This window comes from Piliocolobus tephrosceles, chromosome 15, assembly GCF_002776525.5.
Source record: "Piliocolobus tephrosceles isolate RC106 chromosome 15, ASM277652v3, whole genome shotgun sequence".
NCBI classification, from domain to species: domain Eukaryota; kingdom Metazoa; phylum Chordata; class Mammalia; order Primates; family Cercopithecidae; genus Piliocolobus; species Piliocolobus tephrosceles.
In genome coordinates this window covers 11,378,848-11,450,577 of record NC_045448.1, presented here as the reverse complement: position 1 = coordinate 11,450,577, position 71,730 = coordinate 11,378,848, and the positions used below count along the sequence as shown (strand labels likewise).

Sequence of the window (71,730 nt, the reverse complement as noted above, 5' to 3'; positions counted from 1 at the left end):
TGAGCTGGGATTTGACTAAGTTTGACTTACTTCAAAGCCATAACACCACACCATCTGCATTTCAGGCTACTATTTATAGGACGGGGCTGGAGATGGCTTTATTTGATGAATAAGCCACATCCAGTTACAAGCAAATCCTGCAGGCCATTCATCAAATTTTCCCATTTCAAAAGATGAAGGTTGTATTGATCTCTGCAGCCCTCAAGGGGCCTCATGTCTTGGGCTTTTTTCTGATCAATCCCATGGCCAGTAAGCAGTGGAAGTTCCCACCACTAACATGTGGAAGTTCTCTCCTGTTCCTGGTTATGTCCTCCCAGCCACTTTGAGAGGTGAGCTCCTCCAGGCCTCACCATTGATAAATGGTGACTATCTAGTCCCCAGTGCCCAGTGTTTACCCAGACATCTGACACATAAGTGTGTGTGGCCTCTGGAGGTACTCAGATAGCAGGATCCCTGGGAGAGGAAACTCCATGGAGCAGAGTCCTGCAGGGGAGCCCGGGGAGACAGAGGACCAGGGCTGGGGATCCCAGCTGTGTGACTGTGAGATGTTTATCCCCTTGTCTTGCGGGGATCCCAGCTGTGTGACTGTGAGACGTTTATCCCTGTGTCTTGGCCTCATTGTCCCTGAGTGTACAATGAGGGGCTGGATGCTTGGTGCTTCCTGCTAGAACATTCTGTGATTCTAGTGAATATCTAGTACAATCTTTGGTTCCAGACTTCATAGACACTCCATATAGAAGGGACCCTAGATATAACTAGATTTAGTATGTGGAAGGGACTTGGATTTAAGTGCAAGAATACAAATCTCTGCCCATTAGAAGTGACCTCCGGTGTGAGCTCCTACCCAAGCCTCATATTCCACTGGATACATCACAGTCCAGGGTGGTGTGATTTGCTACCCAGCTCTGCCTCCCCTGGGTGGGGCCTCACAGTTGCCACTATATCAGGCCCAGATGCAACCACAAAAGTGAGCTCAATATGGAAGGCTTAAGCCTCACATGAGATGTATGTGTGTACATATATTAGATTAAAGATGGCCTCAAATTCTTTGCTACTCCTTCCACTGAGAAATAGAGTCTAATAACCCTCCCCTTAAATCTGAGCTAACCTAAGTGACTTGTTTGATCAATAACATGCAGGACAAGTGACATTCTTCATCTTCTGAGGCTAGGTCATAAGAAGCCTAAGCATCCTCCTCATTCTGGGGGATGCCAGCTACCAGGTAAGAGGTTTGACTACCATGAGATGCCAAGCCTGAGAGGCCTTGTGTGCTGACTCCTGTCAATGGTCCTAGGTGAGCTAAGCCTTCCAGCCACCCCCACCAAGGCAGCAGTCAGGTCAGGGAAGCCATCTTGACCCTTCCAGGCCAGCCCATCCACCAGTCAGGTACTGCAGAGTCATCTCAGTCAATGCCATGAGGAACAGAAGAATCACCCAGCTGAGCCCCGCCCAGGCAACCCATTAAATCACGAGATACAATAAAATAATTATTGTTTTAAGCCACCAAATCTTGAGTCAGTTTGTTTTGGAGGAATAACTAGAATAGAACATGTATGTGCGGGGAGGCGGCAGGGAGGCAGGTCTAGTTTGTGTGTTTCTGTGTGTAACCACATCTATGTATTTGCATCATGATGGGGAGAGACTAGTTGTGTCTATTTTCGCAAGTGCCTATGAGTTTGCCTGTTACACAGTTTGTACTTCTGTGAGTTTGATACGTGCCTGTTTGTGTGTATATATGGCAAAATAATGAGGCAAGTCCTCCTGTATAAAATCTAATCCCATTGCTTAATCACCTCCTTGTTTATTTATGAAAAGAGCCAGTGCAGACCAGAGATGTATGCACATGCATACATGTCTTTACAAGGAGAAAGTATGACTGAGGAACAGGTTAAGATTGGACCCCAGGGTTCTTGGGGCAGTTGTGTCAGGCTCCTTGGGCACCCCGAATATCTGCCCTCTAAGCCTAGGATTGGTCACTATGAGCCAGGCAGTGGGCAACTCAGATTCACACTATCCCTACTCCAATCCCCCCAGCAGGCAGCAGCTCCCAGAGGATTTCTCATGGGTTAGAAGTGTTATGCAAAAACCAGTTCCATGGTGGGTCAGATATACTTGGAAACACTAGATAAAACAGAGATAAAGATGACTTTTCCCTCGTAGTTTCTCAGTACCTTTACTACATCACTACATTGTCAGTCTCCAACAGGGAATGTAGAATGCAGCATTTCCCCAAACCTCTAATCTTGAAACCCCTTTCTTACTGAGTAAATAGTAGTATTTGTATGTCAGGTAACTCATTTTGGAGAAATTCTGCTGCAGAAATATCCAAACCTGGGAGGTGGTCTTCCACATTTCCATCTCCATCTATCCCCTAGGGAAGATAAGTAGTAGTCGCCAGAAATTCAAGCCTCTAGGGGGAGACCCGGAAAAGGATCCACGTGAGAGTTAGGAGAGAAGAAGGGCAATAAAAATGATAGGCAAACAAGAGTAGTTTGTGCCATGGTGAGGAGAGACAGAGAGACAGGGAGAGGCAGAGAGACAGAGAAGCAGAGACAGAGAGATAGAGACTGAGAGTGACCTGAGGTCAGAGCAAGGGGAGGCTGACCCAGCCTGCCCTGCTAACATTACTGTTAGCATAGTGCATACTCTTTGTGCAGTCCTTACTGCAAAAAGACCCCTGGGCATGCACGAAGATTTCCTTCTAAGCTAGGCCATGACAAGTAAGTCAAGGTTTCCCTTTCTCAAGCATCCGCATTGTCTCGTATATTTCCTGTGTCTTTTTACCTCCTGTACTTTGATGCTTTGCTATCCAGGGTGTGGCTGGCCCACAAACCTTCCCAGGGCCAGGCCTTGTCTGTGAGTGCACCTTTCATAGGCGAACCAACCAGTCCAGAGCCCAGACCCCAACCACCTCTTCTGTCAGGGCGTCACCCTCTGGGCCACTATCCACCGTCCTGTTCATCCCAGGGCCTGGGACCAGACAACGAGCGACAGCCTGTGTACTCTGGAACCCACTGAAATTATTCACACTAGCCAGCCCTAAGCCCGTTTACCCTGCTTCACCTGTTCCTTTCCACAGAAACCACAATAAACACTTTTGTCCACATTTTTCCCTTGCTCTCTCTGCCTCGTGACCAACCCAGCGCTTCCCCATGTGGCCTTGTGTGACGTGGCGTGCCTCCTGTCTCTAGGGACCTGTGAGCACCACAAACCTCCTCCTTCATGACAGTCATTTTCCTGTCTGTCTTACCATACCCAATTAAAACAAATCTCTAGTGCCCTTAAGAAACTTGGCATCTGAGAGCCCCAAGACCAGAAGACAGAACTCAGCAGAGACAAGCACGATGATGTTAGAAAGTTGATATATGCCGCGGGGATTAGACAGAATAGTTTAGGAAGAGTTTTAACACAGGCAAGGACCAAACCAAACAGACACTCAGCCAGTAGGAAAGGACACGTCAGCCCTGGCTACACCCATGGGTAATACCAGTAGCTTTCTGTAATCTACACACACAGGCCTTAGAATCGGACTGGCTAAGCTGAAATCCTAGGCCCATTAGGCACTGCCTGTGTGACCTCAACCTAGTCATTTAACTTTTCTTTGCTTCACATTTTTCATGAATGGGGATGATGATATACTGTTATTAGGAGGATTGAGTGAGGATGAGGGTAAAGCACTTAGTATAGAAACTAGTACATAGTATGCATTCAATAATGTCATATTTTTATTACTATTACTACTGAAACATAGAACTAAATAGCAACAGTATGATGCATTAACTCATTTGTATTAAGAGTCTACCGTGTGTGTCACCTGGGCCGGCGCTGTGACAAGCATGAGTGTTTGTCACGGTTCAAAGCAGACAGACCAGCAGGGACTGGATTAGGCAAGTCCAGTCACACATTCATTGAGCATCTATCAGGTGTCGTGACCTGTGCTAGGCACTGAGTTCCTCAGTGGGGCAATTATGAAGATAACTAAGACAGGATCACTTGAGTTACTCATAGCCAAGCAGGAAAAACAGACGCAGAAACTAACATATGTAATCCAACATGATGCTTGCTGCATGGAGGCACAAACGAAGGGCAGGGTAGCCCAGGAGGAGAGAAACCTCCTAGAGAAAGGTGGGGACAGTCAGGGAAGACATCTAGGAAGAGCGCAGGTAAGAGGTGACCAGGAGGACAAGGGAGCATGTGGCAAGAAGCAAAGGCTTCAAGGAGACAAGAATAACCTTGGCCTTGTAGCCAGTGAGGATGCCAGAACACAGAGTGAGTGGGAGCAAGGCCAAAGAGGGGAGAGGCCGCCCAGAGATAAGACTCTGCGATTCAGGAGAGGAGCTGAGAACTGAGGGCTCCACTGAGGTGTCCTGCCCAGGACAGCAACAAAATGACGCAAGCCTTGGTTGCAGAGGAACTGTCTGGGAGCCTAGGGGTATAGAGTGGCTCTGGAGAGGTGGAGGGATGGGGGCAAAAACAGCTGCCATGGAGCGAAGACTAATCGTGTGCTCCGTGCTGTGCTGGGCATGTATACTTTTACCTTCCTTCAGCCTCACTCTCTCCCCAGGGGGACGTTTAATTAGCATCAGCTTGGAAATGAAGATGCTGAGGCTCAGAGTGGCTTCATATGGCCTATCCACACACTGTGGAAGTGGCCAAGTGGAGACTGAATCCAGTCCTGCCCAGCCCCAAGTCCCTCACCCTTCCTTGTCTATGATACTGCCTCCTGAGAGGCAGGGAAGACTGTGCTGAGGCTGGCACCAAGACCCATAGTGGCAGAGAGAAAGAGAGAGAGAGAGAGAGAGAGAAAATGAACCAGAGGTCAGGATGAGACAGGTTGTGAAGGTGGCACAAACCAGTGTTCTGTGCAGCCTTAATACACGGCTCACCCCAGATGGGACATGCCCAACAGGCACTGGGCATTGCGCCACCTGACTGAGGTTGTTTAAGTCTAAGAGTACCCTGGGATGCAAAGCTATGTTTCTGTACATGGGCAGACTTTTGAAGCTTCACCTGGGAAACAGTGAGTTCTTGGATTGCAGGTGACTATGAACAATGGACACAGGCCTTCCAGAACCTGAGTGACACCTGACGTGTGGATGGCTATCAGAGGCCATTGGGCTCACTTGCAGGGACTTCACCCTGTGCATCAAGGCAGACAGATGGCCACACAGGCAGCTTCCTCCTCCTAGAATAACAATCACAGAAAGATGCCTACCATGTGCCAGGGGCTGTGCCAGGTGCTTCCCAGAGTCAATTCATTCAGTTCTCCAAGCACTGTGGGTATTACGTCCCATTTTTTTTTTTTTAATTGAAGAAACTGGGTTTCTTCGCAAAAAAAAATCTCATAATATTTTAAGAACGTTTACGAATTTGTGTTGGGCCATATTCAAAGCCATCCCCGGCTGCATACGGCCCGCAGGCCATTGGTTGGCCAAGCTGGATTCATGGCCTCCAAATATTTTCCCCAAAGTGGAGGCTGATTTGAAGGAGGCACAAGTTCTACAGGAAGGGTGTGAGTTCAGGCAGTGGACCCAAGGCCAACCACTGGCTCAGGCTGACACGCCAGAGTGACAGCTGACAGGCTTCATTTAGACTCCTAAGTTCCACGACCCACCTTCTGCTCACAAAATGTGCAAAGCCCTGACCTTGTCCAAAATACCAGAGATTCCACATGAGAAGGACCCTAATCAACAAAGCTTATTCTGTTTAAATAGAAGTGCCCAGCAGCAGGAGTCCTGATAAAAACACTGTGTGTTTCATAACGCGGGAGAAAGGAATTTGCTCCGTGTTTAGAGGCGTGGCCTCGGGCAACCTAGAAGACCAGCTTTTAACAACCTGGGCCTGATCCACCAGCTCACACGTGAGTGGGTTCCTCTGCAGAAATAGCACCAGGAACATGAAGAAACAGCTGTTTCTGAAACCGTTGGAGCCACGTGGTGTTGTCCCTGCTACTGTGTGCTGTTCCTGTGTTTCTCAGAAGAGGCGTGGGACATGGGAGCCAGTCACAGAGGCCCTGACTCTAAAGAGGATTTTTAAATACAGAACTTGGAGACAGCCCCTTGACCTCAGGCACATCCAGAGCCTTCTCCCAAAGCATCTGGGCTCCTGAGACAGCTGCAGCCTGCCGCAAAGCTGTCAGGAATGAGGGCCACGTGCGGCTCATCTGGGCCCAGCCAGGGGAGAGCAGGCAGCTTGAGTCAGGGCTTGCCAGGAGGTCGGGTGAGGATGGCCACCGGAGCCGCCCCGCACACCCCTGGCTGAAGTGACCTGAGTCACAGACACCCACAGCCCAGCAGGATCAGGACCTGAGAAAAGGGCTCTAGACAGAAACGGGCTCATCGCCTGGCAGAGACGACAACACAGTCAGCGCTGGAGACGGTGAAACTCCACGACCACCATGGGCTCCACCAGGACTGTAGGCAAAGCCGGGCACTTCTGGGTCAGGAAGTCACCCACAGCCGAGGGTGCATGAGCGGTCTGGCTTGTGACTGAGGGCTGCCCCTCGGGAGAACCTGTATTTCTGAGCACATTCACTTCCATGTAACGGGCAGTAGGGCTTGTTCCCTGGCCTGGTGAGGTGGGGAGGAGGGGGTTGTAAATGGGGAAGGACACAAGGACGGAGACGTTTGGTACACAGGCTCTGCCAGCACTCACACACCAGCAAGGCCAATGGGATGACTCGGTGTGATTCAGGTTTTCAGTGGCTGCAAATCCAGCCTGCCAAGCACTTCTCCACTCACCCTGCTCATGAATGGGCGCCGTTTCCCTGTGCCCAGGCCAGGTCACTACCAGTGACAGGTGAGGAAAGGAGTCGGCAGGTCACCACGGTTCAGCAAGCACTGGGCACCCGAGTGCTAGGAAGGAAGGGACGAATCCCCAAGATGTGACGCACAGATTCGGACAGGCTTCCAGCTTCTAGGCCAAAGCAGGGAGAAGCAGGAGCTGAGCACAGCTTCTTGTGCAGCCTCACAGTGGCCCACGGGGGCTGCTTCCTGTTCCCCCTGCATTGGCCACAGGCCACCAGGAGCTGCTTGCTTGCTGCTCCAGCCTGGAGCGAAGACAGAGTTCAGGGCTGCCACCAGCACAAGAGCTGGGCAAGGCCAGGAGGCACCTGGGTTGCACCGTTGTATCCAGAAGCAGCCTGGGGCTGGCCGGGGGAGCACACAGCCCTCCTCCCAGCCTCAGGGCTGCCTATTTGAGCGGCCGCTCCTCTTAAAAACAGTGCAGAACAAGCCCAGAGCCCCACAGAAGGGGGCGTTGCCCTTCCCAGAACTTGAGCTCCAGGACTACGCCGCTGTTTTCACCAGATACAGCTTGGGGCTGGGGATCAAAGAGCCTTCTCTGAGTCAGAGGTGGGGGACCCAGAGGCTAGGCAGGAGCTCCTGTTCTGAAGGGTCCCAGGCCCGCACCACAGATGCTGCTGACGTGGAGAACCACTCTAAAGAGGAATACAAAGAGGTAGGAGCGCAGAGGAGGTGTGGCCAGAGGAGGCACACCTGGGCGTAGCCAGGGAGGGGCGCAGGACACTTGGAGGCTCAGAGGAGACCCACGTGGTGGGGAAAGGATCCCCCGAAAGGTGTCAGAGCACGAAGCAGCAGGAAAGAGCCACCCCGGGCCGCTGCTAGGACCAGGGGTGCCGTGGAGGAAGCGAGGAGTTGTTTGGCCTGAAAGCCGGAAGTGTCCCCAAGTCTCTGCATGACCACACAGGCAGTCACCTCGCTCCCCGGCACTTGGAGCAGGACAGAAGCTCACTGTCTGCTCATCAGACACCTTGTGCTGCCTTACAGACACCTTGCCCGCCGGCCATCCTCACTCACTTCTGACCGGGACCCAACTCTCTGGCCGATCCCAGGCTCTAGCACCGTTTTGGTGCTGCTTGAGAAACATCTAGTTTCAGTCAAAATCCAATGTCTTTTAAATATATAGACCATATGTACCATATGTACCTATGGACTAGAGGTGAATATATATACATCACATCAAATTCAACTGACCCAGTATTTCAGGAGCACCTACTATGTCCCCAGCCTGCATGGGAAGCTGGGGATTCTGGCATGAATTGCACCCTATCCTTCCCTCGAGCAGCTCATTCAGGAGTCAGCAACCCCATCAGAAAACCAAACACCACATGTTCTCACTCATAAGTGGGAACTGAACAATGAGATCACATGGACACAGGGAGGGGAACATCACACACTGGGGCCTGTTCGGGGGTGGGGGCAAAGGAAGGGAATTTGGAGGACGGGTCAATACGTGCAGCAAACCACCATGGCACACGTGTATCTATGTAACAAACCTGCATGTTCTGCACATGGATCCCGGAACTTAAAGTAAAATTAAAAAAAAAAAAAGGAGAGTCAGCAACTATCAGAGCCATAGGATGGTGAAGGATGCTGCCAACCTCACAGCAGTGGGAAGGGGCCTGGCCACTGGGTAGAGAGGGGAAACATGTTTTATCAATTAAACTTCAAAACTCAGACCACATTTATAGTGGTCAATACAATCTATGGGAGGATATTGATTTGGACTGAGCTCCTGCAGTAGGTCCCAATAGAGCAATGCAAAATGGAGTCACTCATGCTAAGTAAGGTTCCACTCACCAAACCAAAACCTAAGCTGTTTCCTTGTGAGATCTGACCTTCCAATAAATCAAGACAGAGATGACAGCCAAATCCTTAAGCAGGCCAGCTTCCCTCCGGCCACCCACAAAAACAACAACAACAACAAAAACACAGCAGAATTTTACAGCAATCAATCAAAAGGGGCCCAGCTACCCCAGGCTGGCATTATAGGGAGGTCCCCTCTGTTTTAACCCATGTGAGGAAAGTAATGTGAAGTTAACCAGTCTGCTCCTCCCCTGCCCCTCATGCCCTGACTGCATCTCCAGATGCCCTCCTTTGTCCTCCATTCCAGCCGTGCTGAGCTCCTCATATTCCTCGAATACTCCACCTTAGGGCATCTGCACTGGCTTTTCTTCCCCCTGCAACACCTCTCCCCCAAAGTTAAATGGCCAGCTCCCTTATCCCCAAGTCTCACTCAGATCTCATCTGCTCAATTAAGCTGCCAACCACGGTTGGCCCTTCCCTGTCCAAATCCCTGGTCCTTGTACCTTGCTTCATTTTTTTCCATTGCACTTTTAGCCTTGGGCATGTTCTATCACTTACATATTTATTATATTAATTGTTTATGGGCTGCCCACCATGTGAACTCCATGAGGGCAGTGCTTTACTTTTGATTTGTTTTGTTTGATATATTATGTTTGTCAGATTTGTTCACCAAAGTACTCCAAGTTCCTAACACAGTCACCAGCACATCATAGGCTCTCAATAAATATTTTCCAGCGACGGAATCGAATGAACTGTGGCCTCCTGACCACCTGGGGCCTTGGTTTTCAGGTCTTTATTTCATGGGCAGGAGCACCAAAGAAGCCCTGTGACAGCCCAGATGATGGATGATCACTGAGCTTCATGGATGCTGAGAAAATGGGTGGAGAGTGGTCACAGAGAACCTTGGCTGTAATACTGCTTGTATATTTCTTTTTTTTTTTTTTTTTTTTTTTTTTTTTTTTTTTTTTTTTTTTTTTTGAGACGGAGTCTTGCTCTGTCGCCCAGGCTGGAGTGCAGTGGCCAGATCTCAGCTCACTGCAAGCTCCGCCTCCCGGGTTCCCGCCATTCTCCTGCCTCAGCCTCCCGAGTAGCTGGGACTACAGACGCCCGCCACCTCGCCCGGCTAGTTTTTTTTGTATTTTTAGTAGAGTCGGGGTTTCACCGCGTTAGCCAGGATGGTCTCGATCTCCTGACCTTGTGATCCGCCCGTCTCAGCCTCCCAAAGTGCTGGGATTACAGGCTTGAGCCACCGCGCCCGGCTGCTTGTATATTTCTTAACGTAGTGGTGAGGATTCAGGAATTTTTTCTATTATTCTTTATAACTTTTGTGTGTATGAGAGATTTTATATTTTAACAAAATTAACAGATGTTTAGTAAAAGGCAAAAGATGTATGCAATCTGAAGAGAACCCAGAGTATAAAATTGACAGATATTTTACAAGTTAGCCTTCCCTATCATGTGCTCAGTCCTGTGCTAGGTGCTGGGCTGGGAAGCAGATGGAGCAGACGGGGTACACCAAGGACCATGGTCTCATCTTCAGAGAGCTTGGTAGGTGCATTACGAGACAGCACTGCAAGCTTCAGAAACACACAGCAGGACAGAAGGTACAAGGAAACCAGCCCAGGATTTGCAGGCAAACACGTGACATAGACACTCAATGCTGCAGATGTTCAGAGCGCACGGAAGTGGCAGTGGCCAGAGGGGTTGGAGGAGCTTCACCAAGACGCTGGAGCGGAGCTGAACTCTGAAGCACCAAGGAAGAAGAAAGACGTCATGGAGACTAGAAGCCATGGCAGCGTGCTCTCTGCATCCTTGCATGAACCTCTCAGATAGGCTCAGGTAATGATAACAACCTAAACCTCACCTTAGTTTCTTCACGCATTCTTGGAGTGGATTATTCTGTACAATCTACGAAGTATTTTCTGTTTCAAGGGCTCTATCATTCTGTGTCAAATGACTAATTCATTCTATGCTAGGCATTGGGCATGCAGAAATTTTAAAAATATATGACTCTTGGTCAGGCATGGTGGCTCACGCCTGTAATCCCAGCACTTTGGGAGGCCAAGGCAGGTGGATCACCTGAGGTTGGGAGTTCGAGACCAGCCGGGCCAAGATGGGGAAACCCCATCTCTAGTAAAATACGAAAATTAGCCAGGTGTGGTGGCTCAGGCCTGTAATCCCAGCTATTTGGGAAGCTGAGGCAGGAGAATCGCTTGAACCCAGGAGGTGGAGGTTTCAGTGAGCCGGGATCTTGCTATTGCACTCCAGCCTGGACAACTGAGAGAGACTCCATCTCAAAAAAATATATGTATATGTATGTATATATATGCATGTGTGTATATGTGTACTTACATGTATATATGTGTACATATATGTACACATATATACACACACATGTATGTGTATACACACACACACACACACACACACACACACATATACGGCTCTTGCCCCCAGGAATTCACAATCTAATGTGGGAGTCAGACATTAGTGCCCCTAAGAACCTTGAGAGGGAGGTACAGCAAGTATCATTGCCATTCCCATTGAAGATGAGGAAACTGAGGTTCAGAGAGGTACCAAGGACAAAATGTGATCCCTGTCTCAGGGAGCACCCATGGTGGGGGCAGTTTCAGATATAAACAAGAAGCTCTGTGCCAGGTGACCACTCACACCACAAGGAAACTATGAACCACCGAAGGAGGTGCTTGTTGAGAATGCAGATTCTGATTCTGTCGGTCCAGGGTGGGCCTGGGAGTCAGCATTTCTCATTAGCTCCTCTGAATAGTGCAGGGCTCTCAGACTGCTGACCAGATCTTTCTGCAGAGTGCCCGGGTCACATTTAGAAAATTCTGGGATCTCTAGATCAGTGTTTCCTAAGCCTGGCTGCACATCAGAATCACATGGGCAATTTGCTAAATATGCCCAAGGCTCAATGCCAGAAATTTTGATTCCACAGGGATTGGACCTAGGATTCCATCACCTCAAAAAAAAAAAAAAAAAAAAAAAAGTTGTTCAGGTGATTCTGACAGCCCTTTGGACCGACTGCTCCTGGCCTTGCTGGGAACCTGAGGATGCGTGCCTTGCCTTTTCTACTTCTCCGACTCTCTAGCTCCACCTGTCGGACCTATCTTGTCTGTCATAAAGACCCTGAAGCTTCCTTCCCATCAAAACTGGGCCCAAGTCTAGAGAAAGCCTCTGGGGTAGGATTTGGCCAGTCCCTATCCAAAAATAATATTTCTCTCCAATTTCAGCTGGCCTCAATGCCTTAAATTTCTCAGGCTGAGAATATATTCCTAAGATTTCAGGGGCAGAGCCAGAATCCTATTTATCTCTGTATCATGGGGCTTAACAAAGGGAAGAGGATAGGCCTGATACCTGGAAGGAGAATTTAAATGAAAAATTCAAGTTAAGCATTGCCCTTTTTTCTGACTATTGTTATCAAAAACATCTGGAGAAGGGCAATTTAAATGATTTCTGTCCTATGGTTTTCTTCTGTGATGAAAACTGTGAACGCCCAGAGCACCATGTACCTGGGAGGAAAGCAGAGAAGGAGACAGCGGGTGGGGGAGGAAAGAAGGAGGTGGACACATGTGTAGGGCGTGTATTGTGCTCCTTATTGCTAAGCACGATTTGCTAAGCACTTTAGAAACTTAGGCCACAAGATCAGATTCGACTGAAGAATTCACTAGCATTACCTATTCCCAGGCCCCACTCAAATCTACTAAATCAACATCAACAAGGGTAGAACTCAGGAGCTTTGCAAAGCTCCCAGGAGTTTCTGGTATTTGAAAACCACTGCACCGCCTTGTTTAATCTGCACAGCAACCCATTTTACAGATGAGGCCACCCAAGTGCAGAGTGACTTACTGAAGCCACACAGCCAGTATGTGCCAGAGCCAAAGCACGAAGGAAAGGGGACCAAACTTTCTAGTGGCATTTTCACAGAAAGCAAAAATGTTCAAAATCCCAGGGGAGTAAGGACAGATGCCTTTTTGCTTTACATACACCGCGTTTCCTTAGGATGCACAGCAAGGTGTGTTCAGTGTGTGGACTTCATCCTGGGTGACCCCAAGTGAGTCATTCTTCAGATCAGAAAACAAGGGTTAAGGTTAGGGTAACAGCCTGTAAGAAAGTGACAGCCCCCAGAACTCACAGTAACAACTCTGCTCAGGAAAAGGCCTTCCATTTTCACAGAATAGTTAGACTGGAAAATCAAGGGACTCACACACACACTGACGCTGTAGGTCGGGGTTTCAGAGAGGCATTTGATAAGATCTTTCATGATGCTCTAAAGGTTAGTTTGGATACCCTGGGTTGGGTAATAGTATATCAAGCACAGCATTTAGACATTGTTATTCCTAAGTAATACAGAAACCAACTTGGATGGGGGCTTCTCAGGCCAGGCCACTGGCTCTATTCTTGCTCTTTCCTTCTTAGACATTTGATCAATACTGAAGCGGGAGAGAAAGCATGCTTGTGGCTTATGGTCAAGATGGTTTAGTGAATTTGTATTTTGAATCACACCCTCTGATCCAAGCCCACAGTATATCAATGGATAAGCAAATATGACATAGCAGGGCTCCAACACCAGTCAGTGTGCAAGAACCAAAGACATATTAGAAATGTGCAAGGTGAATGGAGCTGAAGCCACAGGCTCTGGCCTGGAAGGAGGTCATGGCTGGAGGTCAGCACCTGCGAAGGAATGCATCGATGGGACACGGGAGCCGGGCTTCACACTGAAGGTAATCCTGGGAAGGGATTTCCAGTGCTGGTGAAAAGAGGCTTAAACATGTCTGCAGCCCTACTGCTTAGGGCCAAGGCGATAGAGGGAAGCGACCCAACCTTTCAAGCAGGAAGGAAACCAAAGGCTACTTCGTTCAGAGCCCAGATTTCCCCATATCACTGTAAGACGGGAGTTTGGAAGTGCTGTTATAAGGCCTGGCTCTGGACCGTGCCCTGGGACCTGGGGAGGCAACTAAAAACCACAGGATGGAGGGTGGACCTTCAAATCACCCAGCCTTGCTGCTAGAGAACAAAGGACTAGGAGTTGGGGTGAGGGGTATTAGAGCAGAGAAGAAAAAACACAATAAGATTTTAAAATTCACTCAAAATGAGCCCTCCAGCAAAACATCTAATGCTAAGGACAGCACACAAAATAAATATTTGGAATACAGATTCATATCATGTTGTATCCTAGTTATTCTCATTTAACAGATATTATCAGGTTATTGAACAATCTGATAACGACTGTTAAGTGAGAATAATTGAGATACATAAAGACACAGATTAAGGAATAACCTCCATTAAAAAGAGAAATTATGAAACAGATATCAAAAGGTAAACAATGAAATGAGGGAAAAGAATCTATTAGAAATATTGGAAATGAAAAACATAGTCATTGAAATTAAAACATAAATATCAATATGATAGATAAAACCTAACAGGAAGCATAAAAGAGAGAATTAATGAAGTAAAATATAGTAAGGAAGCATTCAATAGGCACGGCAAGTCAAAGATATTTAGAAAGAAGTAAAACAGCAGCTAGGAGACATGGAGGATACAGTGAGGTTCAAATTTGTGTCTAATTGTTCCAGAAAGGAGAATTAAGGAGATCACAAAGAAGAAGCTTTTGAAGAGATGTTTAAGAATCTCCCAAAATTGATGAATGAGTGATGAGTAAAAAAGCAGACTCTGAACATTGAGAAGAGTAAATAAAAATAAATCTACACCTACACATTACAGTGAAACTTAGAGCACACATGCAAAGGATAACGTTTAAATGTCTCAAGGAAGACATGTTTCCTTAAATACTGAGGGGAAGCAACTGTGGACCTAGAATTTCATAATGACATAAATCACCATTCAAGAAAAAGAAAGTGTGAAAAAAAAAAGGATACATTTTCAGATAAACAAAAACTAAAGAAATCTGTCTTCCATAGACTGTCCCTAGAAGAATCACCAAATCATGAACTCAGACAAAAGGTGTGCGATACAAAAAACAGCAAAACGTACAGATAAAGATACAAGAGATTGGACATATTTTAATTAACAGTTTTTTACTGAAAACAATAACTGAAATTTTTAGGTTTTCTTTAAAACAAAAACTAAACCTCTAGACAAGACTGATAAGATAGGGGTGTATCCAATGGTTGTCAAAGTGAGCTGAGGCCTAGGCCCTGTTTGGCAAGAGTATAGAAGTAATAAATAATTTTAAACCATGTTAGACAATGTTTGTTATATAGGTATGTTTTCTTTTCTTTTCTTTTCTTTTTTTTTTTTTTTTTTTTCTTTTTGAGACAGAGTCTCACTCTGTCACCAGGCTGGAGTGCAATGGCACGATCTTGGCTCACTGCAACTTCCACCTCCCGGATTCAAGCAATTCTCCCACCTCAGCCTCCCAAGTAGCTGGGATTACAGGCACACACCATAACGCTCAGCTATTTTTTTGTATTTTTAGTAGAGATGGGGTTTTGTCATGTTGGCCAGGCTGGTCTTGAACTCCTAACCTCAGCCAATCTGCCTGCCTCAGCCCAAAGTGCTGGGATTACAGGCTTGAGCCACCGTGCCCAGCCTATAGGTACGTTTTCAAAAGCTAAGGAGAACCGCTAAAAGAATATAATTTTGTTCTGTGATTATGGAATTAACTGAGCAAAAACAAAAGAGAGGATAGAAAAATTATATTTTTAAATTATAAATGCAACAGAAGTCAAGAAAAGAAAGCAAGTCAGGTTTTTAGAAGTCACAAAATCAGTATGTTGGATAAAAAATCAAAATCTGAAAGGACCCTGTCAGGTCTAAAACCAACAAGATGATACTTAAGACAATTATGCTAAGCCTCAAAAGTCCATTGTAGAACTTCCAGATGCCAAAGCCTTAGCCATCAGCAATTAATGCAAAAAAATCAGAATACTTTGAAACGATCGGAGCAGTTCATTAGTCTCTCAAAGCTCCTCCACGTGTAAACTGAGGCTAAGAATCACCTGTGTGTTTCTTACAAGGATCGGCAGGACAAAATATGGAAAATGTCTCGTAGGGCACTGGCATAGAGTGAGAGCACTCAGTAAACAAAAACGATAATCAACCTGGACATTGATCATTTTGGAAACACTTTGAATTATCCATAAATTTGGAATAAGTCGTGTTTGCAAAGTACCATTATACAAGTCGGCTGCTCAAATCCAGTGTTCAGCGTAGAAGACTTACTGTTCCTTTTCTTTCTATCTGCTGACCTCTCACCCAGTGGGCATTTCGAATTAGGTAAAAACTAGAACTTGACCCCGTCTTGCTTCACCATTAACTGGGAAGTGCCTATCAAATGGCTATTAATAAACTTAGTTTCTGCCTGGGTCAAATCAGGTGAAGACACTAACTAGCCAAGTCCCTTTCTCCTTTATTTTGAACTGTTTTGAAACTCAAATCACCTTATCCTTAGATAAAGAGAATTCACTCAAGAATTTCAACAAAACTCTCTTATTATTGGCTGAAAATGTTGTATGTATTACCTCATTTTCCATTTGTCAACACTCCCTGCCTGCTTTGCATGTGGCGAGGGGCCCTGATCCGCGCCGGTGCGTCCTGTACCGGGGCTCAGCGTGACAGCGCCCTCTAGAGGGTATTTCTGGGCCAGGACACCGGGACCCGAGCGACCGCAATGAGATGTTTCTGTGAAAGGCTGCACTTTTATGGAGTAAATGAGGATCAGGCGGGGCCTGAAAAATATAGCAGGGCATGGAAACCGGATCCTCCCAGCCGCTGCCGTGCAGAAAGTCTGCAGACTGTTACTCCGTGCTGCTCTAAAAGGAATTCCAGCCTGCAACTCCAGAGTGGTAGCTCTGGGAGGTTACTTCCTCTGGGAGTTTCAAAGGATGTTGCAAGGAGCCCTGGGGTGACTGTGAGGAGAGGAAGGGTGGAGCTGGCAAGGAGGTGGCAGGGTTGATGTAGGGAAAAGAAAGGAAGCTTGAGAAGGGAGGGCTCCAAGCTCTCCGTCCTTTTATCTCCAGAAGTTGCTCCATTCTTATTCCATTTATAGACAGGGGCCTGCAGATATTTTCAGCTATAATAAGAAGTCCATGTCGCAGAGTGCAGCATTGAGAACTATGGAGAGGCTCAACTCCCCGGGCCACCGCTGACACTCAGAGTGCCTCCAAGCAGAATTAACAAAGAGGACCTCTGGGTGGACAAATTTCAACACGGTGCCCTTTCCCCTTCACTGTCCCATCCAGCCTCAGCCCCAGAGCCCAGCGGGCATGATGAGTCAAGCACAGGTTGGGTTTCCGCCCCCAGCGTCCTCTTGGCCAGCACTCCACGCAGACCATAAACTGCAGAGACTTAGCTGCAGCCCTGCCATGGCCTCATTTAATAAAAGTGCATGTCACAAGCCACCTACCTGATAAGGCTGGTCTGCAATGCTGCCTCCCTCGTGAGTGTTGGTGAGCTTAGCTACTTTTGAGGGCACCCCTGTGCTTGCAGCATCCACACAGGGTCTCAGGCAGTCTATGGACAGCCCTATGGGGAAGGTGCCATTGCTACAAATGTATTGCAGGCCTGGTCAAAACCACATGGTCAGGGCTAGAACCAGATTATCTGAACTGTTCAGATTCTCTGTCTTTCTCTTCTATTAAATGCAATTCTCCCCTCTACAGAGTCTCATTCTCTTCATCCTAGTAACAATAAACTCTTCCCAAGTTCAGAGACAAAGCCCCCTGTCCCTGCCTTGCTGTCCATGCTGTAGGAGATATCATATCCCCCTGCCCCTCCCTGAGCCCAGCTGCAGAGCAGCTTACAAGAGTCTCGCAGTCGTATTTATTTCAAACTTTCGGTATTATTTGCTTATATACTTTATCAAGGCCAAGAAGGATCTCAAGAAGCATATGATGAAGAACAAAAGTGGGTAATAGGATCGTTTAAAAACAGATCAGGACCAGGCCCAGTGGCTCATGCCTGTAATCAGCACTTTGGGACGATCACTTGAAGACAGTAGTTCAAGACCAGCCTGGACAACATAGAAACACCCCATTTCTACAAAAAAAAAAAAAAAAAAAATTAAAACTTAGCTGGGCATGGTGGTGTGTACCTGTTGTCCCAGCTGCTTGGGAGGCTGAGGTGGGAGGATCACTTGAGCCTGGGAATTTGAGGCTGCAGTGAGCTCTGATCACACTGCACTCTAGCCTCAGCAATGCATCAAGACCTCATCTCAAAAAAAAAAAAAAAAAAAAAAAAAAGATCAAAAGCTATGAAATGGAGCAGGATTCAGCATGCCGGGAGGGAGTGGAGAGAATGATTCCTGAAATCTAGACTGTAGATAATCCTGCCTTTGAGCACCAAACAAAACTCTGCCACCAGCAGCTGGGGCCGAAGAGGAAAGGTGAGTGCCCAGGCTCTACTTACCCAACAAAAGGATCCATATCGATTAATCACTATGGACACACATTCCAACTGCAAACACTGTGAGGGACATATTCACGGGTCCTCACATAGCGGTGATGAGAGCAGAAGCTCATGGTCAGACCCTCTCGGAGAACGGCCACAGGCATCTCATTGCTCGCGTGAGAAGGGGAATGCTCTTTCCCATGGGCACGTGCTCTGCCCATGGTGCCCAGGCTATGACTGCCCACCCTGTTTCTGTCCCTTTAAACCAGGACGACCCATCCACAAAACTCACCACACAACCTCCGTCCAGGGCCAACACACACAGTCCTCAGGTATGCCAGACTCTCCAGCACCGTCCTTCCCCACCAGCCTCCATCTTTCCCGGAGTCCGTCCAACCCAACGTTCTAGCCTTCCTCTCTCGTTTCACCCTGGGGGCTAACTGCAGAGCACCTCTGGAGTGCTCTGGGCCCACCCACTTTCTGGTTCTCCCTTCTCCAGGTGCATCTCACCCACACTGGGCAGGGCTTTCTCAAAGGGACAGCCCAGGGGCTGTGGATGATCACATGATAAGTGCCAAAAGCGGGGTTGGGGATCCTCAGCACGTTGATGAAGCCCAGAGCAGGCCAAAGCTCACCAAAGACCTATGCGCGCTCAACTGGTCATTTCATTCCGGCATCTGTTTCTTCAGCAAGTTCCGGGTGCTTGCTATGTGCCAGTGGCCCATTCCAAAATAACCACAATAGAAAGTAGGGGCCAAATTCTAAAAGCGAGCTGGTGGGTGGTTGAGAATGTAGGCATCCCACCAGCTGGGGGGTTTCCAGGTGGCTGGAGAAGGCTGAAGGCTGCACTTACACAAGGCCTTGAAGGATCACTGGACATTGCAAGAGCTCTATCAATTGAGTGCAACCCCAAAGGAAGAAACGGGGTTGGATAAGCAGAGGCATGGGGAGAATGTGAAGGGCTAAGAAAAGAGACACAGAGGGAAATCTCGGGAAAGAGAAACAAGACCAAGTGCATTCCAAATCTAAATGCAAAGAGAAGCTCAAAATGGTACCTGAGTTTATACACATTTCTCAAAGAGAAGTCAGGAAGTGACTGTTAGTCTTAGCTCTGCCATAGGCATGCCTAGAAAAAACACCTGCTACCCGCTGGGGGACTCGGTCACCCGTCTGTCAAACGAAAGGATGCACCAGATCTGGAGTTCATAAACTCTGTATTTCAGGGACTGAAGTTGTATCTCCAGCCTAGATTTCTGATCTGAATTCTGTTAAAAGGTAAACTGAAGCACAATAAAATTCTAAAGAGTTTATTTGAGCAAACGGTTCAAAACCCTTCTCTGCTACCACCTGGTTAAAAGCACCATCCCCTCCCACTTGGATTATGGCAACAGCCTCCCAACAGGCCCACCATGTCTGCCCTGCCCCGAAAGCCCAGGAGATAGGTCCCCTTAACATAGCAATCCCAGGCGGGGTGGAGGCCAATGCCTCCATGCTGGCCTGTGCTCCGCCAGCCTCCACAGCGCTCTCACACCATCTCCTCCTACTTTTCTCATCCTCTCAGCTCTGGCCACACTGGCCTCTTGGGGTTCCTCAAACCTGCCAAGATGCTTCAGCCTCAGGGACCTTGACACCTCCTGAGGCCTCTGCTCACTCCTCAGCTCCTTCAAGTCTTTGCTCACATGTGACTTTCTCAGGGAGGCCTCCTCAACCTCCCCACTGAAAATTGCATCATCCTTCCATCTCGGGCTCCCTGTTGCCTTCGCTCACTTTCTTTTTCTCCACAATCCCACTCCCCATCTGATATGCGTGTTACTTAGACACTTGCTTATTCTTTTCTCCCCCGCCTGGACTGTAAGCTTCAGGAGGGCAGGATGTTTGTTTTATTCACGACCCTTTTCCAGTGCTTAGAAGAGTGCCAGCCACAGTGTCACCTAGTGAATATTTATTACTAGAATAAGCAAATGAGTGAAAAGACAATAATCTTTTATAATTTTCATTTCAGGGAGCATGCGTGGTAACTGACATACGGTTGTCAACTTTTAAACTTAAAAAATGAAAAACAGTGGAAGGAAGGGAGGGAGGGAGGGACAGTACTTTCTTTTCATGAAAGATACTTTAACCTCCCCAAAATAGAAAGTGCCTTCTCCCAGGATAAATAACAGTCTTTCCCAAGGAATTTGAATGGGCAAAGTCACATTAACATATCTACCCCACAACAGTGTCTTATTTTCTTTGTTCACCATGGGTCAGTGTAAACTTTGGCACCAATAACCTATGCAATGCCTAGCAGGCCTCCAGCTCTGTGTTACTCTGGTTCTTCCTTCAAAAACAAGAGAGCTAGGTATAGTGGCTCATGCCTGTAATTCCAGAATTTTGAGAGGCCAAAGCAGGAGGATCATTTGAGGTTAGGAGTTCAAGACCTGTTTGGACAACATAGACCTTGTTTTTACAACAACTTTTTAAAAAAATTAGCTGGTTGCAGTGGCACACACCTGTAGTCCCAGCTACCCGGGAGGCTGAGGTGGGAGGACTGGTTGAGCCCAAGAGGAAAGAGAGTCCATCACCCTGGCTGGCCCTTGCTCTAGCAGACACACCTGCTTACATCAGAATCAGCCTTGGCACTGGGAAGGGTGGGGGCTCCAACTCCAGAAGCCAACTCAGACCCAGAGCTGCCGTTCGGATCACAAAAGCCAGTGTGACACCTGCCAGAGGTTCACAAACTGTACAGTTCACACTGAATTTTCAGTAAATGGATACTTTGCCTGGCAGCTTCTTCTAACCCACCTTTCATGCAGCTGCTATGAGAAAAGTAAGAAGATTCTTCCGAGCTCACCTCATCACCCCCATGCTGGGCTGGTAAAGCAGCGTCATCAGTCCCAGTTTAAAGATGATGAGCCCAGGGCTCGGAGAGGCTCAAGGTAACTTGGGCAAGGTCGCAGCCCAGTTTAGAAGCAGCAGAGCTGGGATTCCAAGCCAGGGCACCTGGACAACAAAGCCTGGCTTTCACCACACCTGCCCCTTCCTCAGGTGCAGCAGGACGTTCACATAAACACCAGCCCTCCTGGAGGAACAGAGCGGCAGTGCAGGGCAGAGCAGGGCAAATCTGCTTACCTCGATGACCACAGCATTGGGGATAAGCCACACCCCATCTTCTCTCCTCTGCGTAGAGTCCAGGAGGAGGCAGGAGGCAGGGACAAAGAAGGGCGGACCCATTACTTCCCAGAGTAAAAGCCATCTCAGACCTCCCTGTTTCTCTTCTTCCTTTTCAGTCCCTCATCCCCATCCCTCACATTCAACTCCAGGCCATCTGCTCCCAAAAGTCGACTCATGGGCTGCCTCCCTTCAACTGCTCCCATTCCCCATGTCTGGAGTCTTCATTTCAAGTATACCCAGCCCAGCCCAGCCCATTCTCTCACGCTCTCTACCATACACTTGAGCATGTTTAACTATTGGAAGACAAAATGACACGATGCATTTTATATGATCTGCATTATTTTATGTGGTTCTTAGCTTGCTGGCTATTACTGAAATTCCAGATCAAGTGTTCTTCTGCAGCCCCTACAGGGCCTGCAGGGGTGCAGAACTGACATTGACAAGTTAAACGGCAATAATAGAGCACACCACAGTTTGAGGAGTATGTGGAGTCACATAACCCACTTGAGCTTCACAATCACAAGCATCACAAACTGAGTCTCTCAGGGAAGGGACCTTGTTGAAGGTCTTGCTTTAGACACTTGCTCCCCACTCTGGCCCTGACCAGAGGGGTCGGGAAGACTACTGAGGCCACCCAAGTAGGCGGTGAGAAAGGACCTTTGGGAACAGGTTTGGGTGAGGGAAGGCTACACACTGAGGTGCTTTGGCTTAATAGGTGTGTGCTAAATAGGGTGACTGCTCCAATCCAACACCTATGACAGCAAAAGAGGGTGCCATAAATAATTACAGGACAATAGACATAAACCTGAGTGACCCGGACAAACAAGGACTTGCATTCCCGTGATAAGGGTCTGCCCTGGGTTGGGCAGTCTGGGAGGCTGTGCTAGGTGCTGTGGGGACACCGAGATGGTGACACACTCACTTCCCCGGGGAGTGTGACATTTACTGGGATCAGAAGATGGATAAATATGTACTGGGACATGATCACAACCATTTCTGTCACTTAAATGCTGTGTTCAGAGCCATGTCCCCTGCACTCCAACTTTACAGAGGAGAACAGAATCTGTCTGCAGCAGAAAGATGACGATCGCGAAACAAAGAAATTTTAGGCAAGTTACATTATGGGAGGACGGGAGCTCCTATCCCCAACCATGAACTGAAACGGTATGGAGATGGAAGCATTTGAGCTGGGCCTTGAAGGATGGCTAGGGCTGTGACCGGTGCGGGGGAGAAGGGATTGAAGGTGGGTGTCTGTGCCGGGGACAGGATGTGTTCCCAGCTTGCTACGAGTTCAATCGCAAACATGTAACAGCAGGGAGTTTAAGCAGGACTGGCCTGGCTGCTCCCCTGTGACCACCGACTTTGCTCGTGCTCATCCTAATTTCTTGTCACTAAGAAAAGTCACATCAGACACCATGGTTGGGTTTCCAGGAGGTAAGTGGTTTCCTAGGTGTAGTGGCACAGTGTCACCTCCAGGGGGCGCTCAAGGCCTCCCCACGGTTCACCTGCAGGAGGAATGGGGCGGACCCAGGACGCTGAGAGGAGACAGAGGCCCAAAGCTCTGCTCCCCACGGAGGCCTGCAGTTTTCTTCTCTGCCTCCATCTCCCCCACAACAAACACCCCAGGGGCCAATGCCTTCAGGCTGGCCCGAGAGCCCTCCGAGGAGCAGGGGGCAGCCCACACAGCCGTTTCACGGGGTTCGCAGTCTGGGAGAAGTGGACCCTTTTCCTGGGTTTGTCTCCACACCTGGCCACCGTCAGGGGCATGCGCTCTAGAGGTCCCTGTAGAAAGGGGCCCCAGAGGACGTCGCCCAGCCTCTGTTCAGGCCTCTGGTTGGTGCAGCCAAAGGAACTCAGGTGGCAAACAAAAGCTCTGGGTAGATGGGGCCCCAATTCCTACCTGGACTGGAGGTGATAAAATGGTTCCAGGGTCCTGAATGGTCACCTCCCGGGAGACCCAGCTAACACACCTGGCTCAGCACATCCCGGAGCAGCACAGGGACATGGTAGAAGGAAAGAACAGAGCTGACGGGGGTGTATTAGCCTGTTCTCGCACTGCTATAAAGAAATACCTGAACCTGGGTAATTTATAAAGAAAAGAGGTTGAATTGGCTCACAGTTCCACAGGCTGTACAGGAAGCACAGCTGGGGAGACCTCAGGAAACTTACAATCATGCAGAAGGCGAAGAGGAAGCCAGTGCGTCCTATATGGCTGGAGCGGGAGGAAGAGGAAGAGAATAGAAGGCGGTGCTACACACTTTTAACCAACCAGATCTCTCATGAGAACAGCAAAGGGAAAGTCCGCCCCCGTGATCCAATCACCTCCCACCAAGCCTCTCCTCCGACACTGGGGATTATAATTCAATAGGAGCTTTGGGTAGGGGACACAAATCCAAACCATATCGGGGGTGAGGTGGGGCCAGACTTTGAGAGGCCTTGAATGCCAAGCTAAGTGACTAGAGGAAGACTAAACTCAGAGTTCTTCATACAGAGACAAATGCAGGATCTGGCTCCATGCATTTTCCCGTACAGGGCTCTCTGAGTCCGCTGGGCCGGTGTAAATGGATTCAGTGTCTTGGCACCATTGTATTTACAGTCCAGCCTGTCCCCACAGGCCATCTGCTTTCAGGTGTAGTGCTGGGATTAATAATAGCTACTGTTTATCAAGTACCTGTGAGTAGTATATAGTTAGGTATTATAAGCTTCATTTTATAGATGAGACAACTAAGTCTTCAGCAAATCAAAAGTGGTAACTGACAATGTTGGGGTGTGAGTCCAGGCCTCGTGGCCCCGATTCTTGGCCTTCACTCTGGGTCTTACATATTTGGCCCGTGACTGCCTGCTATCTTTCATAGACGGGGCGCCTGACCAAGACGAATGCCACCACACACACCCTAACTAAGAAAAAAATAAAGTCCCAACAGCCCAAGGAACAACCCCTGCAGACTTAGCTTTAGGGGAACACACTGTACTGTCATTCCCCAGCCTTTGCTCGAGCTGACCCCGCAGCCTGGAAAGCTCCACCCCCGTCAGCTCTGTTTATTGAAATCCTATTCGTCCTCCAAGGCCAGCTTCTCTGAGAGGCCTCCTCTGGCCCTGCCAGGCTGAATCTCTCTTGACCTGTGCCCTGTGAACTCTGTGGCTGGCCAGCTGCAGCCCCACCCATCCCCATTCCACCTTGACCTCCTGCAGAGGAGGGAGAGACGAGGCCTTACACAAACCCCCACCGAATCGCGCCCCCCGCACCCCACCACAGAACTCTGTACACATTCAGGACCCAGAAATACTTGTGGCACAGAGACCAAGCCCAGAGTCTCTGGGAATGGCCATGGCCAAGAGCACAGGTGATGCTGCCAACTTAGCAGGTGCCTCTGAGGGCTCACGCTGCTGCCAGCTGCCCTTTTCCAGCCCCAGGAATGAAAACAGCCCCATGGCAGCTGAGCCACTTTTACCCTTCCCAGAAGCCAGTCAGCCCTGCCTGGGCTTCTGGCCAGGGCAGTCGCAGCTCCTGCCCCTCCCACCCACATCTCCTGCATCCCCCCTCAGCATTCCTGGACTGCTGTCAGTCCCTCGGGGGCCTGCCTGATCTAGGTACCAGTTCCTCTGCTTTGCCAAAGCCCGACTCTGGGTCCAGCCCTCCCTGCCCTCCAAGGACTAGTCCCAGACTCAGTCACCAGCAGCAACTCCCAGTGATGCTCCCAGTTTCACGGCTCTGCAGCCACCCTTCAGCAAACAGGTCAGATTCCTCCAGGTACAGCACCAACCTGAGCCAAGGCCAAGGCCACCAGGCCCCCTTCAGAAGCAGAGCCTTGCAGGAAGCCAGCTCTGCAGCTTGAGAGGAAGCGGGCCAGACTCCCCCTGCCCCCATCACCCTTCTGAGCCATGGAGGCCTGCTTCCCCCGAGGCAAAAAGCATGGGCACCGGACAGAGACTGCCAGGGCAGGGGTGGGGGGGATCTGGACCACAGTGGCTCAGCCAAGGGGCCTGCTGAGGGCTTTAGCCTGGGGCTTAGTATCCCTCTGTCTGTTGACAAGTGTTTGTCAAACACAGAGGAAACAGACAAGCGTTTGTCAAACACAGAGGAAGGTTGTGGGGTTGGAAGAGCTATGGAATACAAGGGAACACGTGGCGGGTTTGACATCCTTTCTGCAGCTTCATTACAAGAAGCCTTCAGTGAAGGAAGCACCACCTCTGTTTACAACGTCCCCAGGCTTTTATGTTATTTAAACTTTCCTGTATATGCTACATATTCTGTAATGAACGTGCTTTTATAATCAGAAAAATAATTAATATCCAATAAAACACAAGCAGAAAACAGACATGATATCAAATCAGTATTAAATCCAAACTTCCACATCTGTAGGGAGGTGCAGGAGAGAACGAGGGTTGGGCTGGGCCCCGGGAGGCCTGGGTTCCTGTTCCCATCTTCCACCACTCCCCTCCCAAGGTGCTGTGTGAAAGTCCCAATTTCATCACCTCAGTTTTCTCAGCTGTCAAATGGGAATCGCAGTGCTGTGCTGCCGTCCTGCCGGGCTTGTGTGAGAGATGCCGTGATAATGACACCTGCATCTCAGGGCTGGCGAGAGAGTCAGTCCCGCGGGGCATGTGGCAGAGCTTCACAAGAGCCTCACCTGCCCACTTGGCAGATGCGAGTACCATTCCCAGTCAGCACTGGACAAACTTAAGAGACATTCCAGCGATGGAAACAAGACAGAGCCATTGTAATCCTCGACTAACCACCAAAATAGTCTACTTAATCTGAGCGTGGTGTCATTCGCCTGCACCAGGCTCCCGAGAGGAGGTCCTGCTCCTGTCCCCATGATGTAGAGGGATGTTGTGGACCAGCCTGATGTCTCTCCCCTGCAGGCCTCCAGCCCGTTCAGGAAATACTTGCCCAATGGGCCAAGCTGCAAAACAGTGCGGAGGTGTGAGGAGGAGCCATGCCTCCTTTCTCCCTAGACAGCCGTCACTGCATTGGAGCCTGGGCACCAGCCCCAGAAGGGCCTCTTGTCCCTGCAGGAAGGCACTGCCCTGAGGATGGAGCTGACTGAAGTGACAGGCAACAGGTTCTTGGGGTCCAGGAGCGGGAGGTTGGCCTGCCTCCCCACTCTATCCCCCTAGGATGCAGAAAGCCCCAGGGCTCCCTGCCCCCCAAGCATGCTGAATGCTCTCCACTGCTATCTCAGCCTCTGCAGCTGAGGACCACAGCAGGTGTCCCCAGTGCACCATTTGGAGCGGTGGTTTGACACATTATCCTCACTACAGCCCAACCGCCTGGCCTCTGGAAGAAACAGCAGGGTTCTGAATTCTGGCCCAGGCCCTAGCCTCGGGACTCACTGCCACTTAGGGTTGTTTGAACGCCCTCCACTCCTGCTTTGGGCTTTTTCGTGAAAATAACTACTTTTGTGCAACAACAACAAAAAAGCCTTGGTTGCTAGGATGAGATCTGAAAAGGGCAGTAGGGACAGCCGCTGGCTTTGGGGTCCGCAGGAGCCCCACAGCACACACAGCATATTATTGGAGACAGCTCTGGTTAAATGATCATATTGGAGGGGGCCCTTCAACCCTCCACACCTCACTTCCTGGCCCGCACACAAACTGGACAGACAGGGGCGTTCCAGCACAGTGCCTGATGGTCTAGAGGCACTCACGAAGCTCTGAAGTCCGATTCTGAAGATGAAGCAATCGCTATGCATTTTCCATCCAAGGCAAAGAAAAAAGCCTTGAATTCTTGAATAAGTTCTACAACCTCCTCTATAAATGTAGCCTCCTGAACAGGAGCCTGTGAGGAGCAAGCTGGGCCGGTCACTTATCTGGAGAAGCGTGAATACACAAACCTATCCTGAACAAGGCGCTCTGGGTGCAAATGATCCCCGTGTCCCATCAGTACGCAGACACCTGGGGATAGAAGGAGGAGGAACAGGGGCTGTGTTTGCAGATGGCCTCAAGGCGGCCCTTACCCATGACCAAGCTGAGTCTGGGGAGCTCTTGCCCTGCGAGGTCTCCCAGCTGGAGCTGCGAATGCCGTCCTGTTCCCCCATGGCCCTCCCTGTGGGGTGCTGTCTGCCTCCTCACCCAGCATCAGGAGAGAAATGTCCCCCAGGCAACACCGGCTCACAGACTGGGAGGCTGGGCTGGGCGACACCGGAGCCTGGGCAGGCGGTGCTTCCCTTTGCATCAGTCCCAGGAGCCCCAGCCAAGTCACACGGCTCAGCAAAAGAGCAGGGTGTTGAATTGCAAATCCTCTCCTACCTGGGGACCTGCTGACAAACAACACCAAGGAGGCAAAGCTTCCAGAAGATGCCAGTTTCTGTCAACTTTGTGAAGGGGAAAGTAGAGGGGGGAATGATTCCTGCCAGCCAGCCATGGGGCACTGTGTACCCTGCCCTCCCCAATCCAGCTCATCAGAGGCAGCAGGACTGAGAAACTGAGTAACTTCCCCAAGGCCATGCAGCTCCCGGGATGCTTTTCTCCTGCTCTACTTGTTTCCAGATTTGTCCGCTTTTGTTCCAGATTTTGTCTTGGGATGTTTTGTCTCCAGAGGCGACTGGGGGGAGGTGTGGAGGGAAAGACCACCTCTCAAGCTGAGTGCTGGAAATGGTGCTTTCTAGACCACAATCCCTCCACTTTGTACTCTACCACTGTCTCGCGTGAAAGGTTCTGGAGTCCTCTCTGTCCCTCTGCATCACCTCGGCACCCCGCGGAGCGTCAGGAGAGCCAGGTCCAGTGGGGTGCTGTGCTCCCCACATGGCCCTGAGCACGGCACACCACTCTGGACCCACTTTCCCAGTGACCCCCCAAGGCCACCTGCAGGCACTCAGCCCCATCCATCATCACAACAGCTCTCCTGGTGAATACCTCTCGCATCAGGACCTGTGCTAAATATTGAAGATGCATGACGGGTGCGGAGGCTCACACCTATAATCCCAGCACTTTGGGAGGCTGAAGTGGATGAATTCCTTGAGCTCAGGAGGTTGAGACCAGCCTGGGCAACATGAAGAAACCCCATCTCTATCAAAAATACAAAAATTAGCCAGGTGTGGTGATGCACGCCTGTGGTCCCAGCTACTAGAGTGGCTGAGGTGGGAGGATGGCTTCAGCCGGGGAGGTAGAAGTTGCAGCGAGCCAAAATCACACCATCGCACTCCAACCTGGGTAACAGAGTGAGACCTCATCTCAAAACACAGAAGAAGATGCATGATCATATATAATTCCGCAACACCCCTATAAGGTTATGAACAGAAAACAGAAGCTTCCAGAGCTGGCCTGGGGTCCCAAAGCTGGAAAGTGGTGGAATAGGGCCAGGCTGACGTCAAAGGCGGTGGTGCTCTTCATCTAAACCTAATCCTTGCATGAGCCTTGGATTCTGCCCAGAGTGGTGATGAGGCTGGGCTCAGGTGACCTGCCCAGGGTGAAAGGGAGGGCACATCACTAGGGAGGTTTCTTGGCAAGGTGGGGGCAGAGGGCATACTTCGAGAGAGGGTACAGAGGCCACTATCTGGTTCAACGACAACTGAAGGAGAGGGCTTTGCAGTTTCACTGAGAGAGAAACAGCGTGCCCTGGGAGCACAGCAGGGCTAGAGAAGAAACTTTAGAACACTGTCATGCGAGCCTGTTGGATGTTCTAAGCGTCCAATAAAGGGAGTGGACTAGGAGAACTGCCTAAGTTCCCCTTCCAGGCCAAGTGAGCCTCACTGAGCATCAGCTTCCTTCTCTGGGAGATGATACCGCCTAACCTTGAGGACCACTGTGAGATTAGAGGTGAAGTGTGTGAGAAAAGTACTTGGCACAGAGAAGGAGCTCAGAGACGTCAGTCCCAGCCTCTCACCCTTTCCCTCAAAGGTCAAAGGAAGGGGAAATCATTACAGGTGGAGAGATCCAGGAAGACTTCACGGAGAAAAGGGCATTTGGCCTGGGTCTTCATGAAGAGGACAAATTTGAAAACAAGGAGAGCAGGAGAATAGCATCCCAGGAAGGCGTCATAGCAGAAGCTAAGGGTTAAAAGTGAAGAAATACCGAGTGCTCTCGGAGGTTCATAGGTGACTCCCAGAGGCAGCCTGGTCACCAGGGGATCGGGGCATCCTGTGGATTCTTGACAGCTCCAGGGACTTAGAGAAATATTTCAGGGACATTCAGCTTGGTCCTGGCAGTGAGGGGGAGCCAGCAGGAGGACGGTTGGAGGCAGAAGCTGCAGCAGTAAGTCAGGCTGCCGACTCAACTTCTCCAGGTGCTGGTCCTCCTCTGTCCCCACAGCCTGCGACGCCATGATGGCCTCCTGAGGCCTCCCCTGGCAGTCTGTCTCTGCTGTTTTCATTACAGCTCCTCTTCTTCATTCCCTCCAGAGGGCACCCCTGCCCAAACAAAATCCATCTGGGATTGTCATGGGAATGAAATGGGAAAATAAATGAAATGAAATAAATGCCTGTCTAATACAACAGGCATACCATAGTGACCCTCACTTTACAGGCTTGGAGGCCAGCAATTCCCCAGCATGGTGGATCCAGCAGGGACATAGTGTACTCAATCCAGGCCTCTGCCGTCCCAGGTCACTGTGCCATGACCCTGGCCAAAGGGACATTGATGCTCCTAGCCTTCCTTACTGCAGGAGAGCTCAGAGAGTGCTGGGGAAGGACCAGCGCAGAGCTGGTACCCCCCGCAACAGCCACTACCTGGAATAGCTCCCTCAGTGTGAGTGCCCCGAAATGTCCTTAAGTGTAAGGCAGAAAATAACAGCCATTAAGACACTTCTACTGAGCTGGGGCACCAGCACTACTACTATTTTTAATTCATTCTGTCAAGATATTTTAAGAACCTCATGACCAACGAGTGATAAGATGGTGAGGAATTATACCTGGTCATGTTCAGCATTTGGCCAGGATCTGGTAGAAGCAGACTATGTGGGTAAGAAGGGGTTGCTGTGAACATAGGCACAGCCAGAGTCATCGCATCGATTAGGAAGGTGCAGTCCGAGGGGAGTCTCCCATACAAACCAAGCCGGGGGGAGAGGCTGCAGCCGGCTGCATCTTGTCCTCGGTCCTCAGAGCTCCAGCCCCAAGGCACGGCCATTTCACACCCCTGTTGGCAGCAGGTGTTGGAGGAGACAGGTGGTCAGAGTGACACATGTCCCACTGCTACGTCAGGCCACTGAAAGCTCCACTGGTCTACAAAGTGGGCCAAGAAATGGGGTCATGGCCATTGAAGGGATTCCCAGCCCATGCCAGGGCCAACCCGAACCTTGGCATGGTGGTTAAATCCCACATTCTGGATCAGACAGGCCTGGGCTCCCTGTCTGACTCTTCCCCTTAGAAGCTGTGTTGACTTAGAGCAATTCACTCAACCTCTGAGAACGTTCGTTTCTTTACCTGGGAAAAACAAGGATAAAAATAGAGTTTCTCCCCCAGAAGGTTGTGTGTGTGTATATATATGTTATATATATGAGGTGATGCATGAAAGTCCTTGACAATGTCTTCAGTGAATGGCAGCAGCTATTCATCCCCATAGTCACTTTGGGGAGGCATAGACGGCTCCACTCTACAGATGGAGACACCGAACCTCTGTTTTATTTGGGACAACTGCTGGCTATAGACCCTCCAACTTCTCCACCAGTAGAGCTCCCGAATCTGCCATTGCTCCCCAAGTGACCTCCGCCAGGACCAAGCTGAATGTCCCTGAAACATTTCCCTGGAACCCCCAGCTGTCAAGAATCCACAATCCACCTGTCTCCTGGAGACCAGGCTGCACCTGGGAGTCACCTATGAACCCCCAAGAGCACTCAGTATTTACTCACTTTTAACCCTTAGCTCATGCTATGACTCCTCCTGGGATGCTTTTCTCCTGCCCTGCTCTCCTTGTTTTCAGATTTGTCCTCTTCAAGACCCAGGCCAAATGCCCCCTTCTCCAGGGAGTCTTCCCTGATCTCTCTACCTGTAATGATTTCTCCTTCCTTTGACCTTCGAGGGAAAGGGTGACTGGGACTGATGTCTCTGAATTCCTTCTTTGTTTGTGCCAAGTACTTTACTCACACATTTCACCTCTAATCTCGGAACATTCTTCGTGGTTAGGCGGTGTCACCTCCCAGAGGAGGAAGCTGAGGCTCAGCGAGTCTCACTTGGCCAGGAACGGGAACTTAGGCAGAGTCCTCATCATCCACTCCCCTTATTGGACACTTAGAATGTCCAGGGAGGCTTAATTGCCTGTGAGTTTCTGTCTCATCATCCCCACACCACAGAGGCCCCCCCAGGACAGAGTTCAGGCCTTACTCATTTTTAGCATTGTTAAAAGGTAAACTGAAGTACAATACAATTATAAAAAGTTTATTTGAATGAATAGCAGTTCATGAATCGAGAAACACCAAGCTGAAAGTGATTCCAGGCTCCACCCGGAGAGCCCAAGGGGAGGGCTTCTATATGGCGAATGCAGAAGTAAAGCAAAGAAAATATTTCATGTGTTACAATCATGTAGTTGACTTATTTGGCCTATCTCACTGGAATGTCCCTAATTGTGTAAGTTAGTTGGCAGCTTCTGATCGATTGAGCTTAAGTTCTTTTTTAAAAAAATATAGGTACAAGAAATAGCCCAAGTTAAGTTTTGCTTATATTTGCAAACAAGGTCAAGGTCACCTGCATGGCTTAACTGGTTTTGTCTGCTCAGGGATTCTTCAGGCCTGGTCTCTATTTTAATATTAATTTAGGCCAGGCATGGTGGCTCAAGCCTGTAATCCCAGCACTTTGGGAGGCCAAGACGGGCGGATCACGAGGTCAGGAGATCGAGACCATCCTGGCTAACACGGTGAAACCCCGTCTCTACTAAAAATACAAAAAAAAAAAAAAAAAAAAAAAATTAGCTGGGCTTGGTGGCGGGTGCCTGTAGTCCCAGCTACTTGGGAGGCTGAGGCAGGGAATGGCATGAACCCGGGAGGCGGAGCTTGCAGTGAGCCGAGATCCGGCCACTGCACTCCAGCTTGGGCGACAGAGTGAGACTCCGTCTCAAAAAAAAAAAAAAAAAAAAAAAAAATTAATTTAAGTGAGTAGCGCCAATAGCACCTCATACTCTGGAGAGTGCCCACCATAAGAAAAAAGTCAAATCCTGTCGTGGTTTTTTAATTAATAAACTTTTTATTTTTTAGAGCAATGTCAGGCCCATGCAAAAATTGGCTGGTGAGTACAGAGTTCCCATACACCTTCTGTGCCTACATATACACACTCACCCCACCTCTCCCCCACTATCAGCATGCCTTTCCAGGGTGGTACGTTTGTTACAATTAGTGAACCTACGCCGACATCATTATCACCCAAACTCCACAGTTTACATTAGGATTCACGCTTGGCATTGTACATTCTATGGGCTTTGACAAATGTATAATGACATGTATCCACCATTATAGGGTCATACACAGTAGTTTCCTGTCCTAAAATCTGTGCTCAACCTATCCATCCCTCCCTTCCCCCAACCCTTGGCAACTGCAGATCCTTTTAGTGTAGCCATGGTTTTGCCTTTTCCAGAATATCATACAGTTGAAATCACACAGTATGAAACCTTTTCGTATGGACTTATTTCACTTAATAATTTGCATTTACGATTTCTTCATGTCTTTTTCTGGCTTGAGAGCTCATTTGGTTTTAGCACTGAATACTATTCCATTTTCTGGATATACCACAATTTCCTTATCCATTCACCTACTGGTTGACGTATATAAAGAAAAGTCAATTTGTATATAAAGAAAAGTCAATTTCACACAGACATGTAATTGAAAAAGAGGGGGATATTTTAATAGTCTTTCAAATACTTGTGGATATTCTTCTCTGATATTACACCAAATTTGACAAGTAGTGGCTTCTTAAAGGTTGTTACAATATGGAAACTGAAACTATACTGATGAATTTTTTATAATCAGTTACATTAAAATCCATTGGTCTACTTTCCCTTTTGAATGGGTCTTTTACTCATGCACAATTTTATACCCTCACACATTGGTTATTTGCAAAATACCGGTTCATCTAGTAGCCATGCAGATCATCCAACTGTTGATACATTTCATTACACAAAAATCACATTATCTAATACCACCATTGATATCATTAGTGAAGTCTTTGGATGTTGGGAAACTGTCAAGTTCATAATGGCAGATACTATGGTCCAACATCCTAATTTCTTTTTGCAAGCTCAAATGTTACAAATTTATTTGCCAAAATATGTTCTGTTATTTGTATTTTCCCTAAGTGCCAGGCTTACTTCATTCATTTTTAAGAAAATATCTGCCAAATACCCAGGCCTAAATAAACATAGATTGGCAGTCATACTTTCAAGTAAAAATAATATTCCAAGGATAAAGCAGCAAGTTCATCTTGTGACTCGCGCAAGTGCACAAATGCTTTCCTTTGAAATGATCATTGTACTTCAATATGCAGCAGAAGTGATTTTATGCATGTGAAGAAGAAAAAGCATAAATGTTAACCTTTAGGATGCCAGGGTAAATATTACATTTAATTTTGAGTTGCTGGCACAAAAGCAAAAGGCGAAGCATGATACACTCCATCGCTTTGAGTAACAGAAAAGAGGAAGCAGACAGGAAAGGCATATAATGCTTGATATTAAAGAAATTATTCTGAGATAATTTCTCAACCCCAAGCATCATGTATTATACACGAACTTCTCTGTTGCCCGTTCACATGGGCTTCCCTCTCTCCTCTGAGGAGTCTTCGGGTGGAACACAATCAAAGCTGAAAACAGGGACAGAGCTGGGCAGTGGTCGTGACAAACATTTTTTATTTTGTCTCAGATTTCACATCATATACTGAGACTTTTATATAGAAAAAACAGTTGGATCTGTAGCAGTTTATTAACTCATTAAAAGCTTTTAAGCCTGTGAGATGCCATATAAAATTATCCTAAACAATGATTTCAGAGAAACAAGCACTGTGTATCACCACAGCCTCTCCACTGCCCAGCAATTTCATCATCTCTCCTATGGTTTTAGGGCCTTGATTCATCTCTTAATTTCCTTGAGATCACAAGAAATTAAGTGGACATGACCTTCCTTTTAAAATGAATACTTCTGGCCGGGCGCGGTGGCTCAAGCCTGTAATCCCAGCACTTTGGGAGGCCGAGACGGGCGGATCACGAGGTCAGGAGATCGAGACCATCCTGGCTAACACTGTGAAACCCCGTCTCTACTAAAAAATACAAAAAACTAGCCGGGCGAGGTGGTGGGCACCTGTAGTCCCAGCTACTCGGGAGGCTGAGGCAGGAGAATGGCGTAAACCTGGGAGGCGGAGCTTGCAGTGAGCTGAGATCCGGCCACTGCACTCCAGCCTGGGGAACAGAGCGAGACTCCGTCTCAAAAAAAAAAAAAAAAAAAAATGAATACTTCAGGGCCAGGCACAGTGGCTCACACTTGTAATCCCAGCACTTTGGGAGGCTGAGGCAGGCGGATTGCTTGAGGCCAGGAGTTTGAGACCAGCCTGGCCAACATGGTGAAACCCTGTCTCTACTAAAAATAAAAAAAAAAAAAAAAATAGCCAGTCCTGGTGGTGTACACCTGTAATCCCAGCTACTCGAATGGCTGAGACATGAGAATCGCTTGAACCCTCAAGGCAGAGTGAAGGGGTGACCTGCCCCTCCACACCTGTGGGTGCTTCTCGTTAGGTGGGACGAGAGACTTGAGAAAAGGAAATAATACACAGAGACAAAGTATAGAGAAAGAAAAGCGGGGCCCAGGGGACCGGCGCGCAGCTTACAGAGGACCCACGCCGGCGCCAGCCTCTGAGTTCCCTTAGTATTTATTGATAATTATCTTTACCATCTAAAAGATAGGGGAGTAGATAGAAAATAGGATCATTGTAGGGAGGAAATCAGCAGTAAGACATATGAACAAAAATCCTTGTAACATGAATAAGTTTAAAGGAAAATGCTGTGCCTTGAGATGCATATGCAAACATCTCCATAAACCTTTTAGCAGTATTGCTCCAGCAAGCCCCACCTTATTCCTAAAGGCGGTTTCTCCTTACTCAGTAAACAAGGCACACAATGGGTATTACCCGGAGATGTTCCAATCCCAGGGAGGGGCAGGAGACAAATATTTTTCTCTTTCTTGAGATTTAAGAGAATGGTGATGACCTTTAACCACAAGCAGCCTTTAGGCACTTGTTTAACAAATCACATTCTGCACCGCCCAAAATCCTTTTAACCTTAAGTCACCACAGCACATGTCTCTAGCAAGGACAAAGTTGGGGGTAGGGTCACAGATTAACAGCATTTCAAATACAGAACTAAATGGAGTCTCTTATGTCTACTTCCTTCTATATAGACACAGTAACAGGCTGATCTCTTTCTTTTCCCCACAGCAGAGGTTGCCGTGAACGGAAATTGTGCCACTGCACTCCAGCCTGGGCAACATAGCAAGACTCTGTCTCAAAATAAACAATAAATAAATAAAATTAAAACTTCAAAATACCATTTAGGAAGGAATTGTAAATAATTTTAAAAATCACACATTCTGACAAAGAAAGCCCTCTTCCTTTCTTTGTTCCTCAATTGCAAAACACATCAGACTAAATACATGTCTAATCGCTTCTGCTCAATTTACTTTCCTTGTGGGATGTTCTCATTTGTAGTTACAACTGGCTACATAATTTGCAAGACTCTATACAAAATGAAATCGCAGGGTTCCTTGTTCAAAAATGATGCAGAATTCCCGGATGACAACAGCATTTGACTCAGGACAAGGCCTTTTCAAGCATGGGACCCTGTGCAAAAACACAGTCACACGCCTAAGAATCCAGCCCTGGTTGTTAGTGATTCTCATCATTCAATAACTGCTTATAATTTCAATAAATTTATTGTGCACAGTAAAAGTATATTTACATAATCTCAATTTCAACGCAGATATGGTTATATGCCCACATGGAAGATTAAACTGATTATCACCCGGCCATAACAACTTTGCTGAAGGCAAAAAAGTCAGGATCCCTGGGTTCCAATTTCAATTCTGCCCCCCACCCCCACCCCCACCCCAGCAAATACCAAGGGTTCTTTGATGAGGTAAGAAGGCCTCTGGGCCTTTCAGCTCTAAAATTCTGGTGCTCTGCATGAATTTAGAAAAGTGAAAGGTTTTAAAGCATGCTAAAAACACTTTTCACTTCATCCCCTAGCTCCATGAGAATGACACTCTCAAAGGACTGGGAAAGTGTGGCACCATGAGGATGTATTCTCAGTGACAAAGGAGCTTCCTGGGGCTCTTAGGGCGGCATTGAAACAGCCCTTTAGTAAGAACCGCTGGGAAAGTCTTTCCCAAGACCTCTCCCGAGCTGCACACACACACACAAAGCAACACAAGCGCCAAGGCTCAAGACGAAAGCACCATGTCTATTTATGCTGCAGGTAGAAACTTCCGCACACATTCGCTCATTTCATCTTCCCAAAAATTCTGCAGTGTCGATAATAAAGTTGCAAAACCAGATTCACAGAGGTTAAAAAACTTGCCCAAGATCACAAAGTTGGAAAGTGATGGAGTCCGGCCCAACTCGTGACTATCAGCCCCCAAAGGAACCCCTTTTCCACCAACACGCGCTTCCCTGGGTTGAACAGAACCCAGACGTCTGACCGACGCTAACGGGCTGGCACTCGCGGTCCCACGTTGGCTCAGGGACACCCTTTCGGGGGCGTGTCCTCCCAGTTCTAGAGGTTCCCAGAGAAGAGGAGGTGCTCACTAACCAGGCAGCTCGCCCAGACTCCGGGCAGTGAGAGGAAGGGAGCGCCGGCCGCGGGAGCGGGATGGAGACCAGCAGCCCGCGGCCCCCGCGGTCCAGCCCCAACCTGGGGCTGAGCCTGGACGCCCGGCTGGGCGTGGACACGCGCCTCTGGGCCAAGGTGCTGTTCACCGCGCTGTACGCACTCATCTGGACGCTGGGCGCTGCGGGCAATGCGCTGTCCGTGCACGTGGTGCTGAAGGCGCGGGCCGGGCGCGCTGGGCGCCTGCGCTACCACGTGCTCAGCCTGGCGCTCTCAGGCCTGCTGCTGCTGGTGGTCGGCGTGCCGGTGGAGCTCTACAGCTTCGTGTGGTTCCACTACCCCTGGGTCTTCGGCGACCTGGGCTGCCGCGGCTACTACTTCGTGCGCGAGCTGTGCGCCTACGCCACGGTGCTGAGCGTGACCTGCCTGAGCGCCGAGCGCTGCCTGGCCGTGTGCCAGCCCCTGCGTGCCCGCAGCCTGCTGACGCCGCGCCGGACCCGGCGGCTGGTGGCGCTCTTGTGGGCCGCCTCCCTCGGCCTCGCCCTGCCCATGGCCCTCATCATGGGGCAGAAGAACGAGCTGGAGACGGCGGGCGGGGAGCCGGAGCCGGCCTCGCGCGTGTGCACCGTGCTGGTGAGCCGCACCGCGCTCCAAGTCTTCATCCAGGTAAGGGCGTGGAGGGCGGGAGTTGGGGGGAGCTGGGAGGAGGGAACCCCCTCTCCCCGGGGAACAGGCATTTTCAACTTTAATGCTCGCCACCACCCAGAAAGTTGGGTCTCGTTGCCTCGTCCCATTTTACTAGATGGAGGGAGGCATGGCCAAAGGGAAGCATTGAGAGAAATCCCTATATGAATTCAAAATCAACTCCAAAGTAAATGTTCCCACTCTTGCGAGAGTGGTGTTCAGACGTTACTGGGCGTAAAGTGGCCTGCAGAGCCTGTGAAAATACGGAGTCCATGACCCACCCGGGTCTCTGCCTCTGTAGCCTGAAATCTGTGTTCTAACGAGTCCCCCAGATGGCTCTGGAGAGGACCTCCCTGAAGGTAAGGTGGGGAGGGGAAGGCACTCCCGGCCTCTCTTCCAGAGGCCTGATCAGGCTTCTAACCTCATTTCCTGTTACCTTCTCCCTGGCAGCCTTGCCTTCCCCAGGCCACTTGTCCCCCAACACCTCTTGCTCCCACTTTCCCCGAACCCCCACCATGCCCAGCCTCTGACTTTTAAGTCAAAAGCTCATTCTGCTTTTGATTCCAACCCTTCTTATCCCCCAAAGTGCAGCTCTGCTCTCACCTCCTCTCCAACTCCAGGGACTCTCCCCTGTCTTCTGAATTCTCTCAGCATATGATGTATTTGCAGCACTTCACAATGCATTTTCTGAAAGTGATGCTCACCTTTCTAAGTGTCTGTCTCCATTTCCACATTGTTCTACAACCCAGTGTCCTCTGGTTGCTTACTCTAGTCACATTAGACCGTGATCTCATGTATCCAGCACATTGGGGAGGTGGGAAAGGCTGAGAAAGCACAGGCCCCTCCAGGCCCTGCTGGGCCTCCAGAAAACCTAAAGGAACAAAGCAGGGTGGAGCCAGGACCCCTTCTCTGCACACTGGCACACGAGGGTATGTGGGAGAGTTTACTGTGTGAATTCATCAGGGCACATGGAGGGTGCGGAGGCTCCTTAGGGAACTCGTCCTAAGCAGCCTCCTGAGCGGCTGCTTAGTGCCATGTCCCCAGGTGAGGCTCCTTCTCATGTTAAGCTGCCTCCTGCAGCTGGAAGCCCAGCCTGCCTACATGGTCAAAGGGCCCTCTCTAAAGTCCCCCTCTCTTTCTATACCCTCCCCTCATTCCTGAAGACCCCACCTTTGTTTGTATCTGCTCATCCATACCCTGGGCAGGGGTAGGGGACCGAAGGGCCTCAAGGAAGGTGTTCACTTACCAACCTGCTTTTCACTCACAACCGGGAGAAATCCATGGAGCAGGCAACGTCTTAAGGTTTCATGGGTGTTCAGTGGAGCCGCTTTGTTCCCATTCAATCTAAACATTGTGGAGGGGACAGGGACTCTCCATGGACAGAATCCTTCCAGATCTTGAGCATGCCCCACAGTCCAGCCCCCAGAATACATGGAGGTCTCCGAGTCCCACCCCTGGAATCCACGGAGGCCACTGAGTCATCTTCAGAAGTATACCTCTATGGAGTGGCTGTCCTGGCAACAGGGCCAAGGTGAACTTGTCACCTCTTATTTCTTTAAACAACATCTTCCTCTCCTAGTTCCTTTCTGACAGGCTCAGCCCAGACACAGCTTGCCCATCACATGGAATCTCCTATGAACAACTGTCTGCAGTGATTTTCCCGTGGGTCTGGGGGCTCCAATGGGCACCTGGAATCAGGACACGAGTCTCCCGTGGATGTGGGGTACGGAGAGTGGGATCTGGCCTGCAGAGAGGGATGAAGGGACCAAATGCCTGAGGAAGATGTATTTGTTTCTTTGTTTATTTTACACATGGAAATTGGCATTTAAAAGTTTATAAGGCATGGTGCTGTAGCTCAAGCCTGTAATCTCAGCACTTTGGCAGGCTAAGGCAGGAAGCTAAGGTGGGAGGCCAGGAGTTCAAGACCAGCCTGGGCAACATAGTGAAACCCTGTCTCTACTAAAAGTACGAAAGTTAGCTGGGCGTGCTGGCGTGCCTGGTCGTCCCAGCTGTTGAGGAGCCTGAGGTGGGAAGATCCCTTGAACCCAGGAGTTTGAGGTTGCATTGAGTCATGATTGCATCACTGCACTCCAGCTGGGGTGACAGAGCAAGACCCTGTCTCAAAAAATAAAAATTAAAAATTAAAGGTTCATAATCTGTTTCTGAAATGAAAAACTCTAGCCATTGTGGAAGGGGAAAAAGAGGCTGGAGAGGGGTGTAGTCAGAACTCTATGCTGCAAATGATGGAAGCAGAACTGGAGGCAGCTTCAGCCAAAATTAAAAACTGAAGCAAGGATGTTGGGGCAGCTGAGATCTCAGGTCAGAATCAGGGGCTCCAGGCTCCCAGGAGCCCCTCTCTCTCCTGCTCTTCCCAGACTCAAAAAGAGGCCTCTGGGTGTCTGTGGGTAGGGTTCACAAGCCCAGGTCTGTCCATAGGGCAAGAACATGGCTTCTGGCATCCTCTGTGATAATTCAATGAGATCATGTGGAATTGCCCAGAATATTGCAGGTCCTCAACAAATGTTCACCTTCTTTCCTTTCCTGCCTCTTCTTCCCACCTGAGGGTTTAACTCCAGCTCTCCCTTCCCAGCCTAGTACAGTGCCTGGCTCACAGGAAGCAGAATCAGGGCCTTCCCACCTGTCCCGTCTTCTCTCCCTCCCTACCTGCTCTGCTGTCCTCCTTCCCTCCCTCCTCCCCTCACTCATCATCAAGCTCCCTCCTCCCCCCACCCCTGGCCTCTCCATAATAACTCAGCTCCATTTGCCGTCTCTAGATTTACTTTTGGTTTTGTTTTGTTTTGTTTTTGAGATGGAGTCTTGCTCTGTCGCTGGGCTGGAGTGCAGCGGCACAATCTCGGCTCACTGCAACCTCAGTCTCCTGGGTTCAAGCGATTCTTCTGCCTCAGCCTCCCGAGTAGCTGAGACTACAGGCGCGTGTCACCATGCCCAGCTAATTTTTGTATTTTTAGTAGAAATGGGGTCTCACCATGGTGGCCAGGATAGTCTCGATCTCCTGACCTTGTGATCCACCCTCCTCGGCCTCCCAAAGTGCTGGGATTATAGCCGTGAGCCAGTGCGCCCGGCCTAGGTTCACTTTTTGTTTGTTGTTTTTTTATTTTATTTTTATTTTTACTTTTTTGCTTTGAAAACATCTTTACTCTTTAAACAAAGTTATATACATACATATTTTTTTAAAAATGTGAGCATGAGTAAGCGAAGGGGCATGACAGTGGTAGGCGTGAGGAACCCCACAGTAGCTGTCCCTGTGGCCTCTGGGGCAACAGTGGGAGGACCAGCAAGGAGAGGGCCAGCTGGAGACCCGCAGCCTCATCTCTCTGCTCTCTTCGCCCAGGAGATCTTCCCAGGCCTTCCCACCACTTTGGCCCACTAGCACTCGGTACCCCGCTCTACCAAGGGGTATTATCCTCCTTTTGCCACATCAATTCAGGTCTTGCTCTTGCTGCTGGGGTAGCAGGATCCCAAGGGCTAAAGTGACTGAGTGCCTTCCTGCAGCCTTGACCTGGTTTCTTGGCCTCAGAGGCAAGTGGGAACCACTTGAGGACCTGTTGGAATCTGAGGACTGCAAAGTAGGCTGAGGCATTCGGGGTCGCGTCTACAAAGCCAAGAGGAAAGGTGGTTCCTTCATGAGCTTGAGCAGCCACGGGCCCTCCCTCTTCAGAAAGTCTTTCTGTCTCACGCTGACAAGGAAGCAGGGCTTCTGTATGACCTCTGACTTACAAGCTAGTGGTGCAGAGTTACTAACAAACAAGAAGCCAGCTCAGTTACCTTGGGGGATAGTGAGGTGATCATCACCTCCCATCCTAGATGCATTTTGCTGCCTGCATGACCACTGGGAGTTGCATAGGGATCTAGAACCTGCCAATGTTCTAACTATGAGTAAAGATCCTGAGTAAAGATGAGTCAAAATCACTGATATGAGTGGTACTCTATTTTTTTTTGTTCACCTTTGAAGGCTTGGGCAGATCTGGATCTAGCAGCTGTAACATTCTGGTTCCGAGTCCCAGAGCTACTTATTGAGGCAAGACATTACTCCAGAGCTGCTGATACAAGGTCTATAAAGCGTGTATTTGCAGAACTACTGTCAGAACCAATATTTTTTATCATCCACACTAGTAACCTTTAGCCCCATGACAAGTTAGCACTAAGCACAGAGCAGCAGGTACAGGAATCTACCTCCCAGCTGCCGGAACGTGGTTCCCAGTTGCAGCAGAAGAGTCAGCACATTGCTGCTCCAACCTGGCTATGCAGTTCTCTGCTGAGCCCTGGCACGGCTGTGACAATGAACCATATTTCCACAATGCCTGGGAGCCGTGTTCCACCACTTGTCACAGTCTGGAGTGGTGACTTCTAGGCTGTTCCTAACTGGGAGACAAGCTTGGAAAAAAAAAAAAAAAAAAACAGTGCCAAGCAATGTTTGTGTCTTAAATATGCTACTCACATAGTTTCCTTGACATGGTTCAACCTGGCTGGAGCAATGAAGCTGTGCAACGAAGTCTGTCAGTCGAACAACATATTTTGACAAATAGTGCATTTAAAAATGTTTAACTTGAAACATACAGTGTATGTTAACACAACAAAATAACCAGACTCAAATTAGGATATTTTGGTTCTAATATTTCATCAGTGAGTTGATTCACTGTTCATATTAATCAGTGTTTTTTGGTACAAGAAAAAAGCTCACAGTTTTTGAAAGTACGAAAAACTATAGTTTTCCCAGAAAGATTTTGAAACTCCCAAAGATTAATTACTAATGTATAAATATATTTTTACTTTTGATCTTTGTCTTGACTGGTATTAAAGCTACAAATCGATAGTAATTAAGTATGTCATTACTGATATAAACCTGTTTGGTTCCTCAACAAACTAAACTGGTGGTCATAGGTAGTGTTTTATTTTTCCCTCAGTGTTGCTGATTTGCGAGCAAACATTAAGATAAAAAGGCATGAATGATAACTCCATAAAAAGGCACAGGGTCCAATTCAGATAGTTCCTACTGATTTTAAAGTGGTATTAAATATCATCCAGTTAGTCCAGGCACAGTGGCTCACACCTAAAATCCCAGCACTTTGGGAAGCCAAGGTGGGCAGAGTGCTTGAGCTCAGGAGTTCAAGACCAGCCTGGGCAGCATAGTGAGACCCCCCCATCTCTACAAAAAATACAAAAATTAGCCAGGCATAGTGGCACATTCATGTAATCCCAGCTACTCGGGAGGCTGAGGTGGGAGGATCACTTGAGCCCAGGAGGCAGAGGTTGCAGTAATTTGTGATTGCACTACCGCACTTCAGTCTGGGCGACAGAGCAAGACCTCATCTCAAAAAAAAAAAAAAAAAAAAAAAAAGCAGCTCAGTATTGAAAATGTTTGCTAAGGGAAAGGTGGAAGAGAGGCTTAGAACTGATGAGGAGAAACCCTAGAACACATTGATTTTGAATTTTTAAAAGTAAACATTTAAAACACAGGGTATTATATAAATAAATTCGGTTTTCTAAGTCAAATAGTATCAAATGATAACCCAAGGTGTGTGATGGAAAACAGCAATCCTGTCATTCTCCACACTCTGATTCATTTCTCTAGTTGAGAGGCAAATACCATGTGTTCTTGTCTCTTGCCCTCTTTGCCTCCATATTTCTAAAGAGCACACTAGCTTTATTTCTCAGTTTTAAATTGTATCCACAGTCTTATACACCTATAGAAAATGAGCATTTTACTCTTCTACATTCCTATTCCTGCCCTCTGACACCATCACCCCAACACACACTGGCCCCATCCTCCTTCCAGTATAATTCTACCACTGTGCTGGGTTAAATTTATGTTCAGTGTTTATGTAATTGTGACTATGTAAACATTCTTCACAGATGACCCATGTGTTGTATTTTCTTTCTAATCCTAGGACTTTTGTTTTCTTTGCAGTTAATAATGTATAGTCTTTTTTTTCATTTGCATAGTTTTTTTTACATACCTATTTGTAGTTCATTTTTAGCTTCTCTATCACAAGCGTAAATGCTCTTTCAATATGTTCCGATCCATCAGATAATCTACCAGTTTCATCTTTTATTTTTCACTTCTCCCTGGAGCTCTCTGGCCTCCTGCTCCAGTCCCACTGGTTGCTCTCTAGTGCACAGGGGGAACACAGGGAAGTCTCATCTGCACAGGGACCCCCCGGGGGCTCCCTTCCATCTGCGCAGGGTCTCCCTGGGGACTCTCTTCCATCTGCACAGGGGCCCCCTGGGAGCTCCCTTCCATCACTCCCTGGGCCCTCTGTGGGGTACCCCATTTTGAATGACAGGTCCTTCTCTTTATTGGCTTATAACCTTATTTGTCTAGAACATATGTTCTTTTAATCTCCTGAGACCTGAGGAAGGGTCCATAGAGGGTAAAATATTTGAGAATTTGCATGTCAAAAATTGTTTTCTTTTATCCTCACGTTTGTCACAATATGGCTGGGTATAAAATTCTAAGATGGAAGCTATTTTTCTTACAAATTGTAAAACACTGCTCATGATTTTTTAGCTTCCACCATTGCTTTTAAGAAGTGAATGACATTCTGGTTTTCCATCCTATCTATGTGACCTGTTTTATCTGTTTGGAAGCTTTCAAGATCTCTTTATACTCAAAAAGGTGCTAAACGTCATAAGAACGAGACTTGCTGTGAGTCTATTTCCATTCATTCTTCTGGGCACTCAGGCAGCCTTTCAGTCTAGAAGCTCAGATTCCTCAACTTTGGGAAAACTTTCTTGAATGCATTTTCAAGTAAAATTTCCTCCCCTCTGTTTTCTCTATTTTTTTTTTTTTTTTTCTTTCTGGAACCCCTATTATGAACATCCTAAACTAATCCGAGATTTTCTTTTCTCTCTCCTCACTTTTTGAGAACTTTCTCAATCTTATCTTCTAACCCTTCTGTCGCCCCTTCTGCTGACGAAGATTCTGGGCCTGGGGCATGGCCAGATGGCGAGGGCCGCAGGGCCCTGGCGCTGCCCCACAGTCCTTGGCATTACCTCCACAGGTGAATGTGCTGGTGTCCTTCGTGCTCCCCTTGGCACTAACTGCTTTCCTGAATGGGGTCATGGTGAGCCACCTGCTGGCCCTCTGCTCCCAAGTGCCGTCCACTTCTGCCCCGGGCAGCTCCACCCCCAGCCGCCTGGAGCTGCTGAGTGAGGAGGGTCTCCTCAGCTTCATCGTATGGAAGAAGACCTTTATCCAGGGAGGCCAGGTCAGCCTGGTGAGACACAAAGACGTGCGCGGAATCCGCAGCCTCCAGCGCAGCGTCCAGGTTCTCAGTTAAGTCCTCTGCAACATCACCCCAGAAGAAACGGGCCCAGGTTCCAGGGCTGCCTCCACCAATCCCTGGCCAGATTCCAGGGCTGCCTCCACCAATCCCTGGCCAGATTCCAGGGCTGCCTCCACCAGTCCCTGGCCAGATTCCAGGGCTGCCTCCACCAGTCCCTGGCCGGGTGACCTCGGCAAGTCACTACCTCTCTCAAGGCTTCGTTTATCGTATGTCCCAGGGGAACTGTATAACCAACAGACTTCCTGTAGGGTTCGGTGGTATAATTAAAGGAAAGAATAAGAATTCTGTACATGAAGCCTCCAATCTGCTCCAGGGAGTAGCACACACAGGCAAGCAGAGACCTGACCACTTTTCAGTAAGTCTGGCAGTGTGGACGAACACAAGGAACAGTTATAGTTAAAGACTACGGCTGCAAATTGTGGACTGTCAGATGGGCTGTGTCCCTCAGTCCAGTTCCCTTCGAACTCCATTTTCCCTCCTACAACACTGATCCATTTGCTTTCTTGTTTTGTAAGTCTGTGGGAAAATTTGGCCTTGTAAGAGAAACTCCAAAAGGCACAGGAGGGCAGAGGTTTCTCCAAGCACCCACCATAACCCAGGCACTAACTAGGGTATAGAAGGATCAAGTACAAGACAGAGTCTCTGCTGTCATCAATGTCAGTCTTGTGTATGGACAGAAACACGAGAGCTAAGTGCAATGTGATGTAATAAGTAACACAAAGTCAGCACATGAAGGTGTTAGCCTTCATTTTATGGGCAATGGCCAGTCATTGAAAAAGTTGATGTCCATGAGTGAGGGGAGATTTGCTTTTGAGACCTATTGCACTCAGCACTTTGGAGAATGGGCTAAATGGTGCCTCTCAAACCTCAGTGTGCGTAAGAATGATCTGGAGAGTCGTAAAATACAAGCCGCGGGGCCCAAGATTCTGCACTTCTATCAGGCTTCTCATTGATGTTGACACTGCTGGTTCAGGGGCTACCCTGGGCTAGATTATGGCTTTGCCAGTCAGAGCAGAATAGAAGCAGGAGAGGGAAGGGGTGGGAGGTTGGGAAACTCGTCATAGTCCAGTGCAGAGGAGGTAAGAGTCTCTTAGGGAGGTAGCAGTGAGAGCAGGGAAAGCACACAGAGGAGAGATGCTAAGAAGGAACTTTTTAATAGACTGGATACAGAGAGGAACAGAAAAATAGGAGTCTCTGGCTTATGGCTTGAGTGCCAGATGAATGGCAGTGCTATAAATTAACCAGAGAAAGGACTAAAGGAACAAGAAGCTTTCTAAGACAAGAAAGACACAAGTTCTTTTTTTTTTTTTTTTTTGAGATGGAGTCTTGCTCAGTCACCCAGGCTGGAGTGCAGTGGCGTGGTCTCAGCTCACTGCAGCCTCCTCCTTGCAGGTTCAAACGATTCTCCTGCCTCAGCCTCCCAAGTAGCTGGCATTACAGACACCTGCTACCACACCCGGCTAATTTTCATCCTATTAGCCAGGCTGGTCTCAAACTCCTGACCTCAAGTGATCCGCCTGCCTCGGCTTCCCAACATGCTGGGATTACAGGCGTGAGTCACCATGCCTAGCCCAAGAAAGACACAAGTTCTGTTGTACATGCAGATAGATAACCAAGTAGGGATACCTAGCCCTGGGTTGGGAATATATTCTAGTGGCCAGGAGGAGGTCCTAGAAGCATGCTGTGTCCAGGTCATGGCCAGAGTGGACATTCACCCAGAGGACAGGATCATATGAGGTTTGAGAAGAGATTCAGGTTGGGATATAGCAGATAACCTCAAAGTGTCCTTCCAACCCTTGACTCCAGGACCAAGTTAGAGGGCAATGCTGCTGACCCCTTGGGCATCATCCTCCCTCGGCAATGGTGTAACTGAGAATGTGTTTGCTTTCTCCTGGCGCTGTCTCTCGCTCTCCCATGCTCTGCAGGAGCCATCGTGGCCATGTATGTCATCTGCTGGCTGCCGTACCATGCCCGCAGGCTCATGTACTGCTACGTCCCCGATGACGCGTGGACTGAGTGAGTGTGGCAGAAGGGCCCTAGCACACAGGGCGGGGGCCCACTGGCCTGGGCCTGGGGTCTCTATTGCTTTGCAGAGGGACCCTCCATTGCTGGGTCCTCTGGAACCCTGGACTGCATTCCACCTGGTCCCGTGCAGTCTGTGCCTTGAAATCTCCCCGCCAGGGATGGGGAACAGAGCGTCTCCGACTTGGTAAAGCCATGTGCGTGAGAGGCCTAGCCAAGACTGTGGGATTCTCACTACAGGAGAAAGAGAAGCCTGCAGTCTGGGAAGGGGGAGAACGGGCCATGCTTCGGAGGTTTCCCCTCTCTCTCCTTCCTCTCCTATTCTGAGGAGAGTGTGAGGAAGACACAAAGCTGCGACCCCATGAGCTAACAAAGGTCTCCTCGGCAGAGACCAAGACATGCACCCCCTTTTATGACACGGTTGGAGAAGATGAGAGAATTCATAATCTGCCTTTCGGAAATCACTGTGCCCCAATCATAAGTGGGAGCCAAACATCCAAAACAATCGAGGTCCCAGGAAGCCTCCACAGAAAGAGCCATGTAACAGAAGCCTCCTCCTCAGGAGCCATCAGCACCCTTTACACTTGCACGGGCAACATGAGCTCGTGCCAAGCACTTCCCACTGCAAAGAACCTGCAGCAAGGAGTGCGGCTCCTCAGAAGGACCTTTGGCTCTTAGTGCAGCCACATCTCTCGACCACACACAGCAGCCCGGGGCACCCAGGGCCTCAGTGGCTGGACAGACGGCCCCTGTCAGTCAGCAGTGTCACCTTACCACGAGGTGATCAGGAACTGCAGCCCAGGAATGGTAGATCATAGAAGCTGGGTGGAGGGCGTCAGCTGCTGGTGATGAAAACATTTGTGGAATTTACATTGTACTTCCTAGCCAGGCGTGGTGGCCCACGCCTATAATCCCAGCACTTTGGGAGGCTGAGGCAGGTGGATCACCTGAGGTCAGGAGTTCAAGACCAGCCTGGCCAACTTGGTGAAACCCCGTCTCTACTAAAAATACAAAAATTAGCTGGGTATGGTGGTGTGTGCCTGTAATCCCAGCTACTCAGGACTGTAGGCAGGAGAATTACTTGAGCCCAGGAGGTGGAGGTTGCAGTGAACCGTGCCATTGCACTCCAGCCTGGGAGACAGAGCAAGACTCTGTCTCAAAAGACAACAAACAAACAAACAAACAAAAACCACTCTGCTTCCTGATAGCAGAAAACAGGCTTCCTCACGCAGCCCTCTGGAGGAGAGGCATTCTCCAGCAGGAAGTGGACACTGCGAGGAGGTGACTGATCCTCTAACCAGGCTTCCGGGTTTCTCTTGCAGCCCACTGTACAATTTCTACCACTACTTCTACATGGTGACCAACACACTTTTCTACGTCAGCTCAGCAGTGACTCCTCTCCTCTACAACATCATGTCCTCCTCCTTCAGAAAACTCTTCCTGGAAGCCCTCAGCTGCCTGTGTGGAGACCACCACCCCATGGAGCAGTTACCCCCTGAAGCCCCAGAGTCCCACCCTAATGGATACAGCTTCAGGCTTTGGGGATCCCCCAGAAGCCCTGACCCGAATGTAATACAAAAATGAACAGAACAAGCAGAATGACCAGTTGCTTAATCATCTGGCAAAGCAGACGAGCAGCCTTATCACTAATCATTCAGGCTTTGCAGCCAGGGCGACTTCCATCAACCCCAGCTCTACTGAGAACCATCAAGTGCAGGGAAGCCACGTGACCCCTCCTAGCCTCAGGCTCCCTCATCTGTGTAGTGGAGATAAAGAAGAGCACCCATCTCTTAGTGTTGTCTGAGACTAAAGTGCTTAGCACACAGCCTGGTGCATAGTAGATGCTCAATAAATTTTTGCTGGCACGATTTCTGTTGCTACTGTTGTTGCATGGCTATTATTTCTGTTGCTACGGTTGTTGCATGGCTATTATCATTGCTTTCCTGCTGTCCTGAAAGCCCACGGCACTTTTCTGTAGTTTTATGCTCAGATGTCCTATGAATTTCCTCAAATGACAAATCAACAGTACCCCAGAAGCTGACCAAATTGGTACCTCACATGAGCTGTAGTAAGATTCTCCATTCTCTCCAGGCAGGGAGCAGCTATTGACACTGACAGCAGCTTCTGCAGGCTCTGGAAAGCCAGTGCACTGCTGATGTCCCCTCCTACCTCTGGTCAAGCCAGCCCATGTGGCTTACGGGGAAACAAACGGCCATGCACACCCTGCCACAAGGCACATGTGGCCCAGGTATGCTCTGGCCAGCACAGTGCTGGACAAGAGTTGAATCTTAATTCTCTTCATCAGGGCAGGCTCTGCCCGTTTGACAGCAGGCCTCAGTCCCTGCACTGCACGCACAGGCCAGGCCCTCTTCCTACCGCCAGCCTTGTACCTGGAGGTGGTAGGGTTGAGGCCAGGGGAGGAATGGTGCTTTTCACTGAGTGCAGAGGACGCAGTGGCAAAAGGCAGGGGAGGGTACCGGCCTGTGAAGGGAGGAGGAGAGAGGCGGGGGCAGGACACAGCACCAATGAGAGGTTCGTTTTGATGGACTGCATCAATGCTTCCCTAGACTCTGTCCACCTCCTGACCCATCCCCCACCCCCTACTCCCACAATGAACGCTGCACACACTCATCACACGGGCACACGTCACACGTGTATGCACAGACTCATCACATGCAGACATACCACAAGCACACGGCGCGTGCACACTCATCACACATCACATGTGCACACATCATGTCACATACACACTCATTACACCTACAGCACACATTGGATGCACATCACACACACCACACATAAACTCACATGCACACGCGTCACGTGCACACACACCTGGGCTGGTCCACTGAGACGAGCAGGCAGTGGCTTCTGCGCAACTCGGAGGTGACTGTTCTCCAGCTCCTCAGCCCCAGAACCCCTGAGAAGAGGCCAGAGGCGATGACCACACTCCCTTCACGGAGCCTTCCCGGCCTAGGACCACCATGGGTACCCACACGTGGGCCTCGTCGGGCGAGGACATGGCACCTGGAAAGGAGGAGCGACAGCAGCCCTGGCATGGGGACCCGTAGAGGGGGCGGCTCTGACGGGCAGGCCAAGGGCTCGCGGTGTTCATGGAGGAAGAAGGAGCTTCAGATCCGCACCAGGAAGGGTGAGGCCCACCCGGCCTGGCGCCACCGCCAGTGATGGTGCAACCTCCGTTTAAGCCGCGGCTTCGGAGCCCCTGGGTCAAGGCGGTGACTGCGGCATCCTTACACCCCAGGCAAAGCTCCAGAGAGCTCCAGGAAGCAGGAAACGCAAGAAGTAGCTCCCAGTCCAAACGCAGATGAGAGGGCGTGGGAAGCAGGCTGGGGCGCGGTCTGGGGCGTGGGCCGGGAGAGCTGGTTCCTCGGCCTCCTCACTGGGAGCAGGGGAACCCTGGGCAGGGTCAACTCGCTGAGTCTGTGTCTTCATCTGCAAAACTGTTGGGGGCAGAAAGCTCTTAAGCCATTTAAAAACAGTAATTCAGGGCAGCAAGAATGGATCTGAATTTGAAGCAAATTGTAATCTTCATTTATCTCTTTTGCATGTGTGTGTTGTGTGTGGTGTATGTGTGTGTGTGTCCACAGAAATGTTAATGCGCTTGATCTGGGGTATTCTTCCAAGATCCTGCTAAGGGTGTTACGTAATATATGGCATATATCCCATGTTGCTTTTCTAAAACATGGCAAACCCAAATTGAAAAATACATCTAGGCCAGGCGCGGTGGCTCACGCCTATAATTCCAGCACTTTGGGAGGCCGAGACGGGCGGATCACGAGGTCAGGAGATCGAGACCATCCTGGCGAACATGGTGAAACCCCGTCTCTACTAAAAAATACAAAAAGCTAGCCGGGCGAGGTGGCGGGCGCCTGTAGTCCCAGCCACTCGGGAGGCTGAGGCAGGATAATGGCGTGAACCTGGGAGGCGGAGCTTGCAGTGAGCTGAGATCCAGCCACTGCACTCCAGCCCAGGCTACAGAGTGAGACTCCGTCTCAAAAAAAAAAAAAAAAAGAAAAAGAAAAATACATCTGGCCCCTGGCCCCAAGGGCTTCAGACAAAGGATTGTGGATCTGTGGTACCTAATAATAAGTTTATAATAATTAAATAAGATAATGTTAAGCTCCTACCACAATGCCTGGTATATAGTAAATGCTCAATAAATGCTAGTTGTCATTATTGTCATCATCATCCTAGACCCCAAACTGGGTAAAACCTGGTAGTGTCCCTTAGAAAAGATTATATGAATGAGGCACACTTCTTCTGCCACATGTTACCAAAGTACAGTAAGAGGCAAGAGAAACAAGATGTAAAGAATAGATTGAGAAACATAAATGAGCTATTTTATATATTATCCAAGATTTTCATGCAAATCATTAGGCAAAACACCAGGACCCCAAAGGCCAAGAAACACACAAGAGGAAACATGCTCAGCCTCAATAGTTCCTGGAGAAATGGCAGCCCAAACAATAACACGTGACATTTTATGGGCAATATATTAACAAAAACTGTCAATGACCAGAACAAATATTGGGTGACATCAGTGTGTTTCTGTCTTAGAGGGAGAGGAAACTGAATAACCTTCTTGGAAAGCAAATTGGCAATATATTTTGAAAGCCATAAAGTGCTCAGAAACTTAGACGCTGTAATTCAACTCCTGGATATTTACTTTGAGATAATTTGCTAAAGAAGAAAAGGCCTCTCTGTGTGAACACAGAGTCATTGTAACACTCTTCATTTCGGCCTTTAGGAGCAGGCGCTGGTTCAACAACATAAATCTGTTACACTGCCTAATCTTCACAGCAGCCACTACAGTGAAAACTGTTCTTACCATCACCATTTCACATATGGGGCAATGGAAGCAAAGACAAGCTAAGCAAGGTTCTTCTCCTGCTACTTGATAACTCGAGGAGTGGAGCCCAGGCCCAGGAGTGGAGCCCAGGCCGGTGCTCAGCCTCTACATCATGCTGCTGCCCAGGAGCTGGATGGCAAAAGATGTCAACAGGCTGGACGCCCTGGCTCATGCCTGAAATCTCAGCAGTTTGGGAGGATGAAGCAAGTGGATCACTTGAGGCCAGGAGTTTAAGATCAGCCTGCGCAACGTGGCGAGATCCTGCCTCTATAAAAAATACAAAAAATTAGCCAGATAAGGTGGTGCACACCCATAGTCCCAGCTACTCTGTGGGCTGAGGTGGGAGAATCACCTGAGCCTGGGAAGTTGAGGCTGCAGCGAGCTGTGATTGCACCACTGCACTCCAGCTTGGGCGACAGAGTGAGCTACTATCTCAAGATGACAACATTATGGAGCTGGGTGAATCACAATGCCTTTGGTCAATCAAATCCCAATTATTAGGTCACCCTTAACAAATTGTAAAGTTTATTTACCAACATAAGAATATTCTGATTATATGACTAGGAAAGAAAACAACACAAATTATATTATGATATTATGTACAGATCACACAGATACAGAGAAAAGGTCAGAATGAAGCACTTAAAAATAAAAGTGAGGGCTTTGCTAAAGACGTACGAGTGACCGCAGAACAGTACTAGTGGCTGTCCCCTTCATCCACCATCCAGGCACAATAATTTGGGGCACGGCAGACACACAAACGTATGGAGAAAAAAGAACCACAAAACCAGTTTTCTTTCATGCGTTGACATAATATTGTTTGTATGATCTTGAGATAACAAATGGCAGATAGGAATTTCGTTCCCCTGATGTTGTCCCGGGTGGCAACACTGAGCCTTGATTAAAGAGCCAGGAGCCTGGGGTCAGCCGGGCCTGGGAATGAGTCCAGCCTCTGTTGCTTACTAGCTGGGTACTTAAATCCCTTCACTTCCTTGGGTCTCGTTTCCACTTCTGTAAAGTAGGCATCATCACAACTACCTGCTGGGGTTTTTTATTTTATTTTATTTTTTATTTTGTTTTGAGACACAGTCTCACTCTGTCGCCCAGGCCGGAGTGCATTGGCGCAATCTCGACTCACTGCAAGCTCTGCCTCCTGGGTTCACGCCATTCTCCTGCCTCTGCCTCCCGAGTAGCTGGGACTACAGGTGCCCGTTGCCACGCCAGGCTAATTTTTTGTATTTTTAGTAGAGATGGGGTTTCACCATGTTAGCCAGGATGGTCTTGATCTCCTGACCTCGTGATCTGCCCGCCTCAGCCTCCCAAAGTGCTGGGATTACGGGCGTGAGCCGCCACGCCCGGCCAACTGTCTGCTGGGTTTTAAGAATCAATTGGCCTCATGAGTATGAAAAAATCCTTACTGTATTACCTAGCACCCAAAACAACTCAATAAATAGTAACTGTCGAAATTATAGAAATGGGAAAGATATTAGTGATTGCCAAGTGTCTGGGATGTGGGGAGGGGCCCTGGAGGGAGGTGGGTGTTGTTTTCAACATGTGATGTGAGGGATTCTTCCGGTGATGGAATTGTACTGTATCTTAAACCTATCAACGTCAAAATGCTAGTAAGGTGCACAGAGTCTTGTATTCTTCCTTAAAACTGCATGTGAATCTATAATTATCTCAACATTTTAAAAAGGAAGAAAGAAGAGGATCACTCATAGTCCCACCATGCAGATAATCACTATCAAATTTTTGGTTTACATCTTCTGGCTCAAAAACAAACAAACAAACAAACAAACATAAAACAGTAGCTGTCGTGTTTATAAAGGGACACTCCGGGCTCCTGAATGCAGATTATTGTTATAATTCTATATTTAAAATTTTTACATTGTGTATTTCTTTGTGTGGTTCGTTGGTTTGGCTGCATACCTGCTTGCTTGCTTGCTTGCCTGCTTCCTTTGCCTTGCCAAGATCAAGAGAGAGGCTCCAAAAGTGTTGATTTCATCAGGCTTCCATCTCTGAGCCACGACTTTATCAGTATCAGAATCCTAGGAGGCTTTTGCTAAATCTTGAAAGATGAAGTATGCACTGCACACCTGCGTTAGTTTCTTATGGCTGCCGTAACAAAGTAACACAAACTGCGTGTCTTAAAACAACAGAAATGTATTCTCTCACAATCCCGGAGGATACAAATCTGAAATCCAAGTGTTGGCAGGGCACACCCACCAAAGACTCTAGGGAAGGAAACTTCTTTGCTTCTTCCAGCTTCCGATGGTTCTCAGCAAACCTTGGCGTTCCTTGGCTTGTAAATGTATTGCTCTAATCTCGACCATTGTCACATAATTGTCTGCCTCCATGTCTCTCTCTCCCGTCTTAGAAGGACACCAGTCATACTGGATTATGACCATACGCAACCCCTTCACTCCACTATGACCTCATCTTAGCTAGTTACATCAGTAATTATATCAGTAATGACCCTATTTCCAAATAAGGTTCCATTCTGAGGTCCTGGGGCTTAAGAGTTCAACATGTCTTTTTTCAGGACACGATTGGACCTGTAACATCACCTGAACTCCCCCTCCTCAGCAGGCTGGACTTCCACCCTGGGAAAGACCCTTTGATAGAGCAAGAACTAGATTAGAGTAGCCCATGGTCTCAAGTGAGAAGAACGAGTCCTCGCCAAAGTTTTAGAAAGAAATGAGAAGGAAAACTGGGACAGCATATTTGGCGAATGACAAATGCAGTCATAGAAGAATTCTTGTTTCTTCTCTAGACGTGAAGACCTTTACAAAGCTGCACTGGCCTTTCCAACTGTTTTGTGAAATAAAATGCTAATTCCCTCTGGGCTGGGAAATCTGCCCAAACAAGTAGACTGAAAAAGAAAGGAAAGCTGTCAACACTGGATGCACCCTTGCTTCACAGGCTTCCCTTCAACAAAAGCTGTCTGCAGAATCGTAAGCCAGATCTAGGAGGTTTCATGCAATTTTTTAAATTAAAAGTGATTTCTAAACCTTAACACTGGCTGTCCCAGACTCTGGATGGCAGATAATGTGGTATGTTTCATAAATGTCCACACCCAGGATTACCTCCAGGTAACCTAAGAACTGGGTTTCTCAGTGAGAAAATATTGGATCTGTACTTTGATTGTACAGAGAGCCTCACAAGCCAGCAGTGCTTTCTAATATACGGCATTCAGTGGCAGTAAGTTGCTCAGGACAGGAAGCAGCTGTGATGTTAGTGGAAATATTATTACACATGCAGGCATGAATCTAGGTTTGTTCTATCACTTAATAGCTGTGCCATCTTAGACAAGTCATTTTACCTCTCAGAGCCCCAGTTTTTTCTTCCATAAGATGGTCCCGATAATATCTATCTACCTCAGAGTATTGTGTTGATTAGATGAAATAATGAATATTTAGTCACCTAGTAAAACACCTGGCACAGAGTGGATGCTCACAGATGTTTGCTACTTACTATGCTCATTTTGTAGCTAACACACTCTCTGGGAGCTGGGTGATTTGGCCAAGGAATAGAAGCACCAACCCAAGTCTCCTGATTGGAAATGCCAGGCCCTCTCCACTGCCACATCCTGCCATGGGAACTCCAACTCCTACGTAATAAATGTTGCTTCTTGCAGCATGATTCCTCCTCTATTATTGTAGCAGCTCTTAATTTGCAGAAAGCATTCAGGTGATGTTTTTCTTTGCGAACTATCTCTGACCCTGACTACTGGGAGGTCAGAAAAGCATCTCTGAACCCAGATAGCAAGGAACAGAGAAAACAGCTCTAAAGGTAGGCCTAGTAGGCACTATGCTAGTGATGCATAGCACATAGTCACGAAGAGCCATTAAATACTGGCCTACAGCCCCGGCCCACTGTGAACCCTTGTAGTAAGTTTGGGTGAATTTTTTGCTGATTGGTTTGGGTCACTACTCAGGTTTTGAGGGCTTTCTATTTGGTTAGACTTGAGACTATAAAGCAGAGTCTTAACTCTGGGGTAAGCGAGAGTCTTAACTCTCGGAGTGTCCTGGAAAAGATTTTTACAGGTCTTGGAGTGCCCCCTAAATGAAGAAATAGGAGGTTTAATGGTTGTGAATGGACTGTTAGAGGCGCATGAATGGGGTTTCCTGTTCAAAATGACATCTGGCTAAGAGTCTCCTGACACAGCCATTTCCATTAGAACAACTGTAAAGATACAATGGGGCAAGAGCTCATGACATTAGGAAAAGCAAGGAACGGAAGCCAAAAATCTCATAACTTCTAGTAACTATCAAACTGCTAGAATTTTCAACCACTGGTTAAAAAAGTGCTCTATTGCTTAAAACAGCAAACCTCTAGGCTTAAAATAAGTTGGAATTTGCTTAGCTTCCCACTGCCAGAAGTGTAGATGAAGGCTTTTAAGTCGTTGGAAACCTGTACCCCCATTTTATACCTCCCCATCTGTTCTCTCTTCTACATTAGTTTAGAAAGAACCTGGTAATAACACTGACATCAACCCAAATGTCCTGATTTGGATCATGTCTAGAGATAGGCTCAGGGGCATTGCATCCTAACCAGCCCTGATCCATGGCACAGAGAAGGAGAATCCACCAACTGCAAAGCAGGAAGCAAGGCCAAGGGCAAGCCTTACCAATTGAAAAAATTGAATTTGATTTTTCTTCATCCCATGAAGAAAAGTAAAGACACACACACACACACACAGAGGACCAAATTGGGGGTGATGAATTCTGCAGGATAAAACGTGCAATAGGTCAGGAGCACACCCTGGCAGTGGATTTACTATCCCAGACAATGATTTCTTCCCTTCATAGCCTGCAAGAAAGCATGGCTCCTTGGCATTACATGCAAAAGGCCATCAAGGAAAGGACAAGTTGTGACAAAAGGGAGCACGGCCGTGCCCTGCAGGCGGTAGAGAGGGAACGACAGCGTAGGAATTCAATCTGGGGTTTGGTGACACACTTGAGAAGCCCTCCTGGAAAGGAGTGGAAAAGCATGAGGAGATGAAGACGAGACAGGCCCTGGTGGCAGATGGAAGCCACAGAGCAGCAGATCACCAGAGCTGACAGGAAAGGTGGGAGTTCCGGAGGAAAAAATGTCACCAAATAGGAGGGATTTATTGAAAAGTTTTAACCAGAGGAGTGACAGAATCAATCATTGAAACAGAGAAGGAACACGATCAAATTGTGTGTGTGTGTGTGTGTGTGTGTGTGTGTGTGTGTGTGAGAGAGAGAGAGAGAGAGAGAGAGACATTTGGGTAGTGAGGAATTTCCTGTTTAAGAAAAAGTATACAATTTACACGTAAGTCCTCTTTCCTTACAAAAAAGTAAAGCATCTTGAAGGGCAGAGAGAAAAATGCAGAAGCCCCCTCAACACACCCCACTCCCTGCCCCTTCCCCAATGTGGCCATTGTCAACAGTTTGGTGTTCATTATTCCAGTTTCTTTCTACACATATGCAAAAATGCTCGTATAAATTGTGCCTGTGTAACTTCTAGTAACTATGTAAACTACATGTAAACTACATGTAAACTAAACTTTGTGTTCCCTTCTCTGATCAATATCTCCATGTCAGTATACATAAAACTGCCTTGTTATTTTTCACTTTTGTGCTTGGAATACTGTTCTAGAAAATCAAGTCTGCCTAGGAGGAACTAGAGTGGTTTAGAAAGTGGGTGCCCTCATCATCACTGGACTATAGGAGAGTAAGGACAAAAGCAAGGGAGATGAATTAGAGCGATGGAGATATTTTCTTAGCAGAAAGGCTGAGAACTCAGGGGACAGACCAGACTGATATGAAATGAAAAATGAGATATTGAAGGCCAGTGAAACACATAAGAGGGAACTGGAGATAGGCCTAGATCCAACTGTTCTTAAGGAAGGTATTAGAAAAGGGGGTGATGTCTTAGTTGTGTGAGATCAGAAGTGGTGAGGGGAAGCACATACTGCTCCTCTGACAAGAACAGCAGCCTGGCGTGTGTCGCAAAGGGACCGAGGACCCAGGAAACTCTGAAAATGCGACTTTTAAAGCCACAGACACATTTTGGAGTAGGAGTAATTGGGGAACAATCCCTTAAAATATGACTGCGGTGCCAAGTGGTTACAGAAAGTATGGATATGTTTGACAGGGGAAGACTAGAGATAGCAATGTAAATACTCAAAATGCTATTAACTGAGTTTCAAGTTCTCTGTATGTGGAAATATCGAAATTGCCAGGTCCTTAAGGAGCATCCCTGATAAATGTATAGAATATGTGATCGAGGGAAGGCCCAGTCAAGATGAGATCTATTGGAGAAGAGCCAGACAGCACGTGGGTGGATCAAGTCCCAGCCTGGGTTAGATGTTGGTCTGACAAAATAGCTCCTGATGGTTCTATGCAGGGAGATAAGTTAATATTTGTGACACACTTAGAACAGGGAGTCGAACGTGATATATATCTGGTAAGTGATAAATGTGTTGGGCTAAAATAAGTTAAGTTAAAGTGAACATTTGTATTTGCAGAGTAGATAGAATTGGCAGATCCCAAACTCATCGATTTCATCTCTCTCACAGTGGGAAGTCCAACAAGATGAAATCTAGAGAAGTACATTAGTAAAACAAATGTCTGTGCAGAAAATAAAAGAAATCGTAAAAGGCAGTCCCATTCACCATTATCTCTTCACGGCCTAGCCCTACAAGTGTTAGAGACGAGGGAGATCAACTCAGGAAGCAAGACAGAGGCAACACTTAGCAGGAAAAAGGGAGACAGGAGTGGCACATCCTTCTAAATAGAAAAAATATAGCAGAAAGAAAGGGGATTGAAAGCCATGAGCACTCCAAAATGAGGGAGGAGGGTATGTCAAGAAACATACAAGCAGTACTGGCCTTCACTACATATTAGCAGTGCTGGCCTTCACCAGGGTTTAGGAAGGTGATTGGTTCTCCAGCAGAAACAAATGTGAGGGGGAGGAGGAAGCTTCTCCAAGAAGCAGGTTCCGTAGCTCCAAGCAGGTTCTGCCCCATGACAGGACTGCAAACACCTGCACACAGGTGAGCGTGTCTGGGGACAGCTGGTCAACCAAGAGGGTGGGGCCTTGAATATCACTGCTGTGATGAGATGATCATGCTAAGCAGGTTTCTCAGCTTCACAGGAAGGCAGCAATGCCTCCGAGTCTCATTGTTTGAGATAGGAAAGAGCAGGTAGAGATGGCATTTTCCCTAGATAGTGGAAACAGCACCATTCTTAACATGGATGAGAGAGTTACCCAGTTGAATTCAAGTGCAGACGTTGTGGATTCCAGACCCTCAGGCACAGACCGGCTTCCTGGCATGACTAAAACCAAAAGGATTTTCCTATCCTCCTCCTTCACTCAGATATCACCGAGGGTCTTCTATGACTTTTGGAAACATTAAACAGTGTACTTTAACATAACTTTGCCTGAGAAAATGCTTTAAGGAATGGCAATTTCCTTGTTTGCTAAATGTTATGAGGGGAAGCCCAGTGCTTTAATAATTGCATGGATTCCTTGAATCACTGGATCTAAAAACCAAGGAACATCAAATAATTATTAATGTGCTAACAGAACCTTCAGAGAACCTGGAAGAATCCATTCCAGTGAGCATTCCCAGGCTGCAACTGCAGAGGGAACCCCAACTCCACCAGGCATCTAGAATATTCCTAGATAAGAAGAAGCTGAATAACAAGTAAGGGAAGATGGGTTGGGACTTTACTTTAAAGAATACATATAATTTCTTTGGATTTTTTCATCCAATTTTGCTTTACATTTGATTCCTTTGTGTTTCAATGTCTTTGAACATCAACTGATGAGGCACTTTGATTTTGCCCCCAAAATATATAACAGGAGATGATTAATATTCAAACGTGGGGTGTATTAGCATTTTCATGCTGGTGATAAAGACATACCAGAGACTGGGTAATTTATAAAGAAAAAGAAGTTTAATGGACACACAGTTCCACATGGCTGGGGAGGCCTCACAATCATGGCAGAAGGCAAAAGGCATGTCTTACATGGTGGCAGACAAGAGATAATGAGAACAAGTGAAAGGGCTTTTCCCTTATAAAACCATCAGATCTCATGAGACTTATTCATGACCACAAGAACATGGAAACATGGAAAACCACCCCCATGATTCAATTATCTCCCACCGGGTCCATCCCACGACATGCGGGAATTATGGGAGCTACAATTCAAGATGAGATTTGGGTGGGGACACAGCCAAACCATATCACAGGGACATCTCTATTTTGTTAGCAGATGGTTATTGGAACATGTCTCAGGGCCATCAAGCTGCATAATCCTAGCAGGCATAATTCACATTGCTCATCAAGATAGGTTAAGTGATGCCAACAACAACAACAACAACAACAAATAACTGTGAAATAAATTGTGCAATGTATTCCATGTTTATTGCAGCACTATTCAAAAAAGCCAAGATTTGGAGCAACCTAAGTGTCTGTGAACAGACGAATGGATAAAGAAAATGGGATACATATACATGATAGTGTACTATTCAGCCATTAAAAAAAGAAAAAAAAAAAAAGAATGGGAGGCCAAGGCAGGTGGATCACGAGGTCAAGAGATCGAGACCATCCTGGCCAACATGGTGAAACCCTGTCTCTACTAAAAATAAAAAAATTAGCCGGGCATGGTGGCGGGCACCTGTAGTCCCAGCTACTCGGGAGGCTGAGGCAGGAGAATGACTTGAACCCAGGAGGCTGAGGTTGCAGTGAGCCGAGGTCGTGCCACTGCACTCCAGCCTGGAGACAGAGCAAGACTCTGTCTCAAAAAAAAAAAAAAAAAAAAAAAAAAAAAAAAAAAAAAAGAATGAGGTTCTGTCATCTGCAACAACATGGCTAGAACTGGAGGTCATTATGTTAAGTGAAATAAGCCAGGCACATGACAAACTGAATGTTCTCACTTATTTGTGGGAGCTAAGAAAATTAAAACAATTGAACTCATAGAGATAGAGAGTAGAATGATGGTTAGCAAAGGCTGGAAACAGTAGTTGGGGAAAGGGGTGTAGGGATGGGTAATGGGTACAAAAACACAATCAGAATGAATAAGATCTAGTATTTGATAGCACACAGGACGACTATAGTCAATAATTTATTGAACATTTAAAAATAAGAGTATAATGGTTTATAACACATAAACCATTGTTTATGCTTGCGGTCATGGATACCACATTTACCCTGATGTAATTATTATACATTTTATGCCTGTAGCAAAATATCTCATGTGCCCCATCAGTATGCACACCTACTATGTACCCACAAAAGTTAAAAATAAGTAAATTGTACAAGTAGTTAAAAAAAACTCTTCCTTAAAGAAAAAAAGAAACTAGAACCATAATTCTTTTTAATGTATTTATCATTCTTAACTGGTTTAGGATTAGTGTTATTTCTGGCCTTGCAGAAGTACAGGTGTCCATATTTTCCAATTCTCTGGAAGTTTTATTTTATGGTGGTAAACTATATACCAAAAAATTTATTATTGACATTTAGCATATTCACAACGTTGTGTAACAATCACTACTCTCTAGTTCCAGACCATTTTCTGATTTTCTGGAATGATTTGTGTCACACAGAATTCTCTCTCCTTTGAAGGTAACTTTATATCCAACATGTTACTATGCCCATCAAATTTCGTTTCTATTGGGCTCCTTCCTCTGTTTCTGAGAGAGATGGAGTGGTCTCCATTTATGACTACAGAATTTATGCATTCTTCTCATATATATATATTTTTATAGAGGTGGGGTCTTGCCATGTTGCCCAGGCTAGTCTCTAACTCCTGAGCTCAGGCAATCCTCCCACCTCGGCCTCCCAAAGGGTTGGGATTACAGGCATTGAGCCACCATGCCTGGCCCTCTTCTCATATTTCTAACAGTTCTCATTTTATATATTTCATAGCATGTGGGCATGTCTACAGAAGTTTGTGATCAAAATATTAAATTCTATTCGGATTAGCTCTCTCAACCCAATCTGAGCACCTCCATCTATTATTAGGTAAATTTAATCAACTTATATTTGACTATCGATATATTTTGAGGTTTATCCCCTCCAAATCTCATGTTGAAATGTGATCCCCAATGTTGGAGGTGGGGCCTGGTGGGAGGTGTTTAGGTCATGGGGGGCAGATTCCATGGTGCTTAGATTGCTTGGTGCTGTCCTCAGGATAAGTGGGTTCTCCCTCTGAGTTCACGCGAGATCCGGTTGTTTAAAAGTGTGTGGCACCTCCCCACCTCTCTCCTGCTCTTGCTCTCACAATGTGATGTATCTGCTCCCCTCCACCTTCCACCATGATTGGAAGCTTCCTGAAGCCTTCACCAGGAGCAGATGCCAGCACCATGCTTCCTATACAACCTGCAGAACCGTGAGCGAATAAACTTCTTATAAATTACCCAGTCTCAGGTACTCCTTTATAGTAACACACAAATGGACACATACACCTGCCATCTAATTTTGTTTCTTATTTGTCAAGATTTCCTGTTGTTCTCCCCATCCCCAACTGTTCATTCCTTATGTTGGATTTCATTGATTTGGTCATTGCTGTCTTCCCTTTCATGTTTTGGATGTTGGACATCCTTTCTTTTCTCCCAGTGGTCATCCGAAATGCTTAACATGCATATTTAAATGTTCCTTTTCTACCAGCATATTAATCAGTGCTGACCCAGTAAATCAAAAATTTCAGCTCAACTTCACTATTTTCTTAGTTTCTCCATCACTGATCACTCCCACCCCTGCTCCCATGTTGAGATCATTGAGGGCATGAGAGATTCATTCATTCACTGAGCGGGCACTCAGTGAGCACATACCATGAGCTGGGCAAATCCCAAGCTCTGGGCATGCAGCACTGAATGTGTCTTACAGGATTCCTACCTTCATAGAAGACAAAAGTAGAAAAATGTATTCGATGTTAGTCGTTCCCCAATATGGGATGGCCTCGTTGGGAAGCTGACTTGCGAGTGGCAAGGGAACACCAGAGTGTGGGAGGGTCCAAGGGGCGTAGAGGGATGAGGGGCAGCAGGCCTGAGTGGGCACTTGCCTGGCAGGGTCCAGGGAGCTGATGGGCAGTAAGCAAGTGGGCCATTGACCTTAGCCATGGCCGCATGCTTAACCCAGGTCAGTGGAGTATGGGAAGTGTGGTGGGAAGCGCTGCAGGGAATCAAATAGGCTCGCTGCTCCAAACCACTTCTCTGGTAATCATCCAGACAAATGCCCCAGGTCCCTTCCGCCCTTTGCAGCCACCATGAAGCTCAGAGTTCCCCCAAACTATCTTCCCTTGGTGGCAGGCTTCTCTGCACATTCTGAGCTGGTTTCCTCCATATTTGTTCTGCTGCATGTCCACTGCAGTCTGCCTTTTTATCCTCAGGAATTCTGCAACGTGTTAATATACTCCACCTTTACAGCTTTATTCTTATTTCTTTTCCAAAACTATCCATTTTAAGCAGGTAGTCCCCAAAGATGACTAGCCACACTACCTTCTCTCAAAACAATGCTATGAATACTCACCAACAAAGCCATACATGCATTATAAGTTTTATTTATAAGACTGGAACAGACAAGAATATTAGTTTGAGGGTTTTTTCCAATTTAAATTAACTAATAAAGTGGGAAGAATGACACAAAAGCTGCTATTTACAAAAGACAAGTAGGATTAAAGAAGGTCAGTTTTTATTCCAAAATAGGAATAATGAGATACACAAAGTGATCATTTTATAAACACTGATCTAAATATTTCATACTCGTGGACTTTTTTTTCTTAGGAAAAAAAGATTGACATCAACTCTTCAGCATCATCTTTTACAATCATTTATTCTTGGATTGTTATCCATTAGAGTGCTTATAAACGTCTCGGATAGATGTGTAAGAATGCATTCCGAGGCCAGGTGCCTGTAATCCCAGCACTTTGGGAGGCTGAGGTGGGCAGATCACCTGAGGCCAGGAGCTCAAGACCAGCCTGGCCAACACGGCGAAACCCCATCTCTACTAAAAAAAAAAAAAAAAAAAAATTAGCTGGGCATGGTGGTGGGCGCCCATAATCCCAGCTACTCAGGAGGCTGAGGAGAATCACTTGAACCCAGGAGGCAGAGGTTGCAGTGAGCTGAGATCGCACCATTGCATTCCAGCCTGGGCAGCAAGAGTGAAACTCCGTCTCAAAAAAAAAAAAAAAAAAAAAAAGGAATGCATTCTGATGAATACCTTGAACTGTCTTTAAACTTTTCCTTCAAGTTATGTGCCACTTCAAAACCAGTGTGGCATTGAGGGTAGGAGAGTGGGAGAAGGGAGACCTGGGCTGCAGAGTCCAGAGATCAGAACTTTGAACTGTGCTTCTAGCTCTTTCCAGCAGTGAGACCTTGGAAAGGTAGACTCTTTGCATCTCAACCTTCTCATCTTTCAAAGGGGAAGAGTAATTCCAATCACACAAGAAAGGATTGAACAAGATGAACAAGATGATCACTGTCCGGGTGCCTGGGCAAGGGGTGGCCTCTCAACTGTGGCTTAAAAACCATTCTGGGCCGGGCGCGGTGGTTCACGCCTGTAATCCCAGCACTTTGGGAGGCCGAGGCAGGCGGATCACAAGGTAAGGAGATCGAGACCATCCTGGCTAACATGGTGAAACCCCATCTCTACTAAAAAATACAAAAAATTAGCTAGGTGTGGTGGCGGGCGCCTGTAGTCCCAGCTACTCGGGAGGCTGAGGCAGGAGAATGGTGTGAATCCGGGAGGTGGAGCTTGCAGTGAGCTGAGATCACCACTGCACTCCAGCCTGGGCGACAGAGCGAGACTCTCTCAAAAAAAACCATTCTGTCAGCCTGTGAAGGGGTGAGCCCTAAGAAATACATCTCCCTGTCTCCTCTCTTCTGTTCCCACCTCCTCTCTAGTCAAGCGAGATTCTTCCCTGAGGAACCAAACATCAGTAAGAGAAAATGAGCTACTTCAGCAACTGAAAACTAAACTCTAGCAAATTACAGTCATAAGTCTAGTTCTCATCAACTATTTTATATATCGCTTTGGTTGTTTTCATTGTTTTTTGGTTGCTTTCATTGTTTCAAGTAAGCAATGTGGTCCTTTCTCCTTTGTAAGGCAAATTTTAGGTCGACCTCTGTTAGCCTCATTTCCTCCTCCCCAAACCCCGCCAAAAAACCCTTTTAGTTTTAAAGAAAGCCTCTTTGCATTTTTGCCCTTTCTAAGAGGTAGGGTATTTACCCTACATTATTTTAATAGGATCATATTTGCTCTGAAGTAAATCAACTTGTTTAACTTTATGAAATTTGATGCCTTTGGGCTAGCCTCTGAAACAGCAAACTTATAGGCAATTAAATAATTCTTATTAAAACGATCTACTTATTTTTTCTTGTCTCCAGCCTTTACAGTTAAAATGTTCCTTTGGAATATTGCTTTGTAGGAGGTTACAGGGGAACCTACTTGGCTGAAATCCCATCTACTGAAATACTGGCACTGCTACAAAATAACCCAAGATTCTTTAGAACTAAGAGAAAAAAATCAAGTTTGTCCATGGAAGCACACGAATATCAGGACAGGAAGCAAATATCTGTTCCTCGTGAAACAGGCTTTAAAACAGCCCTGGGCAATGGGCTGGCCCAGAACTTGGGAGCCTCAAGTTTTCATTCCCACCCACTGCGGAGTCTTTTCCTGGCTCCCAGGATCACAGCCTCAGGGGCCCACGTGTACTATGAGGGGCTGCGTTGCAGACAGTCCCTGGGGTCCATTCCAAACACCCCACAGTTCCAGGCCTCCCTTTAGCCTCAACAGCATGAGGGCTCTGAGCACTCATCTCTTCCAGAAAACTCGCCACTGTCTTCCTCAGATGTGTCGTCCGGTCAGAAAGAAGAGCGGCCGGTCTTCCCTGGCATTGGCGGTCTGGAACTCATCGCGCAGCCGGAACTGCCACTCATCCTCGAGCTCTAGGCGGACAACCGTCTGGCGCAGTGAGCTCCGGTCCTGACAGATGACACACAAGGTCGCACCTGTGTGGACAACGGCAGAGGTGTGGGAAGGAAAAAGGTGAGTTTATCCAGATGAAAGTGGCTGCCTGGATTCTACTTGCAATGGCAAGACAGGGCACTGCTGGGAAGGGCAGAGACGGCGTCCAAGTCAGCCTCTTGCTTCTTTCAGGATGATGTGCAATCTTAGCGAGACAGGAGTGTGGCTGGGATGCGGCAGGTGTGCGGGGGAGAAAACACGGAGGCAGAAGGAAAGCTGAGCAGGGACTGAACTGAGGTGCGGAGAGGAAGGAGAGAGGCTGGTGGAATTGCAAACCAAGCATCCTCAGCCCCAGCCGGTAGCTCACATACCCCACCCTACCTACCCCACCTTACAGCTTCATCCCCCTCTTCTGCCACCCATCCAGGCCTGGGGCAGCCCCCACTGTCCCATGTGACGACCACAGGAATTCTCCTTCCTCTCAATTCCCAGCACATGGCGACACGACAACCCAGTCTCCTCCACGCTTTCCCTCTCTGCTTCCCCCCAACCTTCGTGTCCAGTCCTCCCTTTAGATGAAATGTTTCCCAAGGCAGAGACTGCTGTAGAAACTTCTTGATCTTTCCCAAGGCCTTAGACACTGCTGGTGCTCACTCAGTGCCTGCTAGAGAGGAAGGTCAGAGCCAAGGGCCACCACAGAAAGCGAAGGTCAGCTAGGGATCTGAGCAGGACTGGAAATGCAGACTGGAAATCGTGTTTTCAAGTCATGCAGAACAAGTGCTTGTCATTCTCAACCAAGCTGGCGCAGACCGGAGGAAGGCTGGTGTAAAAGCCAAAGTGGTGTGGGACCTCCCAGGACGAGGAGGAAGACTCGTTTACCAGGAGGAAGAGTGTCAGCAACAACTGGGACACTGATGCGAAGGATTTGGGTTGGAAAAGAACACAGATGGCTGGTGCGGTGGCTCATGCCGGTATTCCCAACACTTTGGGAGGCCGAGGTGGACAGATCACCTGAGTTCGGGAGGTCAAGACCAGCCTGGCCAAGACGGCGATGGCAAAACCCTGTCTCTACCAAAAATAAAAAATTAGCCGGGCGTGGTGGCAGGCGCCTGTAATCCCAGATACTCGGGAGGCTGAGGCACGAGAATCACTTGAACCCGGGAGGCAGAAGTTGCAGTGAGCCAAGATTGCACCACTGCACTCCAGCCAAGGCAACAGAGTGAGACTCCATCTCAAAAAAAAAAAAGAAAGATTGAAAGACAAGAAACACAAAGGCTTAAAAAAGTCTGTAATCCATCTAAAAGAAAGGGGGACGTGTCTTGCCTCTACCCAAACAGGCATAGGGAAAAGAGAGCTCCCGGAGATCAAATCCCAGCTCTCTTGCACGCTCCTGGGTGGCTGAGGCAGTCCCTTCCCTCTCTGATCCTCAGTTTACCCATGGGCAAATAAGCACTAGGCCCAAAGGTCCCCTCCTCAGGGCACCCAGTGACTACCGCCATTGAAGACAAGGTGCAGGGTTAAGAGTACAAAAGTTACCTTTCAGAAAATGAAACTTTTTCAAAAAGCTAGCTCCCACAAAAGAGTCACAGAGGTACAGCAGCAGTCCACTGAACAGCAAGTCCGAGCAGCTGATGTTTAAAGAGTGGGGCCTGGAGCTCACATAGCAAACAGAAATCTGAAAAAGAAGAAATCTAAGAGAGAGCACCGTTTTCTATGAAATGCTCAGTAATGTTTGCATCTAGTAAATACCAACTGCTTGGTCCAGCTCAAGATTTTTGGGGGGCCAGAGACAATGTTTTTATGTTATTTCCAAATCTGTACCTGAAAAATCAATTCTGGAAGTTTTATCCAGATTTATCTAGTCATGAGTTCATCTGAGAATCAGAATATTTAGGCGGGGTGCAGTGGCTCACACCTGTAACCCCAGCATTTTGGGAGGCCGAGGCGGGTGGATCACCTGAGATCAGGAGTTGGAGACCAGCCTGGCCAACATGGTGAAACCCCATCTCTACTAAAAATACAAAAATTAGCCAGGCATGGTGGCATGTGCCTGTAATCTCAGCTACTTGGGAGGCTGAGGCAGGAGAATCACTTGAACTCGGGAGGCGGAGACTGCAGTGAACCGAGATTGTGCCATTGCACTCCAGCCTGGGCGAGAAGAGTGAAACTCCATCTCAAAAAAAAAAAAAAAAAAATGTTTGGGCGTCAGAATTGGGCTGGCTTCCTAGCTTCTTACTTCCGGGCAAAGTATCTCAGCTCTCTCAGCTGAATGGCAAAAGCTATAAAGTGGGGTCAACCCCGAGACGAAGGAGTTGAGGACTTAGGATTCAGAGTCCCAGATTCCAGCCCATCGGTTCTAGAGATTTCTCTGAATTAGGGATTCGACAGCACCCCCTCTGAAAGTCACCTGAGATCCCAGGTTAAGGTAACAGTCGACAGACAGCACTGGGTGGTCATGGTTCTTCAGGGAGAGCGGGAAGAAGTGGTGGCTGTGGTGCTGCAGGAACTTCTCCAGCAGGAGCTGGGCGGGCGCTGCGAGGAATGTGTGCTTGCTGTCCGGGGCACAGATGTACTGGGCCGGCACGACCGCCGCGGAGTTATCGGACACCTGCAAGGAAAGCGGGGGTGTCAGACCACTACCGCCCTCAGGGGCGAGGACCTTCCCATGGCTTCTGGGTGGCACGGGGTGGGCCAGGCATGGAAGCTTGTGTCGCTCAGGGGAATGAACTGAGAACACATACTTCAAGAATAAACTTCTCTGTTGAGAAAGATTAGATTTTACTCAAGGGAAACATGCAAGAGACACGTCCAAATGAACCAGCCCAATCCGTAAGAATTACAGACACTGATCATTCCATGCAGGAAACCGGCTTTCCGGTCTAGAGAAAACAAGAGAACCCAGAGGCCTGGGGGATGAAGGCCTCTAGGAGTGGCCAGCTCCCCACCAGAGATCCTGTCCTGGTCCCGGTCCCGCCCAGCCCCGGGGCTCTTCCCACCCACAGCCGGCATCCGAGCCACAGGATCTTGCTCCATCACCAACACGTTTACATCAGACTCTCACCGGCTTCGCTCCTGTGAGTCCTAGAGAAAAGTCTGGAACTTGCCCATAGCTGGGAAGGCCTGACTACTTCCCCAGCTCCTCCCTACCACCCTCCTCCCCTTCCTCCATACTGACCTCCTCACTCCTACCCTTTTGCACCTTCACCCACTGAAGGCATCCTGTCCCTGTCCCTGCCTCTGTCCCTGCCTCTGTCCCTGCCCCTGCCCCTGCCTGGGCACGTGGCTCACTCTCTTCCTCCAGGTCTCTGCTGTAATGTCACTGCCCTGGGGACTCCCACAGACTCAGGCCTCCGCGCGACACACCGTTCACCTTTGTGGTGCTTCTCCCGATGGTCCTTAACTAGCCACGTGTCTGACATCTGCCCCGGCTGCTGGGCTGTGTACTCCTGAGCATGGGGATTGGCTGCTCAGTAAGTATTTAATGAATAAATGAAAACAATGCAGTGATTTCACTCACGTGAAAGATTATAAGACATGACTAGCTTTCTTATGTATAACCAATATGCAATCAAACGTAATAGAAAATTAAGATTATGTTCAAACAATAAAGATAAAATACCTAAGAGTTTAAAAATGACACTGAAGGACATAAAAGGAAAGTTCATTTTAAAGGCACGTCTGGCCCTTTGATGGAGACATGGTGAAGGTGTCCGTTTTCCCTGATTAAACAACAAACCTCACACAATTTTAAGATCTCAGTGATGGTGTAAGTGGCGGCCTTTTATTTAAAGGTCTTGTGACTCTGCAAGAGAAATGAGGAGAGGCCCCACACTCCTGGAAAAGGCGTAATACCTGCCTCTGGGGGTCAGTGAAGATGGAGCTGGTGTCCCAATTCAGACCCAGCCCACCTCAGCATAGCTAAGTCTGTAAACTCAGCAGTTTAGAGAGATGAGGAGGGAAAGAGGCTGGGAAAGGCAGCTGGTGGCATTAGGGCAGGATCAAGACAGACAGAAGTGACAGAGAAAGGGGCTCTGGCCCATAGGACTGGGGAGAGCTTCGGGCAGAGACACACCTGCTGCATTGCTTCCTGGAAGACACAGAGCTATCAAGACTTGCTGTGATTTTACATCTTAATTCCCCAGGCCTCCTTAGCTGGAACACATGTAATCGCACCAGGTCTCTCCCCACCCCGAGGCTGCCCAGTGGACACACAGTGTGACTATGGAGCCAGCCTGCAGAGCCATTCAAATAGTTATGCAACCAGGCACCATCCCAGGGGCCCAAGGAAGAGTGTGGCCTGAGACCTCACCCAGCTGGGGCGGGTGAGAACACACAGGAAGGCTTGGTTGGAGCCTTGCCCCCAGCAGAAGCTTGCGGGATACTGGTTAACATCAGAGGTAGAAGAGAGGCCCCACGGAGCCTGTCATTTCCCAGGGCTCAATGCCAATTAAAAACCTTTACTGACCCCACCCAGTAGGGCCCCGCCCCACGCACTTGAAAGAGACACGGCCTCCCCGGATTGCTCCTACCCTCAGTGTGCGTGCCAGGGCGGCCCAGGCGGTGGACATAGAGGCCTGCCCAGCAGCGAGAGCTCACCTTGGACGTGATGTGGAAGGACCTGTGGCCGCCCACCACGATCTGCTTCTTCATCACGCTGAAGCGGTTGAATCTGCAGAGCAGGAGGCCGGCGCTGTGCACCCGCAGGTTGAAGTCTACGTCGTCACACAGGAACCTACTCAGGGCCAGAGGAGGGGTGGGTGTGATGGGGCACGGCTCACACCCTCCGTCACTGCCCCCAGCACCTAGAGTGTGGGTCCCCATCGTAGGGGGCTATGAAGGTGGAGTGGGCTTCATCCTTGCCTCAAGACCTTCCTTACTTTGGGGAAACGTAAGGCCAGAGATGGACAGGGCCATCTCTGCACGGGAAAGGCAGTGTGTACCTCACGCTTAAACCACACGAGGTCTGCCCGGTGGTGACCAGAGGCCAAGGGCCAAGTGCACGTGAGAAACGTTACCAACACGACCTCACGCATCGGTGAAAAAGAAAGCAACAAAAAACCTCTGAGGGTAAAAACATGAGCCTCTTTTTACGGCTAAGAAGAATAGGGCTCGGAGGTGAGTGGCCTGCCTGTGCTGCAAAGATGATACACAGCAGAACCCGGGTTCCCAGAGGCCCAGTCAGTCTGGCTCCAAAACCGACCCTCTTCCAGCAGCTGACGCAGGCTGCGGCCCAGTGCCCGGTGCAGACAGGCTCGCCATGGACACTGAGCAGTTGGATCCTCTGGAGATGGGAGCACTTCTGTGACTAGGTATGTACAGAAACCTACGGAAATGATCATTTTCTTCCGTGCTAAAGCTCCTAAAAAGCAATGTATTGGGAGAATGAATCGAAAAGGCCAGAAAAAAAAAACCACACAGTCCAATGTAACTCACTCAATAAAGCATCATGAGAATTGGTGAATGAAGCTGAATGATCTGCGAATACTCAAAATTATTCTACACTAAAAAAGCTGGGACAACAGAGAGCAAGGCCAGGCCAGTGCTCATCGCCAGGACGCCTCTGCAGCCCGAGGCTGCCCTCACTCTGCACCCCCAGGGCCGCCGCCTCCTCCGACCCGGGTGCAGGCGCTCACCGGTTCTGGTTGTACTGCACGTTCTGGGTCAGGTCCACGTTCAGGATGATGAAGTTGTGCACGTGGCAGCGGGAGAAGGGCTCTCGCACCTCACTGGCCCGGGTCTTGCTGGACCACTTCCGCAGGCCCAGCAGGGCGTAGTGCGTGATGTTGGGGGCCGCCTCAATGTGCTGCATGATGTGCTTCAAAGACACGTTCCTTTCCGACCAGGAGAACTCCCTGCTCGAAGGAGGGAGAGTGAGCCCCTAGGCTGACACCGAGCAGCAGCAAGGCCCTTGGGACCAGGCAGTGTGGCACCGGCTCTCAGACTGCCGTGAACACCTGGACAGGCCGGTACCCTGCACAGGCCCCTGGGGCCAGGCACCCTGCTGGGCGCTTCCCACGGGCACTCATTTCTTCAATGTGCTGAACACA

At 48.3% G+C, this 71,730-nt stretch overlaps 2 protein-coding genes across 2 annotated transcripts in view; one reads left to right on the top strand and one right to left on the bottom strand.

Moving 5' to 3' along the window:
• The first annotated feature begins 36,729 nt into the window (after positions 1–36,729).
• On the top strand, positions 36,730–48,738 carry NTSR2 (neurotensin receptor 2). The gene is given in 5 exon segments (XM_023198510.1): positions 36,730–37,523; positions 44,564–44,837; positions 46,774–46,864; positions 48,193–48,367; positions 48,369–48,738. Coding segments are annotated over 5 exon segments (1,239 nt in total). The 5' UTR covers positions 36,730–36,899; the 3' UTR covers positions 48,444–48,738.
• A 16,825-nt stretch (positions 48,739–65,563) lies between these two features.
• GREB1 (growth regulating estrogen receptor binding 1) overlaps positions 65,564–71,730 on the bottom strand; it is an 88,075-nt gene continuing 81,908 nt past the window's right edge. The window contains exons 28-32 of the mRNA XM_023198496.1: positions 71,317–71,535; positions 70,280–70,415; positions 68,091–68,291; positions 67,220–67,358; positions 65,564–65,727 (exon numbers count right to left, since the gene is read on the bottom strand). Coding sequence (XP_023054264.1) covers positions 65,564–65,727; positions 67,220–67,358; positions 68,091–68,291; positions 70,280–70,415; positions 71,317–71,535 — 859 coding nt within the window. The remainder of the gene's footprint in view (positions 65,728–67,219; positions 67,359–68,090; positions 68,292–70,279; positions 70,416–71,316; positions 71,536–71,730) is intronic.